The 65,416-nt window shown below is 39.3% G+C and overlaps 1 protein-coding gene across 1 annotated transcript; it reads left to right on the forward strand.

Annotated features, from left to right (window-relative positions):
* The first annotated feature begins 1,482 nt into the window (after window positions 1-1,482).
* On the forward strand, window positions 1,483-36,724 carry LOC139943380 (uncharacterized). The gene is made up of 12 exons (XM_071940197.1): window positions 1,483-1,833; window positions 2,665-2,771; window positions 7,843-7,937; window positions 14,906-15,014; window positions 17,022-17,117; window positions 17,995-18,049; window positions 18,723-18,910; window positions 19,676-19,753; window positions 20,182-20,533; window positions 22,781-22,906; window positions 27,809-28,008; window positions 32,125-36,724. The coding sequence occupies exons 1-12, from the start codon at window positions 1,809-1,811 to the stop codon at window positions 36,721-36,723; spliced, it is 6,030 nt and encodes a 2,009-aa protein (XP_071796298.1). The 5' UTR covers window positions 1,483-1,808; the 3' UTR covers window position 36,724.
* Window positions 36,725-65,416: the final 28,692 nt, after the last annotated feature.

Here is a 65,416-nt window from a genome sequence, read left to right on the forward strand (position 1 = left end):
TGTATGGCCACAAACACCAGGCCTAGACCCATCAGCAGCAGTAGCGGCAGATCACTTTCTAAAAACAAACAAGTTGAGGGATTAGACTTTGTCGAGCCATTGTTGGCTGTAGGCAGGTAGCAGCGTTTCTTTGTAAACTTTGTTCACCAGTTGCGTCTCAGTGTTTTCACGAAGATAGCACGCAACACAATCTGAGAACGGCCTTCTATTTATTTATTTATTTAAAATCTTCAGACATAATTTTTTGTTGGCATGGGCCGTCCAGGGTAAGGCAAAAGTTTTAAAAACTGTCATCAAAGCGATGTGCCCTCCCAGACCCCTCCAACAAAAAAGATACATGTTACAAAAATACAGAAAATAAAAGCTTTTTGAGGTTGAACAAAGAATTGACTAGGGTGGGATTCGAACCAACGACCTCCGGATTAACGTGCCGGCGCTCTACCAACTGAGCTATCTAGCCCTATTTTGGCGGTTTTCTTATTTTGGCAATATTTTTGTTCGGAAAAATGAAAATAAAAGCATGAATTTTAAAAATGTAGATAATAACATATAAAAGTACAAAACGCCACATTAAATTAAAATCATTAAACACCGAGATAATGACAAAAGACCAAAACTGAACGCTGATAGATAAAACAAAAGCTGGTAGATAAAACTCTTGAAGTTGAACACTTTTTAGAAACCCGCTTTCATTCAAAACTTGTTTCTATTTCTATGTAGATACTTGCCAATGACTCGCACTTAAAACCTAATCTTTTTGGGACTAATTTAATAATTAAATACGAAACTATACATTAGAGACGGGTTCCGTGCTATTTCGTGAAACCCCAAAAGTGCAAACTATGTCATTTTGCGTTTTCACGAAGTAGCAACGTGCCTATATACTACAACACAACATTTTGTGTTCCTTATAAACAGCACTTAAAGCGATTCTGGATCATAGATCCCCTCTATACACTCATCAATTTTACATCAGTATGGCCTTTGTGTGAGCGGGCCGTTGGGTGGGCCCGTGCCATCTCGATGATGTGGGTATGTTCGTTTGTTTTTGTGTTTGTTTGACACAAACGGTTATACTATGTGAGAGGACACAATTATTTTAGTTATAAACAGTTTCAATTTAGCCATGCAGGCTAACAAACATGAATCCATCTTTATTTTATTGGGGGCGCCGCCACTCCAATGAATTCCCTTCTAGTTTTCCCCTTTATTTTGGTTCTAGCATGGAGGTATGGTTTAAGATAATAATCAAGTAAACGCATTATGTAAAGTATTTGCTGATGAGGAGTCCAGCGTTGTTGTTTGTTTTCGGATATCAAAAGAGCCGCTTTTTACTTTCAAAGTGATCTTCAATGTCATTATAGTACCTGTTTATCCGCGGTAGTAGTAATTGAACCCATGATTAATTGACCAATCAGAAAAGCGTGTTACAGCACGTGACCTTTGGTCGACCTCGATATTGATGATAGTATTCGCGAAAGGTGTAAGTATGTAGAGATGGCGAGTTGATGGTTAATTATTAGGTGCAACTTCTCACCTGCCACAAACACACCTTCTCAAGTGAATGTGTTTGAACAGTAAGGTTTCATACAGCGTGGATGTATATGTTATTCCCTCAATAGAAGTAATCTAGACAGAGAAACATAGCAAAAGCGAGAGATTACCCGATTAAGGACATGTCCCCCCTACGACTCCAGTCTACTGTTCCGTATATCGTATTCGTATAGGAAAGACGAGTGTTTTAAGAATGGAAAATGGCGGCCGATCAACACTAACGATGACATTCAAACGGCATTTTCTTCTCCAAAATGCCGCGTAAGAAGCCGCACACAGGTATGTTCAACTTCTATGACATCTTCTTGTTAAACGTATGAATATTGCGAAATTATTGTGTGGTATTTGTGAGGTCAATGGCTGAGTTAATTCTGAGTGGGGAACGGAGGAGACTGGCTGGTTTGTTTATGCATGGGGCCATGGCATGTGATGTGTGCAAAATAAATGCATAATGATGAAGCCTGAATGAGAATCTGTGCATGTAACTGAACATGCTGCAACTTAACACATGTACTCACTTGTGGAATGAAACGACTACGGGTCAGTGTCAGTACCATTCCCATTCCCTATGAATTCTTCACACAAGGAACAATTGAGCTTTACAAATACACATTATAAGTTTACTTACATTACAATTTACTCGCAATACAACATCCAGACCTCAGCTCAGTCATAAAACACAATGAATGGTTGTAAAGTAAGTGCAAGTCTGAATTTCAGATAAAAATGATAAAGTGCATGAATTTAATGATATTGATATTATGGAGTAATGCCATGGACTGTCAATGGGCAATGGGATAACTCTCCGTATCCTACCACCAGGATAATTTTTACAAAAAGGGATATCTCACTCATTGGGGTAAATTAGAAACAATATTATTTCATATCAAATGAAAAAGTTGTGTCGTGATATGGACAATTTCCTGGCAATGGGATAGGTGGAGTTGAGGTGTGCATTGTTGCATCATTGCATGGTGTTATACACCCACCATTTACCCACAGTAACAACAGGTGTTGACTAGTTTGGACCTGTCAATGAGGCTATTATTAGTTTGATTTATTTTACTTCTTTGAGGCCAATGGCCTGATTTTCTATATTCCATATTGCAGAATCGGAAGACGTCTTACAAATACGATGCATGTGGGAGACTGTTTCTGTGTTCCAATTCGTGGGGCTTTTCCGATCTAAATTCCAATTTACTCAGTTTGACTTGGAGGTAAGCATATAAAATAAAAATTATTCCACTAAGACGCAGTGTTTAAAGTTTTTGACTCGAATAAAATCTGAGAATTCAAGCACCCTGAATAAAGATATTGACAACATTTGGAGACCGCCAAAGGGTTAGATAGCCCATCATTCGGTAGAGCGCCGGCATCAATCACCGATTGTAAATCCCAATGTTGCTCGCTCAATTCCTGCTCTACATAGAACTGTTTTCTTTGTTCAACCTTAAAACAATATTTTTTTTTTAAAGACAAAGTTAAGGATTGAATTTCAATGTTTTAAGCTGGGTCATATTGTCACCCTAGCAATGTCACCCACAGTCTCACCAGGCATGATACAAAAGTGTGTTGGGCTTTAGATGCCTCAAATTCAGACATGCTTTTTTCCGCTGATAAACTTTAAATAATCCTTTATAATTTTTATTTTTGAAAATTTTGTCTTGTGTTTAATTTGGGATTGAAAAGGCTGGCTGTTTATTTTTGTTGTCAATCAAAAACATTGTTGCATCGCAAAGCCAAACTCGTCCCTAGACAAAGTCAACCAAAAATTATCACCTGAACAAAGTCACCCACCAACAAAGTATTTGAGTTTTGTGTGAGAAAGGTTGATAGATTTTGTAAACCTAATAAAAAGATGTCCGATTTGTTGTTCCATTGTGGACGCAAGTTTTAATTCTGGAATATTAGCCTACTAATGCATCTGGTAAACCTGAAAGTTTCACAAAATTTACTGCATGCACAATCATGTTTTCTTTACATCTGCTCATACTGGAATTCCTGAAGTCATTCTGTTACCAGCCACATTATTTAGTTTTGAAACATTTTGACCTAAAAAATAAAAAAGAATATTGTATAAAGGGAAACCATGACCAATACCAAGTACAAACAAAAAACTTGATTTTAACGCCCTGGCCGTGTTATTGCTTCAACCGCTGTACACCCCTACCTCACAGAACGCTCTGGCTGTGTTATTGCTTCAACTACAATGATACTACAATGTACAATTCTAGTATTGTGGTAATGCATTGCAAGTAGTGTGATGTGCCTGAAGGAACGATGAAAGGAATACTTCTGTCATTGATTGTCATCATTGTTTACAAGCGACTTTTTTAACTTTACCAATTTTATTGTAACAATATTGGAAGATACTACAGATCGCCTCCAAAGTACCATGGTATTATAATAATTATAAAAAAACAATTGTTGCTTGATCTGCGATGGGGTTCCATTGTTTTTTTACCCCCTCGGGCGTAATTTTTTCCCTTACAAAACACCATGGATCCCATCACAGTGTGCAACAATTGTTAATTATACATGGATAGCTGAGTGTGGGCCAATCAGCAGCAATATTGTTTTTGTAGCCTACTGTTGTACTTTAGTTTGTTATACATGTATGAACAGAATGGTTTGCAACCACTTTTATTAAAGCATCAAAGATGATGTTCATTCACACAGGTTGGCTGGCCAACAGGTTTACTTTACAATGATCTAAATACTGGACATAACTGTCACATGTCACATATTGTACAGCCGGACGTAGACTCACGTTCCAACAGAAACTTACACTAACAGGGAATGTATAAAACCATTTGATTGTTTTAATCGTAATAATAAAACTAAGTGATGCATTTATAGGTAAATATTAAGAGATTAGGTCCCTGCCAAAATTTAACAGCCTAAAGAATGACGAAGAATAAAGAATGACGGATGGCGAAAGAATCCATCGCAAGTTACGATTAAATTTTTGAAATTACACACTTACTAATTAATAATATTAAAATCGACATATGAAGTTCCAAAATTTAAATCATTAGTTTTTGATTAGGCCTATCTGTTCTCAATGTTACACTAAGTTTTTACACCTACTGGCCTTTGAAATTGTTTTAATTTTTGTTAATGAGCGATCGCCTTACATCACCAGGCCACGAATGGCCACCTGAAGGTGAGGGCTACATATTAAAACTGATTTGGGCTTTCAACCCAGTTCAACTGTCACCAGGGGGCCCCTTGCCACCTACTCATTGGGCTGAAATACTGTAGAGTGTTCAACAGTAAAATGCATTTTCATTTCATTTTGTTAACATCACATAGGCCAAATTGGATGTGACTTACAATTACTAATGAGCATTTTTATTTAAAAATAGTAAAATGATTAGGAATCTGCAAACCCTTGGCCATGTTAGTCACTGCTGCCCCATGGTATGCTGGAATCTTCCCACGTGCTGTATTGTGAAATAATAGTGTCAGCCTATTGATCTCTGATGATGATGCTTGCAAGTAACATGTCAAAGGTTTGGTATCAGGATTATACAATGAATGCTAGAAGTCTTTGTCCCTCTTAGTAAGGGGGAAACAGAATGTCCATTGCTAGGTGAAGGCATGCAGTCAAGGATTTCACAATGGATGTTCAAGGGTAATAGTAGGTCAACTGATAGCTTAGCGAAAAGAGGACGTTCTGAATTGTTTTCAAACATCAATATGGACCTTAACATGCATTCAGTTTGGAAAAATCATTTGTTGTAATTAATACTGTACACATCATAGGCCTATACAGCCTCAAGTGGACACTAGAAAATCCAGTTGTGTTTTCTAAACAGAGTCACACTGATCATGGAGGTAGAAATAGTTTCTAGCTGGTTGTGCACCGATCAAATAGTCCTAACAAGTGAGCCACAATGCACACACAGTACATGTACCTGTTGTAGCATGTCAACTGATTGAATGATCCTCTAAAGATATTTGTTGCTTTGCTATGGTGCTAATTTTATCCTTGCTTTAAGAATGAATACTTGATTATGAGATGAAAATCTGTCATGATGGTTGGTTTAATGTGACCAAACATTCTCTAACTTTGGTGACTGCAGTAAGTTGTGATACATAAGTATGAGTAGATGGAACAGAAACTAAACCAAATTCTTAGAAAAATATTTTTATTTGAAAATTGTTGTTTTCTTATTTAATTGTTACCTGATCAATATTTCACTTCAAGCTGCACTATTTAAAAGGACAGAATCAGAATTGATTGACACAATTGATGTCATAAATATTGTGAATGTCAGACATGGCAAGATTGTATAAAATGAATGACCTAAATGTAGCCCGGACTAAGTAACGTGCATAGTGCAGATACTGTACTCATCTACATGTTAAATGTAAATTTACATCAGAGATGATGTGTTATTACTCTACACCAATACGTGTGTTTAGCTATGGTTTAGCAATGTATACTAAAAACGCCCGTGCTAGCATTTTAATACAATTACTTTAAGAAGGTTTATTGGTGCAGGATAAAAACACAATAATTCTTGGTCATGTTGGTGGTCTCGAGAGTATTAAGACTAGTGCTGGGCGAATAGTGAAATTTTGATATTCGGATACCGCTGGCCAACTATCCGAAATTAACCGGATATTTGAATAGTTTTTTTCGCAGCTACAGGGCGCTATTAAAAAAAAAAATATATATATATATATATATATATTTTTTTTGCCGCTTGAGGGCGCTGTTCGTTTGTGAATGAGATCGTATGGGCGGATTGATACTAGTTTTAGACAGTGTCACTCGGTTCATTCATAAAAATAACTGGATCTAATTTAAAGATGGCGATTTGCTTTTTCTTTTGATCGTGATTGACTCTACGTGAAGGAAAACTTTCGTAATCTTTGAACAAATTACGTCAGATAAGTCATTGTTTAACTCTTCACGGAGGTGTGCATAGTTAAATACTTAATTTATGCTGTTTTATGCTGTCTTAATAGAAGTTTCATAAGGATTCAGACAAAATATTCCTATCAGTTGTCGCCCGACGTCCGCGGATATTCGGATATTAAAAGAATATCCGGTTACTTGGTTGTAATTACAGAACTATCCGGTTTATAAATAGGTATTCGCGCCCTATGCGGATATCCGGTTAAGAAAAAAAAGGCATTCGCGGTTACGGATAGGAAAACCTATTCGCCATTAACTGGATATTCGATTAATTCGCCCAGGCCTAATTAAGACAACGGCGATGGCAAAGATGGGGTTTGAATCCTACCCAATAATGTATGACTGGAATTTTTCCCAGGGCTTTGAAAATAGGCAGTGCTTTACACCGGTGTCAGGACAGTGCAAGGAGATAACTACACATTATGTATGCATGCCACTGAAGGACTGTGTTGCTTCAGCTTTACAATATTTTTTTAGTGTTACATGAAATTGTTGCCATCTTTGTATTACATTTACAATCCAATTTACCACAACAACAGTGTGTAATTGGAGATCCCAAGCGACTTGAACGGGAGAACATTCACGCAAGTGGCGAAGCCACGAGTGCCTTTTCCAACTTGTTTGTGTTTATTAAAATCTCAATTGTTGCTACCCAAAGTAGCAAAATTATAAACCAGTCAGAAGCTACAGGGGTCAGCATACATTTAACAAATTATGCAAATTGAAAAATATACAAAGTGATTAGTTTGAAATTTGGTATGTACTAAAAAAAAGTAATTGTGTTTTCTTTTTTTAGAGAAGTTTTCATAATCTTGGTTGTGATCCCTGGCTAAACAGCAGTTCAAGTTTGAATGACTTTCAAGTTCTGACTGGCGTCCCCGAACAAATTACAACGTACACATGTAGGGAGACCTCACAGTGTAGTCTAAATAATACGCATTGATCCAGAGGTTGCAGACTTAGCAGGTCCTGCTAAACGTAAAAACAAATTCAGACCCAAAGTTGTTTAAATAGTTTGCTCAGTCAGTTTGATATCCCATCTTAAAAGCTGCAAGATTGAAAACATAGTGACAGTTTTTATGTACTACATAAAGTACTAAGGTAAAAATTAATATAGATTTACTTTGGTGTTTCTTTGTTTTTAGTCAGCAGTTTAAAAAAAAAAACAGTATGGAAAATAGTTCATCTTCAGTTGCAATGTTTTCCAAACTCATTTTTTTTGTTACTGTGGTGTACCATACGTCAGGTTGGGTGCAATTGACTATTACATGTAATTGTGTAAGTTTCAAACTTTCACCAAACACTCAAATGAATGAAGAACATGTTGATGTCTTTTTGTTTGCTGTGTGCATTTTTAGGATTTTGAATACAGTTTGGCACAAGAGGAGAGCATATTGGTTGCAGATATTTTTGCAAGGCTGCTTCGCTTCTCACTCCAACGTACAGATATTCAGTAAGTACATGTACGTCTAACACCTCCTTTGTTTTCCTTTAGTTTGGTAGGCACATTGCATCTTGCAAAATGACCATGATTGATAGTGCACATTTTACATTCAAGAACAACTTTCTAATACCAAGATTCAAATTGTTGTCCAAATTGCTCTGGAAACCTTATTTAGGCCCAGTAGTGTTTTTAAATTATACAAATTAAGAGCAAATTGTTTTGTTGTTGAAATGAAAGAAGTGCGGGTAGAACCATACCTTTACTGCTGAAACTATCGGGACACAGTAAATTATGTCACATGCATGTAAGGTCTAGTGTTTAAACAATCTGGCCAAGTTCTTTTCTTTAGATTATTTAACATTTGCTGTTAGCCATTAATTGCATTGTTTTGAGAATACATACTCTGTGATATTTTAGAGTAGGTGTGTTTGTTCCATGGCTGCTGACCAATCAGCAGCAAGATATTCAAGATCCTTCACCCTTGAGGATTAGAAAAACATGACATAAATGTCCATTACATTCAGCACACTCCACTTGCTGACTGGGATTATTGATTTGGCCAAATGTTTATGTAGGAACTCCTAGTGATGGCCTCGAGTCAAAGTGCCCTTTCCCTCTTTTCATTGCCCTTCAAGGCAGCTGATTATACTCCCTATAGTCTGCACTCATCTTTTTATAAGTCTTTTATTGACAGGAGCAGCTCTTGTGCATTCAACAGTGCACATCAATGTTCCATTTAGCCAATAGAACAAGTGCATCCTAAATAAAAGTAGCTCAATTTCATAAAGGGAATTTCTATCCTCTAATGCTCCAAAACAAGAACAAATTCTGCTCTGCAAATATAATTAGGGTTATTACTGGAATCTTACGAAGTAAAATGCGTATCATTACACACACACACTGTATACATGTACATGTACATGACCATGGAAATGATGTATACACATTGTACCGTGTGCACAGTTCATCAGCCACGTAACAAATACCTTCCTCTATGTAAATGCAAACCATACTGTTAGTATCAGCATGTTGTGAGTAATAGTTAGTCTGAAGACAGCTTCCTTTACTGATCATACTGCAACCCTGGATACTTAGTGCACACCACACAATGCACTGCATACTCTACATACTGTAACCAACTCCATACTGCTTGTCAATGGCCTTTATGTATCTTAAACACATGTATTGGATTTACATTGGCCTTTTTTCATGTGGTATAATGTGCCTTCACAGGTGATCCTGTGTTTGACACCAATTCTCCCTAGTGATGGGTTACAAGCATGTCACATAATACATTTTATTTTTACTAATTTTTACTATTTTTACTGCCATACCCATAGCAACAAACTTCTTTCAAACCACAGAGATCCTTTTCATTTGATTGGTTGAACATGCATCACATGTCCTACGTACATTATTTTGCCATGGTATTACTGCTGTAGTACATGTACATGTAGAGCGTCTACATATCTAAAATGAATCCTTCCTCTCCTGTTTGTCTAACTAGACAATTCTTGTCACGATGAAACCCGGCTTTCCATTTCACTTGGCGTCACCTTGTGAAATGGCAGACCTTCGTTTATAGAAATAGAAGGAGCTCTTTTTATCGCGCTCTTGAGAATACTCAGGAGCAAATCACTCTTCTTAGATTGTCCAGGAGCTCAATTTGTTTGACTAGCATACTCAGTTTATGATTACTAAAATGGTCAGGTCAGATCGGACGTACACAAATAAAATTTACAGACAAATAGAATAAAACAACCCCCATCCCACTTCCGTGTGACAAAATACCGCACAATTTTAAGGTTTTATGTTTCCTTTTTTCTAAAATGTTTTCACATTTGATATAAAGCATTAGAAAATACACATTTTCTTACGAGAAAATACGTCGTTGATCCATGGTTGATCTAGTAGTAGTTCTAGTATTGCACAGACGATGTATACAGTAGCGTGTGTGTGTACACCGTGTAGTAATATAATGTACCCGGCTGCGAGTTCGTAAAGCTAGCAATCTGTTAATTGCGCTGCTCAATCTCGAGATTGCACAACAGATGTTCATTGAGCTACGTGTGCCGACGGTATGCGCTTCGCCCTTGCATTTGCGCCGCCTGGAAATGCGTTAAAACTCGCACGTGACACGTCGAGTCTTGTCTCAATGCGTTTATTGCTGGTTCGTGTAGATTTTACCAATAGAGGGCGTTTAATATCACACTAGTGCATCGTTCCAAAGCGACCTCTAGCTATCAATGTTTCTTTTTTTATTGTCGCACGCAAAGTAACAACGACTGGTGTGTATTCTGCTTTTGTGTTATAAATAAAATACACCTTAATGATCGAGGAGGAGCGCTGTCGATCGCGCACCTGAAGACAGCCCCAGGAGCGCGGTAGGAGCGCGAGCACGATCGCGCTCCTAAAAAACGAAGGTCTGAAATGGTATAGTCCAGATTTCACCTCACCACGCATATATTCTGTGACAATGCACTCACATTTTTTTCATTTTGTTAACATGCATCTACTGTGCATGTAATAGGCCTATTTGCACAACATCCAAACACATGTAGCAACAAGTGCTAAATACCCATAGCAATATGTGGTTCCTTGTATCGTGTACAATGTACAATGTACAATGTACATGTACATGTATATGTGTGTCTAGGGAGAATCTTTGTATTGGGTGCTACACAATTCACTACATTTACTCATGCTCTATGGTTATTATATTACTATGACTCCCTCGGAGTGTTCTTTTTCCCGAGGCAATACTGAGACGGGATCACCATGCAGTTATTTTGTTAACCAAAGCAATACGCAGCAGTCGGTTTGCTCAACTGTATGTAAATGTCTTAGAGAATTAACATTTTGACTTGTGTCTTAAAGAGGGCCCCAAGGTTACATTGTAGCATTCAGTTTGTGGTGCACTCATTTCCCGATAGATCCCCACTAATGGAAGTGGAAAAAAAGGTTACAAGTCTCCCACCCATCATGTAGAATGACATTATGATTATCATTCCAGTGTGAATTTTATTATCTCAACTACGTCAGTTGAGGACACTTTTGTAGTTCATTTGATGAAATTAAATCAAAGAGGCACTGAATTTAACTTTTGACTTGTGTACAAATTCCTGCTGGAACTGATGAATGTATTGAGAAACCTCAATGCATCATGTTCCAAGTTTTCCTCTGAAAGAGTTAAAGGCACTGGCACTTTTGGTAATTGTCAGTGACCAGTACATGTACATTGTACAAGTATTCTCACTTGATGTATCTCAACATAATGCATGAAATAACAAACCTGTGAAAATTTGAGTATTGCATTACACTGTGTAGTGTCATGTGCTTTCAGATGCATACTTAAGGCTTCAGCTGAAGTCTTTTATTGTTTGGGTGAGAAATTACCTCTTAAAAACTAACTAACTTTAGCCAGTTCTCATAATGTTTTGGATGCTATCAATTATTTTGAACACCTAGTTAAAAATGTTAGTCAGATTTTTGGCCCCAAACATTAAAAAATATATTTTTTTGAGTGATTGGTATTTCAAAGAGTATCACCTGCTCTAACGAAAAAAGTTTAACTTATACTTTTACTGGTCAGGAACCATGGCAAAAAAACGTTTCTTATAAAACACATAAGAATTGGTCACGTGATATTGTCGGGATCTGACAAAAACTAATTTTGAGCACTTGATTTCACTGCTATTAATAATTGGCGGACTTTTTCGAGCAATGGCTCAAATAAAAGCTTGTAACTTTCTCGACCCCCATCAAAATACCTATTGAATTTTAAATCAAATTTTTGGGTCAAATCGGCCAAAAAACTGACATAGCATCTTTAAAGGGCTACAATATACATTTGGTATGAAATAAATTACATTTTACACAATTTTTAAAGTAAGATTTAAAAAAAAGATAGAGACTTAATTTGTTCCACCTTAAAAGGGACTCTTTCTTGGAAGCTATGTTTGTGCAGATTGCATTCTGAGCATTCTAATGCGGCCAACTCACTCACCGACAGTGTAGATCAACAGTGTTAGGTAATTAATAATAATATAAGGGGAATGTACACATTGCACAAACCGCTACACAGTAAACAGGATTTCATTAGCTGAATGCCTATTGATTTTTGAGATGGTGTGTTGATATAATGTTCTCATACAGAATTCATTATGTTTGTACACAAACATGTTCATGTATATGTACACATTATTTGCATGGTACTACAGGTACAGATGTATTATGTAAAGTCTTATCTTATTTTGTAGGCCTGTACTCATCTTACATTGTACATGTCGTGAAAATACTTGAAAATGAACATGGAACATGTTTGCTTGTACAATGTAAATGTAATTGAACAAGGCATGCTAACAAGGCATGATAACAAGGCATGCTAACAAGGCATGCTAACAAGGCATGCTAACAAGGCATGCTAACAAGGCATGCTAACAAGGCATGCTAACAAGGCATGCTAACAAGGCATGCTAACAAGGCATGCTAACAAGGCATGCTAACAAGGCATGCTAACAAGGCATGCTAACAAGGCATGCTAACAAGGCATGCTAACAAGGCATGCTAACAAGGCATGCTAACAAGGCATGCTAACAAGGCATGCTAACAAGACATGCTAACGAGGCATGCTAACGAGGCATGCTAACGAGGCATGCTGTATAATTATTGTTCACATAAAGAGCAATTTTTAAAAATTATAATATTGGCATTCATCATGTCACTGTAGTACTTTCGTGTTTTACATATGTGCTGTTTTGTTGCATTATTGCCATTGCGCTAACTATGTATCTGTTTATATCGCCACATTTTACATGTTGTTCAATATTATATGACTGTACTAGTGTTGCCAAATGTGTTTAAGACAGTGATTGATGCAATACTGTAACAGTAACAAATCAACACAGTGGAGTCACTTCAGTGGCTTCCACCCACAAAAACAACAATATGGGACTTTTGGGACACTTGGTGGCAGCAGACTTACCAGGAAAAATCCATTGTCTCAGTAATGTGCGCATGCTCAGGACTACGTTATCAATGGAAAATTACCTGGTAAGTCTGCTGCCACCTAGCGCTCCAAAGTCTCCTATTGGTTCTACATTATGTACATGTACTGTACCTGTCTGATACATTCATGTCAAGATACAATCACTGAAATCAACTTAGTTGTCATAGTCTTACATTACATGTGCCTCATTTTCATATAAGCTTTGTACACAGTACACACTATAGGCCTGAGTGTACAGATCATTGAGAAAGTACACGTACATGTAATACCTCATACATTGTAACATCCACTCAATGTGAAGCCAATACACAGTGTGCCTTGTTCCTTTTTAAATAAAAGTACAGTTAATAAAAGTGAAACTTCAGTCTATTGTTGCAACAAAATGGTTAATGACCTCAGGCTTTAAGCACCTTTTGACACAACACACAACTAAGGAATAAGAGCAGTCAAGTAGAAATAATTGACAAGAGAGAGGGAGGCAGAATGCAGTCACAAACAGCAAAGGGAAGTTAGACCTGATTTTTTCGGATTTTAAATGTCTTTTGCTGTAGTATTTGTCAATACCCCCACTACCTGCGCATTCAAAAGATAATAACACCACTGAAAATATAAACATACAGTGATCATTTAAATACCTCAATTATCTAAGAGGTTGTTGAGGTCTGTCAAGAATGCTGACGTTAGGAACTCAAAATCTTCTACCTTGATTTAGTTGAAAGGCATAGGCTGTCAAAATTGTGCATGATATCTTGCTAGGTACCTCTTAGTTTATTACAATGTATTACAATGTAAAAATTTATAAACAAAAAAGTAATAATAATAATAATAACAATAATAGCAACAATAATAATAATAATGTTGAAAATTTCTAGTGCGCCATGTCTGTCAATGATGACACTCCTGGCGCAAAAAAACAAGAACTCTGCTAATACAAATAGCTTTCACTTTGCAAATATCAGGGTCCGCATTTCAGACTTACAAATAAGAAGATGCCACGTACGTACATTGTACAGTGTGTACATGTATACGTAGCTTGGATTATTGGCAATACAAGAGCGGTAACTAAATAATCCTGATCCCAGTGCTTTTACGGTTACTGTTGTTAATTTGTAAATATTTCTGAAATGATCGATTATGTTCAAATAAGGTGTAGCAAGTGTCCCTTGATGTGGAAATTGAACCCCCCTTTTGAGGGCACTAACACATGATGACTACAGGCCTGATAATTACTACCTGAGTGAGTAGTCGCACTTCAAATAGTTGCCATTTGTACACTTGTTGCAATCTACATGTGTACTTGTTATTTTCCAAGATGCATTTCACAGTACATTGTATATTATTCGCCGCAGTTGCTTGGTGGTAAAATTCATGCTTTTATGAAGTATGCACTGCAATGGACAACATTGCAATAAGCAACTCTTTTGATTTAAAAAAATATAGGAGCAGATAATGACAATAATGGCCCAATTGCCATAAACATTTGCTTACCAAAATGGCACCTACCTTATGCCTTCTATGGTTCTAATTGCCAGCAAGTGTGCCAAGCTTTCCATTATTCAAAAGATAGTTTTGCCCCAAATTTTTATTGTCAAATTGTTTCCTGAACAGGGAACAATTAGGGTGTCTCCAAAGTACGAGACACTTTACAATGTTGCCAGAACACACCTGTACACTGTACATTGTAAACTGAGTGTGCTTCCTGTTCAGGAAACATTTATATAATTGTTTTGACTCACAACTGTTGATGGTCTCTACATGTAGGTAACGATAGGTAACGATAATGCAATAGTTTTGTTTTTTGGCTTAATGGATGACTGAATAACTTGGCAAAGCCCTTAAGGGGTGAGCTGGCAGACCAAAGATATGAGGCTATGAGTGCAGTATACATTGCAAACTACACACACTTGTGTTCATTATACATACATTGTATACCCTTCAATCAATTGTCTTGTAATTATTTTGGTTGCAGAATATTCAACTGGGAGGGATATATTCAGCGCTTTGTTCAAGACAGGGCACCTCGCAGCAAAGACTTTTTGATTAAATTCCCTTACAGGGGGCTCAACCCAAGTGACAGGGTAAGTATACTTTGTAATGTCATGTTAAAAAAAAAGATTGTCTTTTTAATTCTTTTTATTTCTCTTACGTGTGTACAGTTAATTTTTGTAAGTTTGATCATATTGTATAGAAGGCCTTTCGAAATCCCCCGCTCACTTCTTCTGCCTGTTGTGTCTTCGCTAGTGGAGCGCATTTAACGAATTTGCTAAACGAATCGGGAAAAACTTGTGCGCAATAAGCGTTTTGCGCTCTGCCGAATTTTAGCTGAACCTACTTGGAGCAATCTGGCGTGCGCAATCTGCAAATTTGCGCTCTGTTTGTACGGCAGCAAGTTGATGATTCTGATAAACTGCGTGCAATCTGAAGATTGTGCAAACATTGTAGATTGCGTTTTTTGTACACAACAGCGCGATTTGGCAATGCATTGTCGTTAATTTTAATTTTTTTTCCCGGTCTGGCCCCAATGCGTGAGAAAATGGTTGCTGTGCGTGTGAGCGTGAGACAGAGCCCAAATGCGTGAGTCTCACGCCTAATGCGTGAGACTTGGTAGGTCTGTAGGGTGATGGGAACAACCATTTACAAGGGTAATCAGGCTTTTGTCAACACTTCAAGAGGACAATGTTTTTCGCATTAAAAAATGGCTCAGGGATTGAAGTGTTCACTTGTACTTCAGATAAATCCGTAGCTCTGCAGATTCAGGTCAACATGAACAGAAATTGATATACTTTTTGCCTCATCCAATCCAACAAATAAAAAGACTGTGATTGTGAGCCTTGCAATGGCATCCATTTCACTTTCAAATGCAACACTTCATTCCATGCATAACGTTCTCCTGTCTTATTTTGGGGGCAATGTTATGTAGGTCCCAAGTATGTAAAAGTAAAGTTGTGTATTTTACTTTTTAAACACAACTCACAAGTCTGATGAAAGCTATAGGGTCAGAATCAAGACCTGTCAACCAGAACTGGAAATAATCATTTTTATGTTGTACAAGTACATTGATTCGAAATTTTTTGTCTGTGTGTGATCCATTATGTAGATATTGGAGTTTGTATTGGCAAATTTTGTTAGCTGAATCTCATAGCATTTCCAAGATATCTGAGAATACTCCGTGAAAGACAAAATGGCACAATCTGAGTGCGACAGGAAGGAATTCAAACTTGATTGATTCTTATTAAAACAAATCTGTGATGAGTCTGTGTGGCTTGTTCAGCTAGGAACTGATGTATTTTAAGGTTTTTTCAAATCCTCAGTGAATTGCAGGGGGTTCAGTTTAAACAAGTCTGCCCTCCATCCTGTCACGTTTTTGAGATAATTTTCTAAATGTTTACTTAGATAAAGTAAATGGATATGAATGAAACTTTGCAAAGTATCATTTTTATAAGTATTGAAGAGAAACAACTTATGTATTCATATTTTTGGACCTTAAGTTTATACAGGACAATTCAAAATGTTAATGAATTTTAGTGCGACTTGTCGGAAAATGATGCAACACACTTCTTGATTATACATTATTGTGACTCTAATATGAAACTATTACTGTAATTAGTCCTTTGAGCAGTTTTAACCGAGTTGAGCCACCTATCAATCATTACTGGTGTGTGTAAACTGAGTATGGTATCAGTATGGTTTAATATCAGCAATATAAATCAAGATTGATAATCAAGGATGGAAAACATTTTTCTGTGGCCTAAACCATGCATGATTTAAGCTGTCTAACGCTGTTAACAGCCCTTGATGCTGACACAAAATTTACCAAAAGAGGGTGTCATCGGACAGATAGTTTTGTTTTCTTAGCACATTTTGTTTGAGCGTTGCAGAGGCAAATGTTTGGGATATCCTAGGAGTGAAATGTGTGAGTGTTAAGTGACCTTGAATATTCCTTTGTGGAACTAAATGAGTTATTGATAGGATTATGTACTGGTTGGATGTACACAGTGTACATGTACATAATAAATGTAGGTACTTAAAAACTCAAAGTATAATGTATCTTTTATTTTTTAACTTTGTTGTGTTTTGATTTGTAGTTGTTGTTACTGAAGCAGGTTGTGGATACTGTTTATGCTTGTCATGCAGAGGATTTGAGTGACTATCTTGATGATTACTACAGCCCCAATGATATGGTGAGTGGCCTTCCGACTACTTCAGTGACCCCCTGACCCCTTAGTTTTCTCTTGGTTGCATGCCAAATAACTATTTTATCTTTAAATACTATAACAAAAATACCCAAAACAACACAAAGTATTAAAAGCTACTTTTTAGTGTACATCTCATTTAAAATGAGAACGCACCATGTAGAAAGTCCCAAACCAGTCTGGATAAGTTTTTAACAGTTAATCAGAATGTTATACACATGTGTTCTTTTATGGGTCTTATATTTTCAATGTTCACACACACACACCCTAGTGCTTATGTTTGTATAGAGCAGTTGCTACTTTAATATCATACAATGGGTTGAGGTCCAGGTTGAAATTCAAAATTGCATTTTGGGAAAGAAACATGGACTCAAACAATGTGTTTGAGAAACTAATTATGAAAGGTTGTACTTGGCATTAGTCAGATGGCCATGCTGTACAGTGTATGGTAAGGCAGTGGGCACTATTGGTAATTACTCAAAATAATTATTAGCCTAAAACCTTACTTTGTAACGAGTAATGGAGAGAGGTTGATAGTATAAAACATTGTGAGAAACGGCTCCCTCTGAAGTGACGTGGTTTATGAGAAAGAGTTAATTTTCTGCAAATTTGATTTCAAGACCTCAGATTTAGAATTTGAGGTTTCAAAATCAAGCATATGAAAGCACACAACTTCGTGTGACAAGGTTTTTTTCCCCTTTCATTATTATCTCGTAACTTCGGCGACCAAATGAGCTCAAATTTTCACAGGTTTGTTATTTTATGGACATGTTGAGATACACCAAGTGAGAAGACTGGTCTTTGACAATTACCAATAGTGTACAGTAAGCAATCCATCAACTCAACTTATTTTTTTTTTGTACAGCGCTTTCTGTCTATTGGTCAAGATGCTGTGAATAATCAATATTGGTATTTTAATGGTGAGTTGCTATTATTCTTACGTGAACTTTTATAAATGGGATATTGTAACATGACAGGCAGGTTTAATCATTTAAAATGAACAATCCAGTTTTTAGGTACAAATAGTGTAGACTTCTGAGTTTGGAAGACCCTAAAAATCGGGACGGTCCCGCTTTCCCAATTTTCCAGTTTTATTTTTAAAAAGTTAAAAAATTACTGATGAACAATGATGAACAAAGTCTAGTTGTATCTAATAGTCAAACAATGGTTACTTGTCGCAAAAACCAATTTTTAAAAGTTTGTAAAACGGTTTGACAAGTCTTGACTTTTTATGTAAATTAAATGTAGCCACGATCGCGCGCAAATATTAACGCATGCACCTGTCCTACTAATTGCTGTCAACTCCCTTGTGCTAACAACTGCAGGAAAGCGCCCTCTGTTGTCGATGTTGTACAAACCCTGGTACAGTCTGGAGGTTGCAATTGAAATGCAATAAACATTGCTCAATTCTAATTTGCAAAGTTGCTTATACTTCTCTATAATAAGTCTTAACTGAGCAATAATTACTCGGGAAATTTCTACAATGTTGACGCCCGAGTGGTTTACTCTGCTTACAGTATGCACAGGTAGAGTGTAGTGAACAGCTTTTAATTACATACATTAAATGATGATTTACTGTTGTTATTTGCGCAGATTTGAGATTGTATAAAGATCAAGTTACACCTAAGAAAGGGAAGTCAGCTTGGCAGTGTATTTGTAGCTGTTTGGAAGAGTGGCAAGCATTTCTCAAGACAATCAGTAAGAGTGAACACCCTGATGAGATCTCCTTGTATCATTACCTTCATGATGAAGTAATACCACTTATCCAGGGAGCATTGGAGGTATAACAAACTCTCATCTGTACCTCTAAAGTTGTGTACTCACACATAATACAATTGTTGCATGCTATGACTGGGTCCATGGTGATTTGTATCATATCTAAGGTTTTATTTGCCCTTGAGGGTGTACAAGAACCCTATGGACACTAACGCAGAACATGTAACATATGTTTAATTGGTTTGTATTGTTCTCCATATTACATGTAGGCAGTTGAAATAAACCGTACAAACATACAGTAAATGTGAACTACTTGTGTTATCAACCGTGAATGGATATTGACGTGACACCACTTTGTCTTGTGATCTATGTACATGTAAATAGCAATTTGAGAAAGTTAACATAACAAGCAGTCTCTTCGCAAGAAATTGTTTAAAACTGAGCACATTTAATGCAAAGATGAGTTGATGTAATAATAATGTCATCTGTCAGATCTGTTGTCAAGTTGTCATACATTTTGATGAGTTTGATTGGTGCAATATGTTTGATGTAAAGTGGTGAGCTGATTTAACCGGGATTACCTTTCACACCAGAGGTTCAAGTAAGAACACATTCTGAAATTTGAAGTTTAGTTCCATACCGTAATGAGGAGCCAAAAGTGCGTGAAACCCTTTTAAGTGTCAACATCTCATGTTTGTTATTTACTGACATTTTAAGTTCTAGGAATCAGAGCACTTATACATGATAGTTTGTTGCACACAGACACTAGATTTCTTTCTTTGTTTAGTCCAAACTTTTTAAGTGCCTGTTTTACTTTTCTCAAACTATAGGACAAAAAGTTGAAGGCAAAACAAAGACGAAAGCGTTTGAAGCAAGCAGCTAAAGAAGGGAAAGAAGCCGACGTACTGGTGAGTTGTTGTTCTAATCTAGTTGATCAAAAATCCCTAGATTCACAAAGAAATGAAAAGGTCCTTCAAATATCAATTACTCTGAATAAGAAATGTTCCTGTTGTTTGGAGTGCTTGTTTTTTCCAGAAGGTAATGAAAGAATAATCTGATTAAATAGCTTTATTTACATCTTAAACTTGTTTTGACTGTATTTGTTACTCTAGAAGAATATGTCATCAATTCCTACAGTTAATATGCCTATAGTGTGCATCATGGAACATTCCCAACATTACTCCAACTGCATCAAATGTCCAACACTAGAGTTATTCTAAATATACATGTACGACTCGTTAAAGTGATTTTTGTTTTTTTACATACAATTCCTGTGAACACTCAAGTTGTTGTCTTTAAATCACACTAATGTTGCAATGGTTGATATCTCAAACAGCGGGAATACAGTCTGCCACAAATTGACTACCAAGAAGTGTTACGGAAAGAAAGAGAAGATATTGTTAAGATGTCTGATGAACTAACCAAGCTGGCCCAGTTGGCTAATAGTGCTGACCTACAAGTTACTACACAGACACTACACTCGCCTTCATTACCAACAATCAAAGAAGAAGGCATGATAAGGAAGAGATTAGAAGACAATGGACTGCAAGGAGATAATGATCTAGCAGCCAAGATGTGCATGAAAGCTGATAAGACTCGCACTAGAAATAAGATGATGAAAGAACCTGATGAAGATGACTCGGTATTCTTACCTGATCATGCTGGAAATGGAGCTGAGACAACAAAAGGTGAAAACCACAACAAGACAATCTGGTTATAATGTGAGCCAGGGTTCGCTAAACCATTCCTGCACTGTCCTCAAATTGCGCAAATAATTTGTGCACATCGCTGAATTGAGCAAATTATTCCTGCACTATCGGCATATTGCACATACTATTCCTGCACTATCGGCAAGTTGCGCAAACTATTCCTGCCCGATAGATAAGCCAATTGCACAAACCATTCCTGCACGATCGACTGATAGTTCAAACATTTTTGTGAAAATCATTTCAGCACGAACAAAACCACTGATCCTGTACTAGAAATCCACTTTGTGCACGATCCCCTGATAGAATGCGAGTTTCAGCACCTGGACTTTGTTCTAAGTCTGTGATTGCGGCTTTAAGTCTACCCGATAGCCAACACATTATTGCCTGAATTAGCGCCCTCTTGCAGATTAACCTCCGTCAGAGCATGTGATAACACATCTGTGGGGTAATTCTGCATGGATGATGCAAAGAAATAACAGTGGTCTCAGACTTGAAATCAAGTCTAAATACCATGCTGTTTATTTCAACATTCAAAGAATTGTCAACCTTGGCCCCCTCATGATACAATGTACAATAACAGTATCTCCCATGAGAGCGAGGGGTCGACTCTTGCATACAAGGTTCTGTTCATCGACTAAAAATGTAGTCAGAATGCCCTGCGACATAGAGAAAAATGCACGCTTAATGCCATTACCAAGTAGACGACTTCTGGGTACCAGTCGCTGCACTCTGTTTATACAACATGATTGATCTACTAGCGTGTACATTGAAACCATGGTTTATGTATGTCGTGACGTATTTTTCGTTATTTTTGGACTGCACGCTCGACGATTTGTCCGGGCGCTGCGCGTTTGGTATGGACAAAAAACGCAGCGCTTGTGGAGAACCCTGATGAGCCATTCCATACATTGTTCTTGCAGCTTGGTCATGTTGGTCATGTTGGTGTAATGATTCAGTGTTTATTTCAAGCATCACCTTTTTCACGCTGAACCATTATATGCCATGTAAACTTGTTGTTTTAAACATTGTACTATGTACAAATCAGTCATGTTTAGCCAAAATATGTAACCAAAATAACACAAACTCGAAATTGTTTTCACCCATGACCAAAATCTTTACAAAAGTACCAAATCTTTGTGCAGGGATGAGATTGTTCAGACTTTTGGCTGAATTCAGACTTTTTATGTCGGCTTGGTGAAGAAAATCAGGCGATATTGTTTTTTTCCACAAACAAAGAAGTCCTGCTCATTGGTCTACTTCTCTAGTGCTTTGGATACTGTTTGCAAAAGCCCCTTGGAATCTATAACCCCAGGGATTACCAAAAGGTAGAAATGCCGTCATTTCAACATACCTTTGAATTTGTATCCAAGTTTCAGACTTTTTCATTAGTAATGACTCGCACCCCTGTTTGTGAGAATTTTGACTTAATGTACACAATTTTGAGTGTTGCATAGTATACTTTGTACACCTACATGGCAAAATAATGGATGACACGTGATGCATATTCCACTATGATCAAATGACAAGTATCTGTTTGTGTGGTTTATAATAATACATGTTTGAAATAATTGTGCAAACATCACTTGACTTGCCTGTAAATGTCAATATAATACTTACATTCGTCTCTGCAGAAGTGCTATAAGAAGGATGGCAATGTTTGAAATACATGTAGAAACACTGGTATTAGGATTACATTCTTTGGTGATTATAGTGAATGATCTTAAAACAATCAGTTGCCATTGTTGAATAATACTAAAGAACTGGAGATTTTAAATAACACATTGATGGAAGCCCAGTATCAAACTAAATGTGGATATCCAACTGCTGTATTTGTGTAGAATGTCTGGTACCACTCATCAAGTTGTTTTGATAAACAGCCATGGTGTATGACAAGAAACGATACATGCACAATTCCCTGTTTACTCATGAAGACTATTGTTGGAAGGAACAAAACTGACCAGGGGCCGATTTCACAAAGATCTAAGATTGATCGTACATACATGTTAGTAACTGCAAATCAATCCTAGTTGCTAAGTAAAGTGTGATGTCACAATACAAATCACTTTGGTGATACTGACATCTTTATTGCTTTGTGAAATTGGCCGCAGGATATGGCATGGGCAGATCTCATTCTGCCCTGGGTATCGGCACATCAGAACTAAAATCAACAGATCGAAGTACTTTCCAGATACTAATAAAAACAAACACTGTATTTTGTATCTACAGATGAAAAAGTGCCACCTCGAAGCAAGCGGAAAGGTGAAGCTAAAGTAAAGGAGATGGATTGGTGCACTAATGATGCAGATAACATCAAGATGAACAAAGTCAATGGAGACAAGAATCAAATATCAGGTACATCACTCAATCAATTCATTCCTTCAATAACATTTCTATTCAGTTTTAAAGGGAAGGTACGCGTTTGGTAATTACTCAAAACAAATGTTAACTATAAAACTGACTTGGTAACAAGCATTGCGCAAGCTATCGCGCGCCAATAGTATCATGCGGAACGCAGTTCATAGCGCAAGCGCATCAAGCAGATTCTTCAAAAAGCTTTTTAAAAAAATATTTCAAACCTCAAAGTTTCAATTGTCAAAAAATCTATAGTTGTATTTAAAAAATGTTTTTTAACAAAAAGGCATTCATTCATGAAAAAAAAACTTGTTTATGATCACAGATTTACATAAAACATACATGGTGTCACCACATTTTAATGCGGCTGTCAAAACTGTGGTGACTAAGATTCCCAAAACAAACATGACAAAATGATTTGCAAACGTGACACAGTTTTACAGCACAACAACAATTAAGTTTATTTACATTAATTTAAAGAAAATCAATCATGAGTGTTACAGATATAGCAAGGTTTATTTGCCAACTTCAACTGTTCTACAATTTGGCTTGAAATATTTGTTCATACACTTCAATTACTGTTCGGTATCTTTTCGACTTCACCAAAATCCAAATCTCAAATCGGCCGTTAAATTTAGTCACTGAAAATAACATTCCAAATAATTTCTCCATCAAAGTTAAACCCTTCACTCTATAAACTCTTTTAACGTTTAACACTGAGTTAAATCCGCAATTCAATATAGATACAGTTACATCAATATTCCACAAGTTATATTAACTTTCCTCAAAATATCCTGGAGGTTTCTCTCGTCACCGCAAAATCTTGCTTCGACACTTCCGTTTACAAGGGGCCAAGAAAAGGTTGTCACTCAGACTGCTCTGTCAACATGGGTTGTCACTCTAAGGCTCTCTCTAAGCACCCGGTTCTGCTGGTGTACTTCAGCGGCTTGTCTCGCGGACTGTTACCCGGTCTCTACAGCCATCTAAATATATGAAATAATAACCAAAACTTTGCCAATGTACATGTACATATAATCTTAACTTCTGCCACAAAATATTATTCAACCCCAAAAATCATTTCAAAATTTACCCAGTCAGTTTCCCTTGTGGTTTAAATTGATATACAAAATATTATGTTGAATCAGTTTGCTTGAACCATCAATCTAATATTAGATTATTAATACAGAGTTCAAAAACGAAGCACTGAGCAAATATATTCCACATTTCTAAATACTTTGGTGGTTAGCTGAAAACAATCTCTTTCTTGCGTTTAACAGAAAATAATCTCTTTCTTGCGTTTAACAGAAAACAATCTCTTTCTTGCGTTTAACAGAAAACAATCTCTTTCTTGCGTTTACAGAAAATAATCTCTTTCTTGCGTTTAACAGAAAACAATCTCTTTCTTGCGTTTAATAGAAACAATCTCTGATCATTAATAATACTAGTGAAAGTGAACTTACGGCCATTAGCTGGAGACGAACTCTGGAGGCTGAGCGTTGCAAACAGAGGGGTCTTCAAGAGACCGTTGCATATTAATTGCAGGCTGAAATTTGGCACTGTATTTTGCCAAATCTAGAAAATCTTGGGATATTTTCAGCCAATTCACCCAAAGATAGCCTATTGCTACTGGTCTGTCTGCCACATACTCATATAGGGCCTCAGCTCTCTCTCTCTCAAAATTGCTGCCTTCTCTCGGAAGATCAATTTGTGTACTAAATAAAATTGTACTGATATCGCCAGCAATCACTCTAACATTCCTGACTTACAATAAAACACTTTAGCACATTCCCTACATTCCTGGAACTCAAGTAAGAACAATGACCATGAAACACATTAGCACTGTGACGTATAAGGTATGCAGGCCGCGCCTAGGTTTTTCCACTAGTCGAACCATACTGCCTAGAAACACTACGCCTGATTGGCTGGAACTCCTGGGATTGAACCAAAGTAAAACGGGGGTGTTTGCGCTAGCTAAAATTAGACAAAAGATGCACATAATAACGCGGAAACTGAATGGAAATTTGTGACACATGGTCTAATGATGATGATATTAGAAAACATCCCTTGAAATATTTCTGTCTGAAACGTTATATTTGACAAGAAATAAATAAAACAAATTTCCTGTATGGAGTTTATCGCTCCGTTAGCGATTTATTTTGTATATTTTTTAAAAAGATGTCATGCAAAATGTGTTTTTATCGATTTTGTTTTTACTATTTTCTCGTGACCCAGATGCCCGATCAATCTCAAATCTCTACAGGTTTGTCAGTTTATGTATACATGTACATGTACATTTACATGATGGATTACGAAAAGTGCTTACACTGCCAGAAAATGTTTTGTTAGCAAAAATTCTGTAATCTTCTTTTAAGTTTAAAGGCAGTGGACACTATTGCTAATTACTCAAAATAATTATTATCATAAAACCTTACTTGGTAACAAGTAATGGGGAGCTGTAGATTGTATAAAACAGTGTGAGAAACGGCTCCCTCTGAAGTAACATAGTTTTCGAGAAAGAATTAAGTTTCCACAAATTTGATTTAAAGACCTCAGAATTAGATTTTAAGGTCTCAAAATCAAGCCTCGGAAAGCACACAACTTTTTGTGTCATGTGAGAAGGGTGTTTTTTCCTTTCATTATTATCTCGCAACTTAGACAACCAATTGAGCTCAAATTTTCACAGGTTTGTTATTTTATGCATGTTGAGATACACCAAGTGAGACGTCTGGTCTTTGACAATTACCATTAATGTCCAGTGTTTTGTTAATAATTTTTACTTCTTTAAGGAGTAAAAAAGGTTTCGTTAAATGCAAAGGCACTGAGGTACACTCGACTGCGGTTAATACGAGGTCCGCCGGACTGGCCCGTTTTCCTCGTATTATCCGGACCTTGTTATATCCAATCGCAGTAATAATCATTGTACTATGCACAAAGTGCATGACAACGGCCGCACGTGTACACAGATATATGGTGTAGCTGCAATGGACTACTGTGTGCATAGAGTACTGTGTCATGTACTGCACAACAAACACAAAATTAGGCTAATAAAACTGTTTTAATTAAAGCCATTATACACTTTCGGCACAGAAAACCCCCCAAAAGTTCACAGATTTACAAGTAACTTACAGGGTTTACAGAAGGTAATGGTGAAAGACTTCTCTTGAAATATTATTCCATGAAATGCTTTACTTTTCGAGAAAACATCAATTCTCGTTGTCGAGAATTAGGGATTTATTTTAAACACATATCGTGACACGGCGAAACGTGCGGATACAAGGGTGGGTTTTCCTGTTATTTTCTCCCGACTCCGATGACCGATTGAGCCTAAATTTTCACAGGTTTGTTATTTTATATATAAGTTGTGATACACGAAGTGTGGGCCTTTGGACAACACTGTTTACCGAAAGTGTCCGATGGCTTTAGGTTAGTTTAGTTTTAAATTCAACTTTAAAATCAATTTACATTTCCCATGCAAAGCTTTGGTCGAAGGCAGTTGATTGCCAATAAATAGAGTATTGGTTTCTATCTGTACCCACCTGTTTAATACTGGATGGTTCATTGCTAACGCGAGATACCAGGGAAGATCTTGCTGTTTCGTGTTATATTGCTAATGCATGTGCAATACACCTTGTCGCAGCTAGCAGTTAATGATTTTCATTGGTAAACACCTGTGCCATGTTAGATGGTTCATTGCCAATGTGGGATACCAGGTAAAATCTTGCTTTTGCTTGTAAATTGCGGGTGGGTTTTTTCGTTCTGAAAATGCATAATGCGCTTGTAAACTCATTGGATCAGTATCTTTTCTACAGATTTCTCCATTGTTTGAACCATGCAAGCCTCCTTATCCCGTCATTGTCGGGAGTTTGGAACTAACAACCTTGCTTGCTGACTCGTGACTCTAGATTTGGGACTAGTGTTGCTAGCCGTAGCGTCTACTTAGCCCCTCTAGTGTATGTCTTAAAAGTCACAAATAACAACTTTACAGGCTGTACTGGTATCTCCTTTGTTGGTGTTTGAATTGTTCTCGTTATAAAAGGGTTTTAAACAACGTTTTGCTCGTAATGGGTTGCCCAAATTACCTCTTTATAACCGTGTTCTCACTACTACCGTGCTCGTATAGTCAATATTCAATGCATTGAAACACGCATAGGGCAGTTCCAGACCGGCAAAAAACCTTGTATGGACTGGAACCTCGTAATATGCGAGCTCGTAATTAGTGCTGGGCGAATAGTGAAATTTTGTTATTTGGATATCGCTGGCCAACTATCCGAAATTAACCGGATATTCGAATAGTTTTTTTCGCCGCTAGAGGGCACTATTAAAAAATAAAATATCGTGGATGACTGTATGTGAAGGAAAACTTTTGTAATCTTTGAACAAATTACGTCGGAAATGTCATTGTTTTAACTCTTCACGGAGGTGAGCATAGTTAAATACTTAATTTATGCTGTTTTATGCTGTCTTAATAGAAGTTTCATTAGGATTCAGACAAAACATTCATGTCAGTTGTCGCCCGACGTCCGCGGATATTCGGATATTTAAGAATATCCGGTTACTTGGTTGTAATTACAGAACTATCCGGTTTATAAATAGCTGTTCGCGCCCTATGCGGATATCCGGTTAAGAAAAAAAAGGCATTCGCGGTTATGGATAGGAAAACCTATTCGCCATTAACCGGATATTCGAATAATTCGCCCAGGCCTACTCGTAATAATGGGAGTCAACTGTATACTATTTGAGAGTCAACTGTATACTATTTGAGAGCTTAAAGTCATGTATCCTTTTTTTAAGATTAGTGTAAAAACCTGTAGCTTAATATGTTTTTTTGAAATAGATCTCTGAGTTTGTATTTATGATAGTTGATTGATCAAGCAAGTAATTGTTGTGTCTTTTTAAATTCAGATGGTGCTGGAATGTCACCTCATGTGATGCAGTATCAACAGCCATCCCATTTCCCTATGGCAGGAAGTCAACAAGTGTTTGTATTCTCAACACGTATGGCTAACCAAGCTGCACAGGCCATCTATACTGGACAAGCTGACTCTATATTATCCTATCATAGATCCCAAGCTGCGCACAGAGACTACCTACATCCTGAACAGGTAACCTCATGATTGACCTTTGTCATCTTACCATGCTATACACATTCTGGCCTCAGCCATCATAAGATATCAATCCTGAACAGGTAACCTCATGATTGACCTTTGTCATCTTACCGTGCTATACACATTCTGGCCTCAGCCATCATAAGATATCAATCCTGAACAGGTAACCTCATGATTGACCTTTGTCATCTTACCGTGCTATACACATTCTGGCCTCAGCAATCATAAGATATCAATCCTGAACAGGTAACCTCATGATTGACCTTTGTCATCTTACCATGCTATACACATTCTGGCCTCAGCCATCATAAGATATCAATCCTGAACAGGTAACCTCATGATTGACCTTTGTCATCTTACCATGCTATACACATTCTGGCCTCAGCCATCATAAGATATCAATCCTGAACAGGTAACCTCATGATTGACCTTTGTCATCTTACCATGCTATACACATTCTGGCCTCAGCCATCATAAGATATCAATCCTGAACAGGTAACCTCATGATTGACCTTTGTCATCTTACCATGCTATACACATTCTGGCCTCAGCCATCATAAGATATCAATCCTGAACAGGTAACCTCATGATTGACCTTTGTCATCTTACCATGCTATACACATTCTGGCCTCAGCCATCATAAGATATCAATCCTGAACAGGTAACCTCATGATTGACCTTTGTCATCTTACCATGCTATACACATTCTGGCCTCAGCCATCATAAGATATCAATCCTGAACAGGTAACCTCATGATTGACCTTTGTCATCTTAGCATGCTATACACATTCTGGCCTCAGCCATCATAAGATATCAATCCTGAACAGGTAACCTCATGATTGACCTTTGTCATCTTACCGTGCTATACACATTCTGGCCTCAGCCATCATAAGATATCAATCCTGAACAGGTAACCTCATGATTGACCTTTGTCATCTTACCGTGCTATACACATTCTGGCCTCAGCCATCATAAGATATCAATCCTGAACAGGTAACCTCATGATTGACCTTTGTCATCTTACCATGCTATACACATTCTGGCCTCAGCCATCATAAGATATCAATCCTGAACAGGTAACCTCATGATTGACCTTTGTCATCTTATCATGCTATACACATTCTGGCCTCAGCCATCATAAGATATCAATCCTGAACAGGTAACCTCATGATTGACCTTTGTCATCTTACCATGCTATACACATTCTGGCCTCAGCCATCATAAGATATCAATCCTGAACAGGTAACCTCATGATTGACCTTTGTCATCTTACCATGCTATACACATTCTGGCCTCAGCCATCATAAGATATCAATCCTGAACAGGTAACCTCATGATTGACCTTTGTCATCTTACCATGCTATACACATTCTGGCCTCAGCCATCATAAGATATCAATCCTGAACAGGTAACCTCATGATTGACCTTTGTCATCTTACCATGCTATACACATTCTGGCCTCAGCCATCATAAGATATCAATCCTGAACAGGTAACCTCATGATTGACCTTTGTCATCTTACCATGCTATACACATTCTGGCCTCAGCCATCATACAATATCATGCATGATGGTTTTATGAAGTATTACATTATTGCATCTAATTTGTGGCATTTCATAGTTGAATGTTCAAGCACACTTAAGACAATCTCTTGTGTTTCTATCAGCCTAGTTTGGATTGGAATCCCACTCTTGAATCTTGTGTCCTTAAAGCAAGACACTTAGGCGCCTTGTCAAAACCTCCAAGCCGTTCCATTCCGCGTGTAACAAAAGAACCCGTAGCAACCCGGCAGGTCGACGGCCACGACGGCTCATTTACATGTCATTGTAAGGTCCAGCTTATTAGCTGACCGGCGGAACCGCGGAGGAACGTAGGTGGTTAACAATGGTTTTACCTTTGCAGATTAAAAAGCAAAGTAAGGGTGGATGTACGTGTACAAGCTATTTCCTCCCACGCGTGATTTTTAGAATTGTTTTTTCTTTGTTCCTGGCTTCGACTGACAAAAGTTTCAGGCTATACGTGCAAGCTCCGTTCCAAGTGGGCGTCAGAGTATAGCAGTGACAGGGGACAATTTTAAAACATTTATGTTTTGCAGCGATCATGATTACCATAAAACTACCTACATATTGTACATATAGTTATCATACAGGAAAATGGAACGGGAATGTGTTTATTTACAGGACAGGGTTACGGGACGGGACAAGACAGGAATTGGTTTAATTACGTTGACGGGATTTGAACAAAATATATACGGACACGGAAGATGGGAAAGGGTAGTGTTTATTATTGGGAATATCTGGGAACACATGGCAAGGGGAAGACGGGACGTGTATGATGCAATTAGTAGCATAACTGAAAATCGCCTTTATATTATACCAATCATAATTTTAGCAAATATGTGGCCTGTTGACAATTGGAGTTTAATATACACCTTGTAGATGTTCTTAACATAAATAAACAACTGTTTGATCTTACTTTCCAAGTAGAAAACGTTGATTTTAAAAATTGATTTTAATGTGAATGGTTTCAAATAAAAAATCAATATTTTTGTATCAAGCATAAATGTTGCAAAATATGCATCGCAAATTGGATCGCAACATTTGCGATGCACTTTTTAGAATTGCATAGCAAATCATCCAAATTGCATCGCAAATTGCGATGCGATACAGGCGAAATCGTTCCCTGATTTATGAAATGCGCGAATATCACATGCGCTAGAGGGTCGGCTGGCACACCCAACATGCATCGTGTAATTGTCTTGTCGGTGCGGTCTGTCCGCTTCCAGGACGCTGGTATTCATGAGTTGAAAATGTATTATTCTGGGAGAGCACGGCCGGTCCGCGTCCAAGCCGCTGATATTCATGACCTGAAAATACAACTTGTTTAATCATGAGACTTATTGTTATACCAACAATTGCGCCCGGCATGGATAGCTCATTAACTACGCCGCCTTCAACGCACATGACCGTTCTTCCGCGGACTGTCCGAGGTCCTTAGCAATGGCCGTATTTGCTGTCCAGTCCACGGCGTGTTGGCTGAGGAACGCTCGGGAGGTTTTGACAAGGCCCCTTAACCATTATTGCTTCATCCTTAAGATGGGACATAAAGCTCTAGTTCCTGTGTATTGTGTAAGCATGTACATGTAAAAGTACCTAGTACAATTATTGTTAAGAGAAGGGTTTCACCTTGGTGTTTTCAGATGCAGATTGCAACATGGCACCTTTTAAACCAATACATGTAGATAAATGGGTTTTACAAATTGAACAAAGTTACACATACATGTACCTTAAAAAAATAGTTAACAAACAAAACAAATAAATGCCCACAATTGTTAGATGCCACTGACCGAGGTGCTGTGTACATGTGACAGGCTAAAATGAACTCATACATCATGTACATTCATTAGTTTGATTTGTGCCGATAATTGTCCAAGTCACAGGCAACCCCTGTATTTCCTTGAAACTGACTTAATTTCTTGAAAATCTCAAAAAGGGCAGCCACATTTTGTAGCTTGTAAGAAACACAAAAAATCAGATAAAGAGCTAGACAGTGTGCACACATTTTGTTTTTGCAGCTTATTAATATTAATAACAATAGTAAACGTCTTATTATCTTCCAGTACGTGCTAATCCACCATTCAGATGCTTGAACTGGAGGGGGGATAACAAAATATATATACTACTTCCTCTGTTTTTATATACTACTTCCTCTGTTTTGATTGCACAGTGCGTATTGTGCTACTACTTCCTCTGTGCGTATTGTGAGTGTCTATGCGTCACGCTCCCTATATGGACAGTGCAAAAATTACATTCTAAACTTTGTGTGCGTGCATGCTGTTCGTCGCGAAATAACGTTCTGAAATTTTAAACTGTGCGCATTCGCTGGAGACTGGAATACGGGAAAAAAAATGCATCTTCATCCCATATCCAACTTGGCTTTCGGCCTCGTTGGATATGGGACACAGAAGCGCTAGATTTTTCCGAATTCCACTCGCGCTTGTGTGATAACTTATATACATGTGTAATGCACACATATGCACCCTGCTTCATATTATATTGCTTAAAACTCACTTGATGTAAAATGCATGTTATGTTTCTATATTTGTTAATACAGGATACGCTTCCAGATGTGATGCACCCACACAACAACATGTCAACACAGAATCCACAGCTTTCAACCTTGAATCAAGTACAGCCTATAATGATGGATCATAACAATAGCAATCCAATGCAAGGTATGCTGATGAATCAACAGGTTGAGCATCAATCAATACCTCATCATCAAACACAGCCTATGGAAACTCTCAATAATGAACATGCAAATGTCAAAACAAGTGGTGGACGCAAACGCCCAGATAGACCAAATTCAATAAACACAGACAGTAATAATCCCAGTAAGAATCCAACAGCTTCCCACAAAAATGTGACAAGTGATGGAAGTACAGGCAAACAAAGTGACTCCAATGCTACCACTACCACAGTTACCACCAAATCCAGTAAGTCCAAATCATCAAAGAGAAAGAGGCCTCCATCCTCTTCACAACAGTTACAACCAAATATGACCCAAGGACCTCAGCTATCTAACATGCCTCCAGCGTCAAATTTTGGAGCATTTCCTCAACAACCTTTTGGACCGGGCCAGTTTCCACCCCATCCACAGCAAATGCCTGGAATTGCAAACATGGGAATGCGACCTCCATTACAAGGCACCCCGCCACAGTCTGGACCTCTGTTTCAAATGGAGGCAACGGAAACAGAAAATCTGGATCCTAGTGCATTGTGGGAAAATCCTCCTTGCAACAAAAAGACTCCTAACCTTGCAAATTTGGCTTGGCAACAGGAGCAACAAATGCGAATGATGCAACAGCAACAGGGCAGTGGCTCTCAGTTACCCATGATGCAACATCAGCAATCTTCAATGATGTCTCCCTGTCATGAGACAATGATGACGAACAGACCCTATTCTGAAGGTAGTCAGTCACAGGAACATCCTGAAATGCCACCATTTTCTCCTGCTTCTGGTCCAGGAATGCCATTTGAAATGACTAACTATAAGCCACCTCAGCAAATTGACAATCCCACACCAGAGCAGTTGAGACATAGAGAGGAAAGATTGAGAACTCTGAAAGAAATGCAACGCTTGCTGTTTCCTGAGGAGCATCAAACTAGGTCTCCTACCCCTGGGCGAATGGTGTCTCCTAGTGGAGGAATGGGCTCACCACCAGGTAATATGATGACCCCAGGACCTGCAATGATGAGACCACAAGGACCAACAGGTATGATGGGACCTCAACACAGACCCATCATGCACCTACCTAATATGGGACCACATCCTAACATGGACAATCCAGACCCTGCAATGGGGTTGTCACCAGAGCATCGTATGGCTCAAGAGCAAATCATCATGCCTCCACCACCAGATTGGGATAACATGACACCACCACAAAAAGAATGGTACAAACTTCAGCATGAATTTTATGCATTGAAACGAAGGAAAATAGCTACAGAACAAATGAAGATTGGACATGGCCCTATACCTGAGCTTCATGGAGCAGGATATCGAGATCCTATTGATATGGGACCTTATCATCATGGAATGCCAAGTGGACCTGGCATAGGAATTGGCATGGGACCAGGACCTGGTGTAGGTCCAGGTATACCACACGGACTTCCAGGAGATCCTGGATTGCCTCCAACAATAAATAGGTGTATGCCAGGGGCGGATATGGATGTATCAAATCAGGGACCAGTGGGTCCTGGTATGACTGGTTCTGGGATGCCAGGTATGCCTGGTCAAGGAATGCCAATGCCAGATATGCCTGGTGGTCAGACAGGACAAGGAATGCCCCCACCACCTCCTTATCATGGAACTCATAATGCTGCCACACCTGCCATGCCTAGGCGCTCCAGCCTCTCTGGGCCTGGGTCACTGGCAATGAACCAATCTACACCCTTTCCAATGTCCCCTCATCATGTTCCACCAGGACAGCCATCTCCAAGGTCCAACAGAACAAATTCTCTTCCAGCCTCAGGATCTGTTCCTCCTACCACTACTAGCCAATTGTCGACTGGTCAGGTACCTACTGGAAATGAATTGAAGCCTAGCGTGATTGCATCAGGTAAAGTAACTACAGTTATTACAAGTGGAAGCATGCCCACAGGTCCTGTCCAAACTTCAGGAAGCTCAACTACCACAGGATCAGTCACAATTGGTTCTCAGCAAACACCAAGCACTCAGGCTGGCCCAGTATCTCGTCAACCAATGTCACCACAACAGGGAAGTCCATTCAGACCCAACCACCAGCCACCTACACCAACATCGGTACCAACTCCCAACCCTCCTGTTGGGGATTCTACTAAGGCTAGTAAAGCACGTACACCTGGTAGCAACATTGACCAGTCGCCAAGACCCCCTCAATCTGGAACACCTGCAGGTGATGTACAGTCAGTTGTCAGGATAAGTCAAGCTGGAGGATCACAACCTGGAACCCCTAATTCTGCTCCTAACAATGGAAGTAGACAAAGTGTTTCTACACCAAGCAGTTTGACACCACCAACAGCAAAATCTAACTCTGAATCAAGTAATTCAAAACCCAGTGATGGACCTAATGCACAAATTCCACCCACCCAAAAGCCTGCAGAAAGTGTGGGAAGTGTGACAAATACATCTGCTCCACAACAAAGGCTTGTTAACTTTCCACCCAGCCAATTGAATAGAGATAAAGCACCCAACTTCCCTCCACGAGGAGAAGACCTTCAACAGTATGCATCAACATTTTATCAGAAGGCTTCAAAAGAATCATCCAAATCCAGTGGACGGTTACAGCATTTTGGTCCAGGTAGCCCGGTCGGGCCAGAAATGATGGGCCAAACGGGCGAAAATATAAACTCTCAATCGACAATGTTGAGATCCCAGCCAGATAATTCTCAACCTCAAATCATGCCTCCTCAACAAAGAATGTTGACAGCTCAAAATAGTGGAGTCTCACAACCTGAGTCTATGACGACTCAAACAGGTGTCATGCCATTACAACCAGGAATGATGACATCACAGTCAGCAATGATGACATCACAACCAGGAATGATGACATCACAGTCAGCAATGATGACATCACAACCAGGAATGATGACATCACAGTCAGCAATGATGACATCACAGTCAGGAATGATGACATCACAACCAGGAATGATGACATCACAGTCGAGCATGATGACATCACAACCAGGTATGATGACACATCCAAGGATATCAACATCACAGGAGATGAGTTCCCATCCATGCATGATGTCACCACAATCTGGTGCTAGTGTAGCGGATAAAGGATCCTCACACCTTGGAATGATTTCTCATCCTGGAATGATTCGGCCACAGCATCCAGAGATGATGACACCACATGGAATGATGACATCACAACAAGAAATGATGGCCTCCCATCCATCAGGAATGAGTGGTATGATGTCACCACAACCTAACATTATGGCACCACATGATACTATGCATCATCCACCAGGAATGATGCAAACAAGAATGCCAACGTCACAACAAATGATGTCACAAGCCAATATGGGGCCAAGACAAGGATTAATGATGTCCCAAGCAAGAATGGGTCCTCCACACGGCAATCCTTGTATGCCACCAGAGGAAATGATGTTGTCACATGGAAATATGACATCACAACCTGGAATGATGATGTCACATGGTGGTATGGTGACTTCACAGGCAGGAATGATGTCACAACAGAGAATGATGTCATCACAGCCAACTATGATGCAACAGCAAGGAATGAATGCACAGACAAGAATGGCATCCCGTAGTCCTATTATTGAGTCTCATGGCATGGGATTTGATCCTCATCACCCTATGGATGGACCAATGGGCTTTCACCCTATGCATGGCAGTATGCTCAACAATACGGGAATGCAGGATATGCGTGGAATGCACAGTATGCCTAACAGATTCCCAGGACCAAAGCAAATGCAAAGAAACTTAGGGGGTGCTCCCCCCACCATGGGTCATAGTGTTGGACCTATGGGAAGGACTAGTGGCATTGCTCCTGGTGGATCACCTATAATGCATATTGATGGTAACCCCCGAGATTCCAATTTAATGCAGAGTGAATCTAAGCCAATAAGCCAATCTCAAGTTGGGAGAAGCATTCATACGTCATCACCTAGCCCATTGTCATTATTACAGAGTCGCTTCTCACCACCGTTACTCCCAGATGGTAAAGGACCAAAGCAAACATTGCAATATTTCCCCCAGGGAAATCCTACTCCTGCACCCCAAGCACAGTCTGGTAATCCACACCTCAACCCATCTAATGCACCAGGACCACCGGGACAAGGACCAGCACCAAAACAAATACAAATGCCATTCCCATTAGAAATGGTGACTGGAAACCCACCGTCTATGACACCCTCCTTTGGGCCATCCCAGCGTATGCCAGGCCCATCCGCTAGAATGTGTGGTCCAGAGTCTATGTATCCACAGGGATATCCGGCATCCAATAGACCAAGACAACAACTACCTGGATATGTGGCAACTCCTCGTCATTCAATGCAATATAGTGGGCCTCCTATGGGAATGCCTATGTCTAATACTATGGGTCAACAAATGCCTTACCCGCCAGGATATGGACCTCATGGACTACCAGGCTCCAATATGGCAATGGGGGAGTCTATTATGCATGGGTATAATAATATGCCCAAATGAACCCTTGACATGAGTATGCCAGACTTACAATGTGACTTTAATACTAGCATGGGAATGCAGTATTAACTGTTTGCTGATTGGGATTATACAAGGAAGGAATAACTGTCACTAATATAAAGGGATCCAATGGATTTACATTGTGTTGTACATTGGTTGGAGTCGCAGGTGTTAGATACATGGCTAAGTGATGGCAGGGTTTAGATATATTCATTGAATGTGTTGAACAGTATGAACTACATGTACATCTAGTGGATATGACATCAATTCAAGCAGCTTTATCATGTAAGTGTTTGCTGCATGGCATTTAACTCAGTGTATGTGCAGCATTGATGAGTGCAACTAAATCTAGTAGTAACTCTATTGTTTGAAACACTTGCAATGCACACATGCAGAACCTTGTTAAGGTGCCTTTTGAATGAACATCCCAGGCTTTAACTTGGTGTGTTATACATGCACCAAATGGACACTTGGTGCACACAATCATTTGAATGGTCAAATCCACTCTGATGACTTGTATGGTAAGAAAATGTGCAATTTGTTAGTATAACAAATCAGAAACATATCACATTTCCCGTACTTAAGGGCAGTGGACACTATTGGTAATTACTCAAAATAATTATTGGCATAAAACCTTTCTTGGTGACGAGTAATGGGGAGAGGTTGATAGTATAAAACATTGTGAGAAACGGCTGCCTCTAAAGTGCCATAGTTTTCGAGAAAGAAGTAATTTTCCACGAATTTGATTTCGAGACCTCAGATTTAGAACTTGAGGTCTCGAAATCAACCATCTAAACGCGCACAACTTCGTGTGACAAGGGTTATTTTTCTTTCATTATTATCTCGCAACTTCGATGGCAGATTGAGCTCAAATTTTCACAGGTTTGTTATTTTATGCATATGTTGAGATACACCAAGTGTGAAGGCTAGTCTTTGACAATTACCAATAGTGTCCACTGCCTTTAACAATACTTGCTTTTTGTTTTAATTTGTCAATTTGATTTGCTTGAGTGTTTGACTGATGTGTTTGTTACATGTAGATGACTGCAGTGTGCAACAAAGTCAATGTTACACACAGTCAAATGATGGTTGAAACTAACACAAAGACACTGTTCTGTTCATAGATCACATCATCTTAAATAGACCTTATGTACATGATGTCATGTCAGTATGGCGCCCTCACCTAGTGGTAAAAAAGCGGCCGTTCATTTGCCAAACCCGTGCTTCGCGCGTAAAAATAAGTGGGTTTTGATTGTTTGGTCATGGTTTAACCTCTAGGATGGCGGCTGGATGACATCAATGCATTAAAAGGTCTATTAAGTCTGCCTATGTGTGTACTGCTGTCTTTTTTATCCAAAGTGTTTAAAAGGGCAAAATTGTTGCTAAACGTTGCTAAATTTTTGTTGCTACACAGGTAGCTGTGTCGTCATTCCATCTACTTACACTGTCACCATGGTCACACATGAGTAGGGCTATTAAAAATTGCCAATAGTGTTGACAAAATACAACATGTACTGAAATAGTTGATATTTGAGCTTTCTTGCTGTATTCATGATGAATGGTATGCACCAAAGCTGTAAATGCATCCAAGGTCTCAACAGTTTAGCTCATATTATTACATTAAATGCACTGACTACATGCATCATGCAGTTGCTGATAATTTATTATCCATGAATAACTTTCTTTATACTTTTTTATGGATAGGAGAGACTTACAAAGAATGAAAAAGTGATGTCAAACAGAATGCAAATCTAAACCTGAAATGACCATAAAGAAGGGACTCATTCAAATATTGTCTTCTCTGTGCATCAAGTTATCAATTTTTGATTTAGTTTGAAAGTTGACTGGAACCTTTTGCGTTGGTACATGTTTAATTGCTTGGACACGTTGTATTGTGACTAGATGCCTAATGTAATGATATATACACACTGTGTTGCCCCCTCCCCCCCCCCCTTGATTATGCTGTACCCAATCTATAAAAGCTGCTCATTATCTCTATACACAAGTTGCACCAACTTCATAACCATGTTGACATGACAACGCATTAGTATAATAATGCATTGACTGTTATGAACTGCCCGATGAGGTCAATTACCACTAGATCTTTCCTATTATTTCATGTACCTTAATGAGCCTTTGATTGTACGATGCTCTACATTTCTGACAAGCAATGTGCCTTTCATTACATGCTGCAGTTATGACTGCTGCAACTTCATTACATGCTGCAGTTATGACTGCTGCAACTTATTTTCTTATCCCATCCAGTGCAGAACAGATGCTGCTCCAGATGCTGGGGAAAAACGGTTGAGTTATTCATTTTAACTAATAGGTTCCCACTTAATGTAGTACAGTTTAATGTTGACTTGTACTGAAAATGGCAACACCTACTATCGAGTGACTAGAGATACATTCAAATAAGAATGAAGTAAAGGCTTCAGTCACAAACAAACCCGCTACCAGATTGTATTCAGAATGTGTATTCATGTGAACAATCAACTGTCTACTACTCTAAGAATCAATTTTACTTTGGTTTTATTTTTTACTTCAGATTTTATGGTTTTCCCAGAATGTCAGCTGGAAATAACACTTGTGTGTTTGAGGTTGTTTATTAGTTTATTCCAACTATTTCTTGCTGGTATTGAGGCAGTGTATTTTGGCATTATTATTGGTGCTGTATATCATTTGGTGGTTTGCGTGTGTATGATGCATTGCCTGGATGGTAGCAATTAGTCTTGTTATACCTCTGTACAAATTATGAAGTTTGATTGGTCGAGAACCAATCACATGCCGTGCAACAAATACGCATGTTACATGGCTCGACGGGCCAGGTAACATGAAAAGTGATGTACACCGGTGTACATCACCTTGATCGTTCCCGGCGTTGGTCGATTTCCAGCGCTGTGTACGAAACAGCCACGAGTTCGAGGGCATTGTTTCTTTTTTGTTTGCGTATTAAACAATGAAAAGTCCGTAGTAATAATGTTTGAAGATGACAACAGAACTTTGAGAAGAAGAATAACAATTATACAAAGGTATAACAAAACAATTGTTGCACGCTGTGTCTGGGGTCCATAGGTTTTGTACACCCTCGGCTTCGCCTCGGATGCCATTTCCCTCCTCGAGTGTACAAAACGCCATGGACCCTAGTCACAGCGTGCAACAATTGTATAATGAAGCACCCACCAGAATGCACCATTAGAGTGCAGTATACATGTACTGTAGGTACAGAATTGGAAACAACTACATGTAGCAGCTGACTTTGTGCACTAGTTGCAAAAACAAATAGGGTATGACTGCTGAGTGTTTTTTTGGGAAGGTATCTTTTTTTAGTCTACAAATATATACATGTACAAAAGAATCATGTTTGTACAGTTTTTTTCCTCTAAGTTGCAGGACAACATGTATTTGGTTACTTTTTATTTCTTTGAAAAGAAAAAAAAAACACCAATATGTTTTGCACTGAAATGAAAGCTTTTAAAGTGGTTGTTACCATTTCAGTTTGTTGCAAATAAGCTGGTAATATTGAACTTATTTTGCAGCATTTTGCATGTTTTCAAAAAGGCAAGATGGCAGCTGCATCATTTGTCAATGCATGCACAGGATACCATGAACAGCTGCTTGCTCTAGCCATTATCATAAGACTCATATAAACCCACCCCAAAATATATTTATCTGTTTTTGTCTGATGGCTTAAATGCAAGGTACATGTACAAAACAACAAAGTTGGCATTCTATTGAAGATCAAGTTGTTTTACTTTGGGCCAAATTGAGTGTATTGACTGCAATAAAGTTGTACAGCAAAGGGCTCTATTCAACTGTGAGAACATGATAATTAGTTAAGAATGAGTGCTTGTCTTGAGACCTGTAAACACTGCCAATCTTAGATATTGTGTTCAGACAGTATCTGTAACAAGTGTAATACAATGTATAAAGTGATTTAATTTGTACTGATCTACCTCAGACCGCTATTGTACATAATTGAGGGATGTTGTGTGCCAATCTATGTAATTCAAGGCATCTATCATCAACATTATAACCAATGTGATTGGATTACTTGAAGGCACTGGACACTATTGGTAATTGTTAAAGACCAGTCGGTGTGTTTCAACATACGGAAAAACAACAAACCTGTGAAAATTGGAACTAAGTTGCGAGATAATTATGAACGAAAAAACACTATTGTCACACGAAGTTGTGTGCTTTCAGATGCTTGATTTCGAGACCACAAAATCTAGTTCTGAGGTCCCAAAATCTAATTCGTGGAAAATTATTTCTTTATCGAAACTATGTTACTTCAGAAGGAGCCGTTTCTCACAATGTTTTGTACTATCAACAGCTCTCCATTGCTCGTTACCAAGCAAGGCTTTATGCTAATAATTATTTCAAGTAGTTACCAAATAGTGTCAATTCTGTAGAATTGGCTGAGCCATGAAGCAGGTTAATCAGTTGGTTTACATCTACCCCGATCAGGGCCCTTTTTGGCGATCCTAACAAATAACTGTTTGGTCATTGATTAACCAATGTCCAATTCAACCAAAACAGTTACTGGTTAAATGACGGCCCAAATGCACACCAGGTACTTACTACCTATATGTAAGTTTGTTATTTTTTACGTTCAAGAAGCTTTGGGAACAAAGTCGCAGAGCTTTTGCAACATGATCCAAAATTGTTTTTAAAGGAACACGTTGCCTTGGATCGGTCGAGTTGGTCTTTGAAAAGCGTTTGCAACCGTTTGTTATAAAATGCATATGGAAAGAAAGATGTTGCACGGTTTTCCTTTTACTTCGTCGACTGACACGGTCGGCCATTTATGGGAGTCAAATTTTGGACTCCCATAAATGGCCGACCGTGTTATTTTTCAAAGTAAAGGGAAAAAGACACAATTTCAAGGCACTTTGTGTGGATCATTGTATTCTACTTTTACAACATCTTTTACCCATATGCATTTTATAACAACACGGTTACAAGCACTTTTCATAACAACAGGGTTACAAGCGCTTTTTATAGACCAACTCGTCCGATCCAAGGCAACGTGTTCTTTTAAATCTGTATAAATTTTAGCATGAGTATGAATCTTGTAGAGTATTCATTTGGAGGTAATTGTTCTCTCTTACATAGGGTTGGGTTGCAGACACTTTGGGTGCCAATGATTTAAAGAACAGCCGGTATGCTCAGTGCTATAAGGTAATTCATTGCAATGTCATCATTGTCTTACTCATAATGATAACAATGTAAAAATATCATTAAATGTCATTACTTTAGCGAATGAATGTTTCTCTTGACTAAACAAAATAATGATTTGAAGACCACTCTTGATAAATAAACTTACTCTATCTTCCAGGAGTTGCTTTATTGTTTATTAGAAAATGCTCGTAAATTTGTATTCAGCGACCGAATTTCATTTATTATTGACAAGTATCTGCAAAAGCAATTGAATGAAATCCATACAAATTGCACTAATGACCTCACAGTCCTGAGCAAATGGGTGGGTTTGAGCAATTTGTGACCATTGAATACAGAAGGATTTGTGCTCAAAGCCTCAATTCAGTCTGGAGTTCTTATCAATGTTGTGCAGAACTGAACATTGAATGGTAAATTGTAGGCCTACATCACAAGGACAACATGTCATGTACATGAAGGTTCACTTTGGTACAAACATTAAAAAAACATAATCCCATAACTATTATGATAGGGTAAGCTGGGCACTTTGCAGTCGGCATTAATGCTTAGGGATGTGTGTGTGGGCATTATTGTTTAGCTGGTGTGCTTGCTGGGTGTTGGTGTTGAGGGAGTGTGCTTGGGTGTTGGTGTTGAGGGAGTGTGCTTGGTGTCGAGGGGGTGGGGGCTGGCTGATTGGTGTTACTGTTTGGGGTGGCTGATTGACGGGCAGTGTGCGCAGGAGTGATATTTCACAATAAGTTATGTGGAAAAATAAAATGCGCTTTGGCCAATTTATGCTCACGTCAGTGCAAAAATGTCTTGTGTAAATCGCTTTGTGTGTTAAGGTTTTGGGTGTTTAAAACGATCACTGCTTGAAAATGTGAAATACAACCTTGTTGCACTTGAGCTACAATATGTGCACTGTAGGTAATTAATGTTTACAGTGATACTCTTAAACAAAGATTTTGGGATACCCTTTTCTTTAAAATTTCATGTTGAGCCTTACTGCGTTGGTAAACAACCTCATTTAAAACTATTTCAGAGTAACTCTAAGAAATGTTGTGGTGGGATTCTATTTGTGTCTGTTACATTTAACTTTCAGACTAAAAAGTGTTGTTCAGTTCATGTTAGGTTTTGCATGTGTGTGTTCTGATTATGTTTGTCCCTTTTTGTGCTTTTGTTAGTTTATTGACACTATACTGCTTTGCAAAAAGAGACATGTTGTGAATCTTGTGATAAACCGTAATCATTGTTAACCCTTTGGTACACGGGTTAAAGTTTGAAAAAGCAAAAAAAGAACATGTTTAATCATGTTTTTCAAAATGTTTGTAATAGCACCCCCTGTTGAACATCACACCAAACGAAAGCTCAACACTCGCTCTAAACAACTGAATGAAGGCGGTATTTTGGGGGGTTGTAGTTTACAAAATTAGTGAAACAAGGGCGTTTTTTATTCATTATTCTTGTGCAACTTCGATGACCAATTGAGTTCAAATTTTCAACGATTTTTTAATTTTATCCATATGTTGGGATACACCAAGTGAGAATACTGGTATTATAATTATTACTATTTGACAGTTACCAATTTTGTCCAGTGCCTTTGAGATAAAAAAAACATGTTTGAATGAACAAATTGTGGAATGAAACCTTAATGCTGTACCTGATCTTGCACTTGATGGGTAATGTTTTGAACTACACAAAGTCGTGTACAATTAATGTTCAATTCCATTCCTATAAGTTTGCATGGCATTGGTTCAGATTGGTATATATGGAGACTTACAATATTAGCATCTTGGCTAGCTTACATCAAATGTCATACTCATAAAATGTATATTGCATTATGAAATGAAACAACTACCTATGGAGATTATTATTATATTTGTTAGTATGAACCTGGTTTGTGGTATTACAGTGCATTGAAGAAGTCCCCACTGTGAGATAAATAAGGCACTATTTGCAGAGACCAATAGAGACAATAAGAAGACACTGGTTTGTGCAGTGAGTGGCTGAATCATAGCTTTGTTGTCCTATGATTGTAGGACTGTCATATACTGACCTACATACACTGAGCTAACTACAGCACATTGTTCCATTGTTAACATTAATCGCTACAAGCATACAAGTGGCCATGTTTGTAGTCCATTGTTGCACATATTATTACAACATTGACTTATATACTTAATATGTAACATGATGACTTTGTACTTTTCTAAGCTTAATTGTACGTTTTTGTTAAAGGACTATAATGATATACATGTAAATATTTATAAATATGTGTGTCTTTATGTATATTTATATATAAATATATATATGATATCCATATATATATCTATATGTATTATATGTGTGTGTATAAATGAGTAGGTAATGATTTTAGGTAGTTGCTATATTTCTTGACCATCGCGACATAAGGAGATTTATTCTGAGGTGTGTCGCATAATATTTGTATTTCCACTGGAAAGTATTGTGTAAATAAGATTATTTTGAATAACCTTAAAAGGAGTTGGTCATATTTTGTGTGCATTGCCTGTTGTCCTTTTTATTGTGATCAATCCATTGTGTACAGTACACACCACGACCATGACTTAATGGCAGTCAGTCTAATCAACCATGAAATGCAACACTAAACATACAAAAAGGCTCACAAATAACAACATACAGCTTGTAGGAAAAGATAAACGCTCAAAGATAAAGTGTAATACATGAAAGTCCTATACTTTGTTAACACGAATTGCAATCCTGATCAATGACCTCGCTGACTTCACTGACTCATTACCATACTGGACTGTTGCCCACTTGATGAAATGTATGTTGAGCTTTGAAGTAAATAAATTCCTCTTATTGGCGTAAGATTGCACCACAGAGCATCTAAAACGCAAAATTTTGTTGACTGTTAATGTGACCCAAATAGAAGGAACTACGTCTTATCATCATTTAACTTGAGGAAGATTTGCTGTGTCCAATGTCGAATATCTTGTTTGCAAAAGATGCATTGGCGTTTTCTTGAGAATATTTAAATATGATGTAATTGTATAGCTGAGTGTTGTCTGCGTACACATTCAGATTAAATTTCAGGATGTCACAAATCGGTAAGCGTAAACCACTGCTGGCCCAGTACCGACCCCTGTGGCACAGAGTAGTTCAAAACAACAGGTTCGGATATCACGGAGCGTGTCCTCTATGCCAAGGTGTTGTTAGAGCCGATAGAGAAGGATGTTGTGATCAACAGTGTCAAAGGTAGACTTGATTTCAAGTCTTAGATCGCAGTTATTCTTCTGCATCTCAGCCACGAAAAATGCCCCCATATTATTAGCTGTCACGGAGGTTGATTACAAGAGGGAGCTGTTTTTATCGACTATCAGGACGACTAAAAGCCACGGTAACAAAACTTGGAACAAAGTCTACCACCTCAAACCCACACACACCCCTTCTCGCCATCCCCTTTCAATCAGCAATTGCCTCCAAGAGGCACCATTTTAAACCAAACCACCCCACTTCGGACAGCCCAGTGGGAAGAAAACACCCCAACCAATTCAAACTGTAGAAATGAGGGAAAACAGAAAAAACAGACAGCCTTCCCCCGCCCTACTAGCCGCACTTATTAAATGGTACATATCTATTTCTTTTGTTTTTATCCCAGCTAATATTAAGTAAATACAAAACTCATCAAGGATGGACACAGTACTTATCATTCTTTCTTCATAGGCCTACTTCTTGTTTTTTTGTTTCTATTTCAGAAGCAATTCATACAAACAATCAGAATACACCAACTATCTTGAGTTTAACACATAAAGTAGAAGTTAAGATGCATTCGTTTTACATTATATTTATGTCCACAAGAAATATGGCAACAGGAAGTCAACAATCAAAATGAGAAGTTTTACAAAGTACCTGTGACAAATGTTGATTAATAAAGTCACCTGGAAATATACTTTTTTTTTCTTTCAAACATAAGAGTATATGCTTACGAACAATAAAACAATTTTTTTAGTAATTGTTTGTCAAGATTTATATGTTTAAAAAATATATAAAGTTGTTTGGGGGGCTGACTCCGCCTACCCCTTTTGCGACGTCAATCGAGGCAGACTTTGCCTGCAATGCGTATAGTAAACAGACGTGCAAAGTACATGTACGTCCAAGTCGTGAGTTGGTACATTTCAAAAAGTGTTTTTCTGCATTCAGCAGCAATACACCTGGTCGGCATTTGTTGAAACATACAAACTCAAGACTTGGTCCGTACATGTACTTTGCGATTGTGTTTACTCTACGCATTACAGGCAAAGTCTGCCTTGATTGACGTCACGAACAGCGCCCTCTCGGGTCAGGGTCTACTCTTAAATTTGTAAATAACATAAGAACTGATTTTTTAAAACCTTATTAACTGTTTATTCACATTCCACTCATCAAAACACATATATTAGTGACAAAAGCTTTATTTTGAAAAAATACCACTTCCAGGTGACTTTAAGTACGCCATAATTCAAACAAAAATACTTGCATGACATTTTATTAGTTGGGGTCCCAGGTGTTGCTTATAAAAAGAAAACTTTGTGTGTTTTCGAACAACAGTGGGAACTACACAGTTAATCTCATCATATTTCTAAATAGGTTGTAGAAACCCTGTCGTCGGCAACCTTTCATTTGGGATAAAAACAGGCCAGGGCAGTCCTTCTTTGTGCGTAGTCCTTGTTTTATCATGATAAAACCTTTGTTAACTCCCCCACCTGAAGCCCCAGTATTTAACAGTCATGAACTTTTCCTTCGTGAGTTGATTGTTTCGTCTGTTAAAGATACTGGACACTATTGGTAATTGTCAAAGACCAGTCTTCTTGCTTGGTGTATCTCATCGTATGCATAACATTACAAACCTGTGAAAATTTGAGCTCAATCGGTTGTTGAAGATGCGAGATAATAAGGAACGAAAAAATACCCTTTCAGATGCTTGATTTTGAGACCTCAAATTCTAAATCTGAGGTCTCAAAATCAAATTAGTGGAAATTTATTTCTTTCTCAAAAACTACGTTACTTCAGAGGGAGCCGTTTCTCACAATGTTTTATACTATAAACAGCTCCCCATTACTTGTTACCAAGTAAGGTTTTGTGCTAATAATCATACATGTACCAATAGTGTCCACTGTCTTTAAAGGGTATGTACTTTTTCCTAACAAAAAACACGATGTCTACAGATTAACACTAAACTTACACAGTTTGAAGATTATGATAGTAGAAAGCTTCCCTTGAAATTTTACTTATTGAGGTACTGTAGTTTTTGAGAAATGAGTAAAAGTAATAATTTTCGTCTCAGTTTTAGCATGTAAAAACGTAGTAACCAGTTATGCTATGTTTTGGTATAATATCATAACTGGTTAAGGGGATTTTACATGCTAAAATAATTTTGGTCTCATGAGATCAAAACTATTTTGTGACTTGTTTTACTCATTTCTCAAAAACTACACAACCTTAGTTAGTAATATTTAAAGGGAAGCTTTCCACTATCATTATCTTCAAACCCTGTAAGTTTAATGTAAATCTGTGGACATTTTGAAAAAGTACCCGAATCCTTTAAGCGTAAGGAACAACTAAACTTCTCATTGGGTCCAAAACAAAGTACGCCTTGCAACACAATGCGATTATACCATCACCTTCCCACTCTATCTTAAACCGCCCTGGAGTCCTCGTTATAACGTAGTTGTACTCTTCAGGTGTATTCTGACGGGGAAACCACATGTATGTGCTTTTCTCAATTTAATTGATCTTTCATACTAGGTTTGATAATGTCATCAAGACTGTCGCCCGATATGGCCATGTAGGCGGAATCGGTGTCCATTTCACACATCTGAAAATCACGTGAATCAACAAACTTCATGAGAAAGTCAGAGTAAAACTCAAGCATGTGCAATTTAGCGTATTGGTAGACATTTCTGAACATTTCTGAAACCATTCTGAACAGTTAATTTGACCACTTTCTTAAACATGTCTACCTCATACATCCCACCACCTACTGGGTGGAGTGCCTTGAAGTTTTTGTGATTGATCTTGCTTGGGGCATTGACGTCAGAACACACCTCAACATCTACATATGTACATGTTTCAACTGATTTGTCACTGTTTTACAGTACTTCATTGTGTTGGCGATGATGCCTTTATTGGGGTCACTGTCCCCTTCCCTCCTAGCCTGACTAACCCTCTCATCAAACTCTTTGAAGCATGCACTTGATCATGTTGATTGGTATTGAATAACTTTGTAAACCTGCGTGACTTCCAAGGTGTGTTTCAAATACCACACCAATAATGGGGTTGCAAGTAGTCATTTAGTGCCCAACATACTACCGATCAAGCTGCTTCTCAGTTTATTCATGATTTGCACATCTTGGGCGTACTGTCGCATGATGTACAGAGACAAGAGGTTGATCTTGTAGTGTGGGATGCCTTCAGATACAAGTCAGCCTCGTCAGATAGTGCTACCTTTGCCTCTTAGTAGAATGTCGTCGGGCCAACCAGAAACTGCAGAGACATCCCCAAGATTATTCCAGAGTGCCCTTTCTGTTTGCAGACCACCTACATGTAGCACATGCTTACTCAAGTGAGTGTCTGGTCATTTCTACTGTACAGACTTTGCCAGTGTGAACACAGGTTGGTCAAAGTAATGACTGGATTCGTCATGGATTCAGAAATTTGACAGGTTATCTGTCAACATCCATTGCATATTGCTTGATCATAGCAGGAGTGGGGACTTCTCATAGAATAGAGTTAGAGGAGAGTTCTTTTGTTTTTTGAATGCTCTACCTGTACTGTCCTTTTTAGGTGTATCCATGGAGGACCCCATCGGCCCATGTTGTATCTAACCAAAATTAGACAGCCAGCCAAACTCCAATAAAGATCCACATGAGAGAGTCAGGAAACAGCCTCCAAGCTCCACTGTTTTAATTCAAGCCACAGAGGAATGACGTCAGTGATGAACAATCAGTGAAACTGTAATACAAGAATAGGAAAACTATAATGACTATCCTCCTCTTACCAGTTTTCACGGTATATGCATTTTTCTTTGAACTGGGAAAAAAATAATGATGCCATATATCAACCGATGCCCTAATTATCTTCATTTTGTTTATATTAAGTATGCAAACATAAATTAAAACTTGATGGACATTGAAATTTCCACACCACACACCGATCTTCAATGACTTCAACTGGTCCCATTTGTTTTGTGTTTTTCCTGTTTTCAAGGCAAACGAGAAAGAATGGTTTCCCGGTGAAGCCATACGTGGAAGAAATATCTGCAGTGACTGCAAGTGTTCTGTGAGACTCTGTGTTTAACTCTATAGCCAGCAGTTGTCTTCATTTTATTCACAATATTTTTGATGACATTTTAAAAATAACCATGGTAATTTGCAAAAAAAAAAAAAAAAAGCGTGAATACTTATTGGCTTTTAACCTGATTTTTATTTATTTTTAACAAAAAAAATTCCCCTTAATATTTATAATAAAGCGTAAAAATAAAAAGTGATAACTGAATCACCGAGCTGATGTTTAAATTTTAATATTTATATATTGATATGAGGGTTAAAAAAAAAATCTCAAAAAATATTAGAAAATTAAATAAGCAAATGGCTTCTTTAAGCCTCTGTACATGTATTTGTTTTCTAGAATGCTCAGCAGAACAAACCTGTGAAAATTTGAGCTCAATTTGTCGTCGAAGTTGCTAGATAATAATGAAAGAAGAAAACACCCTTCATCACACAAAGTTGTCTGGTTCTTGTGTGCATTTAGATGGTTGATTTCGAGACCTCAAATTCAAAATCTGAGGTCTCAAAATCAAATTCGTGTAAAATTACTTCTTTCTCGAAAACTACGTCACTTCAGAGGGAGCCGTTTCTCACAATGTTTTATACCATCAATCTCTCCCCATTACTCATCACCAAGTAAAGTTTTATGCTAATAATTATTTTGAGTAATTACCAATAGTGTCCACTGCCTTTAAAAAAAAAATCTCAACAAATATTATAAAATAATAACAGGCATATTATGGCTTCTATAAGCCTCTATTTTTTTCCCAGAATGCACAGCAGAATGTTCAGTCACATGATTTGATCATCGTGATATTGTGAATTGAAATAGTGTTTGATGAAACTTTTTCGGTGGGCAATTTTTTTATTTGGCCTCAACATTATGACATATTTTTTTGTACCTTGTAGAAATGCCTAAAATACCAAAATTGCATTTACAAGTGCAAATAACCTATGGAGCCTTCCGTGTTTCTAAGTTTTGGTCAAGGGAGAGGAGACTCTTTGCTTGGCAAATAAAACCAAAATTTTTGTATCTGGGGACTGTTTACATCGCGCACAGAGAGGTAAAAGATTTGTCACGATTTTAGGGACACGTTGAAAACAGGACCTCCTACAAACGATACATGTAACAAATGGCTTAAAGAATGCTGAAGCTAAAATTATGCAATTATTAATACACAGACCTAAAATAGGTAAATTGGGCGTGAACCGTTCAGTAAAAACCCAGCATGCATATCCCGTTATGAAACCAGTAACGATAACGATGTAGTAATAATAATTAAGGGAACCAATGTGTGGTGAAGAGGTTTTCAACTAGTGGTTTAATCCCAACGAGGCCTGGTTCTTGTTATAAAGAACCAGGCCTCGGAGGGTTTAAACCACTAGTTGAAAACAGATTTAACACACTTTGATTCCCATTCATAAATACCTTTTCGGTCAAAAACATCATCACTTTTTGGTCAAACAGTAAAATAAATGCAAAAACTATAATTGTTAAATGATTTCTTTCACAACACCCCTCCAGTCCAGCTACATGTACATGTATGAAATGGAAAAGCCCTCCGCCGCCCTCGGGTAAACAACTCCTTATAAGGGAATGCAGTGCGCGTCGTGCGTATCGCGTGATGTGGCGCAACTGTTTCAGCCGTTGCTCTCGACCAATAGGAATGAAGAAACTGTCTTAAAAGAACAGGTGCAAGGTCGAGTGTCACGCCCATTATTTAACACTTTTTACCGGTCATAAACAAAGGTTTATACACTCCCATAGGAATAGCGAAACTGTCTGAGGTATTTCTGAATTAATAATAACATGAACAATAATAATTTGGGGGCTAATCGTCCTTATTCGCAGCGCAGCTAGCTAGAGAGCTAAATTGCGAAGGACGACGACGCTACAACATGTTCGACAGTGTTCGAGAAGCAGGAATGCAAGGCCAAGGGCGCATGCAAGGCCAAGCAAGGGCGCATTCAGCTGCAAGCCAGCAACCCATTATGACCACGGAGCACAGCCAAGATCCAAAGTGTTAGAATTTTTTCCCGAGAGAGGAAAACCGGGTAGTCTGTTAGATTTTGATATCAGACGTGCTGGGGCCAAGGATGCGGAACGGAGTGGATTGGACCATGGAGGAATTGGACCGATTTATGGGGTTAGTGACTGTGAGTAGTGAACTACGTGAACTATGTAAAATTGTAATTAACTACCGAGGCCTAAATAACCACTAAAACACTTTTTATGTGACCAAAACAAGGCAAGAAAAGCTTTAAACTCACAGACATTGCTCCTCGCAGGCGTTAACTGAGAAGGCAGAAGATTGAGAAGGATAAATGAGTCCCCAGTGTGGAAAATGTAGGCATAAACTTTCACCAAGAAATAATGTGTAGAAGCATGATTCGTAGAATGAACTTGTCAATAGAGGGCGCAAATAACAAAACGGATGGATCCAGAAATAGACCTTATCGCAAATACCAATGCGCAAGCGCAGAATGTTGAATGAGGTGCATTGTGGGATAGGTATGAATCAAATTTTGCTACCAGCTAGACCACAATGCATCTAATTCCAAGCTTTACGCGCGCGCCCCAGTATTTGCGTAAAGGTCTATGGACCGTTCCGGCTTTCCACTAAGCTCCGCCCACCGCGCACGTGAGCAAGACACATGTACGAGCACTCCCAATGACATTCTGCATGATTCTGCCGCGCGTGCCAAATATACGCGCACGCATGACCGAGGTTGTCCGACCACAATCATTGCTGTGATTGGTCAAAATGGGTGAACGCGCACAGTTTGATTGACAGGCCGGATCGGTCCATTGAGATAGATAATAATTATATAAAAGGTTTGCAAATCGACCAAGTTGAGCATCCTGTACAACTTTCCTGTGTAGAGTCATGCAAAGTTCGCAAAACCTTGGGAATTACAACTTTGCAAAAGTGACGTCATAATTTGACCAATAAATATCGATTACCGCCAAAGTAAAACATTGACGGGGTTCAAATTTGCACCGGCACACTCGGGTGGGGTATCCGCAAGAAGTAATCACGCTAATTCGGCTTTTCGGGTGGCTCGAAAATTAAAAAGTTTATTCCCCGGGCAGGGAAAAGGGAAGAGCGGCCATCTTGTTTTTCTAATAGTCAATTCTGGAAATCGCATTTTGACGGTGCAAATCGACAATGTTGAGCATCTTGAACAACTTTCCTGTGTGGAGTCATGCTAAAATTTAAATCGCAAAACCTTGGGAATTTCAACTTTTTGGTGCAAAAGTGACGTCATAATTTGACCAAAAATCGTCGATTACCGCCAAAGTAAAACATTGACGGGGTTCAAATTTGCACCGGCACACTCGGGTGGCGTATCCACAAGAAGTAAACAAACTAATTCGGCTTTTCGGGGTGGCTCAAAAATTAAAAAGTTTATTCCCCGGGCAGGGAAAAGGGAAGAGCGGCCATCTTGTTTTTCTAATAGTCAATTCTGGAAATCGCGTTTTGACGGTACAAATCGCCCAGGTTGAGTATCTTGAACAACTTTCCTGTGTGGAGTCATGCAAAATTCGCAAAACCTTGGGAACTACAACTTTTTTGTTCAAAAGTGACGTCATAAATTGACCAAAAATCGTCGATTACCGCCAAAGTAAAACATTGACGGGCTTCAAATTTGCAACAGCACACTCGGGTGGGGTATCCTTAAGAAGTAATCATATCACGCTAATTCGGCTTTTCGGTGTGGCTCGAAAATTAAAAAGTTTATTCCCCGGGCAGGGAAAAGGGAAGAGCGGCCATCTTGATTTTCTAATAGTCAACCCTGGAATTCGCGTTTTGACGGTGCAAATCGACCAAGTTGAGCATCCTGAACAACTTTCCTGTGTGGAGTCATGCAAAATTCGCAAAACCTTGGGAATTACAACTTTTTGTGCAAAAGTGATGTCATAATTTGACCAAAAATCGTCGATTACCGCCAAAGTAAAACATTGACTGGCTTCAAATTTGCACCGGCACACTCGGGTGGGGTATCCGCAAGAAGTAATCACGCCAATTCGGCTTTTCTGGGTGGCTCGAAAATTAAAAAGTTTATTCCCCGGGCAGGGAAAAGAGAAGAGCGGCCATCTTGTTTTTCTAACAGTCAACTCTGGAAATCGCGTTTTAGACGGTGCAAATCGACCAAGTTGAGCATCCTGAACAACTTTCCTGTTTTGAGTCATGCAAAACCTTGGGAATTACAACTTTTTGGTGCAAAAGTGACGTCATAATTTGACCAAAAATCGTCGATTACCGCCAAAGTAAAACATTAACGGGGTTCAACTTTGCACCGCCACACTCGGGGAGGGGGGTATCCTTAAGAAGTAATCATATCACGCTAATTCGGCTTTTCGGTGTGGCAGCGAAAAGGGAAGAGCGGCCATTTTGTTTTTCTGATAGTCAACCCTGGAAATCGCGTTTTGACGGTGCAAATCGACCATGTTAAGCATCCTGAACAACTTTCCTGTGTGGAGTCAAGCAAAATTCGCAAAACCTTGGAAATTACAACTTTTTACGCTAATTCGGCTTTTCGGGGTGGCTCGAAAATTTAAAAGTTTATTCCCCGAGCAGGGAAAAGGGAAGAGCGGCCATCTTGTTTTTCTGATAGTCAACTCTGGAAATCGCGCTTTGACGGTGCAAATCGACCAAGTTGAGCATCCTGAACAACTTTCCCGTGTGGAGTCATGTAAAATTCGCAAAACCTTGGAAATTACAACTTTTTGGTGCAAAAGTGACGTCATAATTTGACCAAAATATCGTCGATTACCACCAAAGTAAAACATTACCGGGGTTCAAATTTGCACCGGCACACTCGGGCGGGTGGGGTATCCGCAAGAAGTAATTACGCTAATTCGGCTTTTTGGGTTGGCTCGAAAATTAAAAAGTTTATTGCCCGGGCAGGGAAAAGGGAAGAACGGCCATCTTGTTTTTCTAATAGTCAATTCTGGAAATAGCGTTTTGACGCTGCAAATCGACCAAGTTGAGCATCCTGAACAACTTTCCAGTGTGGAGTCTTGCAAAACCTTGGGAATTACAACTTTTTGGTGCAAAAGTGACGTCATAATTTGACAAAAAAATCGTCGATTACCGCCAAAGTAAAACATTAACGGGGTTCAAATTTGCACCGGCACACTCGGGTGGGGTATCCGCAAGAAGTAATTACGCTAATTCGGCTTTTTGGGGTGGCTCGAAAATTAAAAAGTTTATTGCCCGGGCAGGGAAAAGGGAAGAGCGGCCATCTTGTTTTTCTAATAGTCAACTCTGGAAATCGCGCTTTGACGGTGCAAATCGACCAAGTTGAGCATCCTGAACAACTTTCCTGTGTGGAGTCATGCAAAACCTTGGGAATTACAACTTTTTGGTGCAAAAGTGACGTCATAATTTGACCAAAAATCGTCGATTACCGCCAAAGTAAAACATTAACGGGGTTCAAATTTGCACCGGCACACTCGGGTGGGGAATCCGCAAGAACTAATCACGCTAATTCGGCTTTTCGGGTGGCTCGAAAATTAAATTGTTTATTCCCCGGGCAGGGAAAAGGGAAGAGCGGCCATCTTGTTTTTCTAATAGTCAACTCTGGAAATCGTGTTTTGACGGTGCAAATCGACCAAGTTGAGCATCACAACTTTCATGTGAGGAGTCATGCAAAATTCGCAAAACCTTGGAAATTACAACTTTTTGGTGCAAAAGTGACGTTATAATTTGACCAAAAATCGTCGTTACCGCCAAAGTAAAACAAAGACGGGGTTCAAATTTGCACCGGCACACTCGGGTGGGGAATCCGCTAGAACTAATCACGCTATTTCGGCTTTTAGGGGTGGCTTGAAAATTAAAAAGATTATTCCCCGGACAGGGAAAAGGGAAGAGCGGCCATCTTGTTTTTCTAATAGTCAACTCTGGAAATCGCGTTTTGACGGTGCAAATCGACCAAGTTGAGCATCCTGAACAACTTTCTTGTGTGGAGTCATGCAAAATTCGCAAAACCTTGGAATTTATAACTTTTTGGTGCAAAAGTGACGTCATAATTTGACCAAAAATCGTCGATTACTGCCAAAGTAAAACATTACCGGGGTTCAAATTTGCACCGGCACACTGGGTGGGGTATCCGCAAGAAGTAATCACGCTAATTCGGCTTTTCGGGGTGGCTCGAAAATAAAAAAGTTTATTCCTCGGGCAGGGAAAAGGGAAGAGCGGCCATCTTGTTTTTCTGATAGTCAACTCTGGAAATCGCGCTTTGACGGTGCAAATCGACCAAGTTGAGCATCCTGAACAACTTTCCTGTGTGGAGTCATGTAAAATTCGCAAAACCTTGGAAATTACAACTTTTTGGTGCAAAAGTGACGTCATAATTTGACCAAAATATCGTCGATTACCGCCAAAGTAAAACATTACCGGGGTTCAAATTTTCACCGGCACACTCGGGTGGGGTATCCGCAAGAAGTAATCACGCTAATTGGGCTTTTTGGGTTGGCTCGAAAATTTAAAAGTTTATTGCCCGGGCAGGGAAAAGGGAAGAGCGGCCATCTTGTTTTTCTAATAGTCAATTCTGGAAATAGCGTTTTGACGCTGCAAATCGACCAAGTTGAGCATCCTGAACAACTTTCCTGTGTGGAGTCATGCAAAACCTTGGGAATTACAACTTTTTGGTGCAAAAGTGACGTCATAATTTAACCAAAAATCGTCGATTACCGCCAAAGTAAAACATTAACGGGGTTCAAATTTGCACCGGCACACTCGGGTGGGGAATCCGCAAGAACTAATCACGCTAATTGGGCTTTTTGGGTTGGCTCGAAAATTTAAAAGTTTATTGCCCGGGCAGGGAAAAGGGAAGAGCGGCCATCTTGTTTTTCTAATAGTCAATTCTGGAAATAGCGTTTTGACGCTGCAAATCGACCAAGTTGAGCATCCTGAACAACTTTCCTGTGTGGAGTCATGCAAAACCTTGGGAATTACAACTTTTTGGTGCAAAAGTGACGTCATAATTTAACCAAAAATCGTCGATTACCGCCAAAGTAAAACATTAACGGGGTTCAAATTTGCACCGGCACACTCGGGTGGGGAATCCGCAAGAACTAATCACGCTAATTCGGCTTTTCGGGTGGCTCGAAAATAAAAAAGTTGATTCCTCGGGCAGGGAAAAGGGAAGAGCGGCCATCTTGTTTTTCTAATAGTCAATTCTGGAAATTGCGTTTTGACGGTGCAAATCGACCAAGTTGAGCATCCTGAACAACTTTCCAGTGTGGAGTCATGCAAAACCTTGGGAATTACAACTTTTTGGTGCAAAAGTGACGTCATAATTTGACCAAAAATCGTCGATTACCGCCAAAGTAAAACATTAACGGGGTTCAAATTTGCACCGGCACACTCGGGTGGGGAATCCGCAAGAACTAATCACGCTAATTCGGCTTTTCGGGTGGCTCGAAAATTAAATTGTTTATTCCCCGGGCAGGGAAAAGGGAAGAGCGGCCATCTTGTTTTTCTAATAGTCAACTCTGGAAATCGTGTTTTGACGGTGCAAATCGACCAAGTTGAGCATCACAACTTTCATGTGAGGAGTCATGCAAAATTCGCAAAACCTTGGAAATTACAACTTTTTGGTGCAAAAGTGACGTTATAATTTGACCAAAAATCGTCGTTACCGCCAAAGTAAAACAAAGACGGGGTTCAAATTTGCACCGGCACACTCGGGTGGGGAATCCGCTAGAACTAATCACGCTATTTCGGCTTTTAGGGGTGGCTTGAAAATTAAAAAGATTATTCCCCGGACAGGGAAAAGGGAAGAGCGGCCATCTTGTTTTTCTAATAGTCAACTCTGGAAATCGCGTTTTGACGGTGCAAATCGACCAAGTTGAGCATCCTGAACAACTTTCTTGTGTGGAGTCATGCAAAATTCGCAAAACCTTGGAATTTATAACTTTTTGGTGCAAAAGTGACGTCATAATTTGACCAAAAATCGTCGATTACTGCCAAAGTAAAACATTACCGGGGTTCAAATTTGCACCGGCACACTGGGTGGGGTATCCGCAAGAAGTAATCACGCTAATTCGGCTTTTCGGGGTGGCTCGAAAATAAAAAAGTTTATTCCTCGGGCAGGGAAAAGGGAAGAGCGGCCATCTTGTTTTTCTGATAGTCAACTCTGGAAATCGCGCTTTGACGGTGCAAATCGACCAAGTTGAGCATCCTGAACAACTTTCCTGTGTGGAGTCATGTAAAATTCGCAAAACCTTGGAAATTACAACTTTTTGGTGCAAAAGTGACGTCATAATTTGACCAAAATATCGTCGATTACCGCCAAAGTAAAACATTACCGGGGTTCAAATTTTCACCGGCACACTCGGGTGGGGTATCCGCAAGAAGTAATCACGCTAATTGGGCTTTTTGGGTTGGCTCGAAAATTTAAAAGTTTATTGCCCGGGCAGGGAAAAGGGAAGAGCGGCCATCTTGTTTTTCTAATAGTCAATTCTGGAAATAGCGTTTTGACGCTGCAAATCGACCAAGTTGAGCATCCTGAACAACTTTCCTGTGTGGAGTCATGCAAAACCTTGGGAATTACAACTTTTTGGTGCAAAAGTGACGTCATAATTTAACCAAAAATCGTCGATTACCGCCAAAGTAAAACATTAACGGGGTTCAAATTTGCACCGGCACACTCGGGTGGGGAATCCGCAAGAACTAATCACGCTAATTGGGCTTTTTGGGTTGGCTCGAAAATTTAAAAGTTTATTGCCCGGGCAGGGAAAAGGGAAGAGCGGCCATCTTGTTTTTCTAATAGTCAATTCTGGAAATAGCGTTTTGACGGTGCAAATCGACCAAGTTGAGCATCCTGAACAACTTTCCTGTGTGGAGTCATGCAAAACCTTGGGAATTACAACTTTTTGGTGCAAAAGTGACGTCATAATTTAACCAAAAATCGTCGATTACCGCCAAAGTAAAACATTAACGGGGTTCAAATTTGCACCGGCACACTCGGGTGGGGAATCCGCAAGAACTAATCACGCTAATTCGGCTTTTCGGGTGGCTCGAAAATAAAAAAGTTGATTCCTCGGGCAGGGAAAAGGGAAGAGCGGCCATCTTGTTTTTCTAATAGTCAATTCTGGAAATTGCGTTTTGACGGTGCAAATCGACCAAGTTGAGCATCCTGAACAACTTTCCAGTGTGGAGTCATGCAAAACCTTGGGAATTACAACTTTTTGGTGCAAAAGTGACGTCATAATTTGACCAAAAATCGTCGATTACCGCCAAAGTAAAACATTAACGGGGTTCAAATTTGCACCGGCACACTCGGGTGGGGAATCCGCAAGAACTAATCACGCTAATTCGGCTTTTCGGGTGGCTCGAAAATTAAATTGTTTATTCCCCGGGCAGGGAAAAGGGAAGAGCGGCCATCTTGTTTTTCTAATAGTCAACTCTGGAAATCGTGTTTTGACGGTGCAAATCGACCAAGTTGAGCATCACAACTTTCATGTGAGGAGTCATGCAAAATTCGCAAAACCTTGGAAATTACAATTTTTTGGTGCAAAAGTGACGTTATAATTTGACCAAAAATCGTCGTTACCGCCAAAGTAAAACAAAGACGGGGTTCAAATTTGCACCGGCACACTCGGGTGGGGAATCCGCTAGAACTAATCACGCTATTTCGGCTTTTAGGGGTGGCTTGAAAATTAAAAAGATTATTCCCCGGACAGGGAAAAGGGAAGAGCGGCCATCTTGTTTTTCTAATAGTCAACTCTGGAAATCGCGTTTTGACGGTGCAAATCGACCAAGTTGAGCATCCTGAACAACTTTCTTGTGTGGAGTCATGCAAAATTCGCAAAACCTTGGAATTTATAACTTTTTGGTGCAAAAGTGACGTCATAATTTGACCAAAAATCGTCGATTACTGCCAAAGTAAAACATTACCGGGGTTCAAATTTGCACCGGCACACTGGGTGGGGTATCCGCAAGAAGTAATCACGCTAATTCGGCTTTTCGGGGTGGCTCGAAAATAAAAAAGTTTATTCCTCGGGCAGGGAAAAGGGAAGAGCGGCCATCTTGTTTTTCTGATAGTCAACTCTGGAAATCGCGCTTTGACGGTGCAAATCGACCAAGTTGAGCATCCTGAACAACTTTCCTGTGTGGAGTCATGTAAAATTCGCAAAACCTTGGAAATTACAACTTTTTGGTGCAAAAGTGACGTCATAATTTGACCAAAATATCGTCGATTACCGCCAAAGTAAAACATTACCGGGGTTCAAATTTTCACCGGCACACTCGGGTGGGGTATCCGCAAGAAGTAATCACGCTAATTGGGCTTTTTGGGTTGGCTCGAAAATTTAAAAGTTTATTGCCCGGGCAGGGAAAAGGGAAGAGCGGCCATCTTGTTTTTCTAATAGTCAATTCTGGAAATAGCGTTTTGACGCTGCAAATCGACCAAGTTGAGCATCCTGAACAACTTTCCTGTGTGGAGTCATGCAAAACCTTGGGAATTACAACTTTTTGGTGCAAAAGTGACGTCATAATTTAACCAAAAATCGTCGATTACCGCCAAAGTAAAACATTAACGGGGTTCAAATTTGCACCGGCACACTCGGGTGGGGAATCCGCAAGAACTAATCACGCTAATTGGGCTTTTTGGGTTGGCTCGAAAATTTAAAAGTTTATTGCCCGGGCAGGGAAAAGGGAAGAGCGGCCATCTTGTTTTTCTAATAGTCAATTCTGGAAATAGCGTTTTGACGCTGCAAATCGACCAAGTTGAGCATCCTGAACAACTTTCCTGTGTGGAGTCATGCAAAACCTTGGGAATTACAACTTTTTGGTGCAAAAGTGACGTCATAATTTAACCAAAAATCGTCGATTACCGCCAAAGTAAAACATTAACGGGGTTCAAATTTGCACCGGCACACTCGGGTGGGGAATCCGCAAGAACTAATCACGCTAATTCGGCTTTTCGGGTGGCTCGAAAATAAAAAAGTTTATTCCTCGGGCAGGGAAAAGGGAAGAGCGGCCATCTTGTTTTTCTAATAGTCAATTCTGGAAATTGCGTTTTGACGGTGCAAATCGACCAAGTTGAGCATCCTGAACAACTTTCCAGTGTGGAGTCATGCAAAACCTTGGGAATTACAACTTTTTGATGCAAAAGTGACGTCATAATTTGACCAAAAATCGTCGATTACCGCCAAAGTAAAACATTAACGGGGTTCAAATTTGCACCGGCACACTCGGGTGGGGAATCCGTAAGAACTAATCACGCTAATTCGGCTTTTCGGGTGGCTCGAAAATTAAATTGTTTATTCCCCGGGCAGGGAAAAGGGAAGAGCGGCCATCTTGTTTTTCTAATAGTCAACTCTGGAAATCGCGTTTCGACGGTGCAAATCGACCAAGTTGAGCATCACAACTTTCATGTGAGGAGTCATGCAAAATTCGCAAAACCTTGGAAATTACAACTTTTTGGTGCAAAAGTGACGTTATAATTTGACCAAAAATCGTCGTTACCGCCAAAGTAAAACAAAGACGGGGTTCAAATTTGCACCGGCACACTCGGGTGGGGAATCCGCTAGAACTAATCACGCTATTTCGGCTTTTAGGGGTGGCTTGAAAATTAAAAAGATTATTCCCCGGACAGGGAAAAGGGAAGAGCGGCCATCTTGTTTTTCTAATAGTCAACTCTGGAAATCGCGTTTTGACGGTGCAAATCGACCAAGTTGAGCATCCTGAACAACTTTCTTGTGTGGAGTCATGCAAAATTCGCAAAACCTTGGAATTTATAACTTTTTGGTGCAAAAGTGACGTCATAATTTGACCAAAAATCGTCGATTACTGCCAAAGTAAAACATTACCGGGGTTCAAATTTGCACCGGCACACTGGGTGGGGTATCCGCAAGAAGTAATCACGCTAATTCGGCTTTTCGGGGTGGCTCGAAAATAAAAAAGTTTATTCCTCGGGCAGGGAAAAGGGAAGAGCGGCCATCTTGTTTTTCTGATAGTCAACTCTGGAAATCGCGCTTTGACGGTGCAAATCGACCAAGTTGAGCATCCTGAACAACTTTCCTGTGTGGAGTCATGTAAAATTCGCAAAACCTTGGAAATTACAACTTTTTGGTGCAAAAGTGACGTCATAATTTGACCAAAATATCGTCGATTACCGCCAAAGTAAAACATTACCGGGGTTCAAATTTTCACCGGCACACTCGGGTGGGGTATCCGCAAGAAGTAATCACGCTAATTGGGCTTTTTGGGTTGGCTCGAAAATTTAAAAGTTTATTGCCCGGGCAGGGAAAAGGGAAGAGCGGCCATCTTGTTTTTCTAATAGTCAATTCTGGAAATAGCGTTTTGACGCTGCAAATCGACCAAGTTGAGCATCCTGAACAACTTTCCTGTGTGGAGTCATGCAAAACCTTGGGAATTACAACTTTTTGGTGCAAAAGTGACGTCATAATTTAACCAAAAATCGTCGATTACCGCCAAAGTAAAACATTAACGGGGTTCAAATTTGCACCGGCACACTCGGGTGGGGAATCCGCAAGAACTAATCACGCTAATTCGGCTTTTCGGGTGGCTCGAAAATAAAAAAGTTTATTCCTCGGGCAGGGAAAAGGGAAGAGCGGCCATCTTGTTTTTCTAATAGTCAATTCTGGAAATTGCGTTTTGACGGTGCAAATCGACCAAGTTGAGCATCCTGAACAACTTTCCAGTGTGGAGTCATGCAAAACCTTGGGAATTACAACTTTTTGGTGCAAAAGTGACGTCATAATTTGACCAAAAATCGTCGATTACCGCCAAAGTAAAACATTAACGGGGTTCAAATTTGCACCGGCACACTCGGGTGGGGAATCCGCAAGAACTAATCACGCTAATTCGGCTTTTCGGGTGGCTCGAAAATTAAATTGTTTATTCCCCGGGCAGGGAAAAGGGAAGAGCGGCCATCTTGTTTTTCTAATAGTCAACTCTGGAAATCGCGTTTCGACGGTGCAAATCGACCAAGTTGAGCATCACAACTTTCATGTGAGGAGTCATGCAAAATTCGCAAAACCTTGGAAATTACAACTTTTTGGTGCAAAAGTGACGTTATAATTTGACCAAAAATCGTCGTTACCGCCAAAGTAAAACAAAGACGGGGTTCAAATTTGCACCGGCACACTCGGGTGGGGAATCCGCTAGAACTAATCACGCTATTTCGGCTTTTAGGGGTGGCTTGAAAATTAAAAAGATTATTCCCCGGACAGGGAAAAGGGAAGAGCGGCCATCTTGTTTTTCTAATAGTCAACTCTGGAAATCGCGTTTTGACGGTGCAAATCGACCAAGTTGAGCATCCTGAACAACTTTCTTGTGTGGAGTCATGCAAAATTCGCAAAACCTTGGAATTTATAACTTTTTGGTGCAAAAGTGACGTCATAATTTGACCAAAAATCGTCGATTACTGCCAAAGTAAAAACATTACCGGGGTTCAATTTTGCACCGGCACACTGGGTGGGGTATCCGCAAGAAGTAATCACGCTAATTCGGCTTTTCGGGGTGGCTCGAAAATTAAAAAGTTTATTCCTCGGGCAGGGAAAAGGGAAGAGCGGCCATCTTGTTTTTCTGATAGTCAACTCTGGAAATCGCGCTTTGACGGTGCAAATCGACCAAGTTGAGCATCCTGAACAACTTTCCAGTGTGGTGTCATGCAAAATTCGCAAAACCTTGGAAATTACAACTTTTTGGTGCAAAAGTGACGTCATAATTTGACCAAAAATCGTCGATTACCGCCAAAGTAAAACATTGACGGGGTTCAAATTTGCACCGGCACACTCGGGTGGGGTATCCGCAAGAAGAAATCACGCTAATTCGGCTTTTCGGAGTGGCTCGAAAATTAAAAAGTTTATTCCCCGGGTAGGGAAAAGGGAAGAGCGGCCATCTTGTTTTTCTAATAGTCAACTCTGGAAATCGCGTTTTGACGGTGCAAATCGACCAAGTTGAGCATCACAACTTTCATGTGAGGAGTCATGCAAAATTCGCAAAACCTTGGAAATTACAACTTTTTGGTGCAAAAGTGACGTTATAATTTGACCAAAAATCGTCGTTACCGCCAAAGTAAAACAAAGACGGGGTTCAAATTTGCACCGGCACACTCGGGTGGGGAATCCGCTAGAACTAATCACGCTATTTCGGCTTTTCGGGGTGGCTCGAAAATTAAAAAGTTTATTGCCGGGCAGGGAAAAGGGAAGAGCGGCCATCTTGTTTTTCTAATAGTCAACTCTGGAAATAGAGTTTTGACGCTGCAAATCGACCAAGTTGAGCATCCTGAACAACTTTCCAGTGTGGAGTCATGCAAAACCTTGGGAATTACAACTTTTTGGTGCAAAAGTGACGTCATAATTTGACAAAAAATCGTCGATTACCGCCAAAGTAAAACGTTAACGGGGTTCAAATTTGCACCGGCACACTCGGGTGGGGTATCCGCAAGAAGTAATCACGCTAATTCGGCTTTTTTGGGTGGCTCGAAAATTAAAAAGTTTATTGCCCGGGCAGGGAAAAGGGAAGAGCGGCCATCTTGTTTTTCTAATAGTCAACTCTGGAAATCGCGCTTTGACGGTGCAAATCGACCAAGTTGAGCATCCTGAACAACTTTCCTGTGTGGAGTCATGCAAAACCTTGGGAATTACAACTTTTTGGTGCAAAAGTGACGTCATAATTTAACCAAAAATCGTCGATTACTGCCAAAGTAAAACATTAACGGGGTTCAAATTTGCACCGGCACACTCGGGTGGGGAATCCGCAAGAACTAATCACGCTAATTCGGCTTTTCGGGTGGCTCGAAAATAAAAAGTTTATTCCTCGGGCAGGGAAAAGGGAAGAGCGGCCATCTTGTTTTTCTAATAGTCAATTCTGGAAATTGCGTTTTGACGGTGCAAATCGACCAAGTTGAGCATCCTGAACAACTTTCCAGTGTGGTGTCATACAAAATTCGCAAAACCTTGGAAATTACAACTTTTTGGTGCAAAAGTGACGTCATAATTTGACCAAAAATCGTCGATTACCGCCAAAGTAAAACATTGACGGGGTTCAAATTTTCACCGGCACACTCGGGTGGGGTATCCGCAAAAAGTAATCACGCTAATTCGGCTTTTCGGGTGGCTCGAAAATTAAAAAGTTTATTCCCCAGGCAGGGAACTTGGAAGAGCGGCCATCTTGTTTTTTCTAATAGTCAACTCTGGAAATAGCGTTTTGACGCTGCAAATCGACCAAGTTGAGCATCACAACTTTCATGTGAGAAGTCATGCAAAATTCGCAAAACCTTGGAAATTACAACTTTTTGGTGCAAAAGTGACGTTATAATTTGACCAAAAATCGTCGTTACCGCCAAAGTAAAACAAAGACGGGGTTCAAATTTGCACCGGCACACTCGGGTGGGGAATCCGCCAGAACTAATCACGCTATTTCGGCTTTTCGGGGTGGCTCGAAAATTAAAAAGTTTATTCCCCGGGCAGGGAAATTGGAAGAGCGGCCATCTTGTTTTTCTAATAGTCAACTCTGGAAATCGCGTTTTGACGGTGCAAATCGACCAAGTTGAGCATCCTGAACAACTTTCCTGTGTGGAGTCATGCAAAACTGGCAAAACCTTGGGAATTACAACTTTTTGGTGCAAAAGTGACGTCATAATTTGACCAAAAATCGTCGATTACCGCCAAAGTAAAACATAGACGGGCTTTAAATTTGCACCTGCACACTCGGGTGGGGTATCCGCAAGAAGTAATCACGCTAATTCGGCTTTTCGGGGTGGCTCGAAAATTAAAAAGTTTATTCCCCGGGCAGGGAAAAGGGAAGAGCGGCCATCTTGTTTTTCTAATAGTCAACTCTGGAAATCGCGTTTTGACGGTGCAAATCGACCAATTTGAGTACACAACTTTCATGTGAGGAGTCATGCAAAATTCGCAAAACCTTGGGAATAACTGTTGTTTTGTGTGTGCAAAAGTGACGTCATAATTTGACCCAAAATCGTCGATTACCGCCAACAGTGGTATCTCTCTATAGCAATATCAGTCTGTGTCATCTTCTTCGCGAAGGTTTGTTTTTTCGGAACACATCAAATCTTAGTATAACTGTTATGAAAGCTTCTAAACATCATCAACGCTGTCTTCTTGAGGAGTTTCATATCTGCCAGATGAACACATATCCCTACTTGAGCACAGTTACTGTGGTCATAGATGATGGGGACGGCACAATTGCGGAAAAAGCTCCCAGATTGAGGATCAAGTATCTGTCTTTCCGAGTCCTGGATCT

This window comes from Asterias amurensis, chromosome 10, assembly GCF_032118995.1.
Source record: "Asterias amurensis chromosome 10, ASM3211899v1".
In the NCBI taxonomy this organism is placed as follows: Eukaryota; Metazoa; Echinodermata; class Asteroidea; order Forcipulatida; family Asteriidae; genus Asterias; species Asterias amurensis.

Bases quoted from the DNA above. Each gene is read 5' to 3' on its own strand.
- LOC139943380 (XM_071940197.1), top strand. From the start codon at position 1,809: ATGCCGCGTAAGAAGCCGCACACAG. The intron at 7,938-14,905 runs GTAAGTACATGT...TTTTGGTTGCAG, and splicing joins CTCCAACGTACAGATATTCA to AATATTCAACTGGGAGGGAT. The intron at 15,015-17,021 runs GTAAGTATACTT...TTTGATTTGTAG, and splicing joins GGCTCAACCCAAGTGACAGG to TTGTTGTTACTGAAGCAGGT.